General features: G+C 41.0%; 1 protein-coding gene across 1 annotated transcript; it reads left to right on the top strand.

Moving 5' to 3' along the window:
* The first annotated feature begins 3927 nt into the window (after positions 1–3927).
* On the top strand, positions 3928–54705 carry SLC9A6 (solute carrier family 9 member A6). The gene is given in 19 exon segments (XM_052662926.1): positions 3928–3944; positions 4079–4303; positions 12576–12775; positions 14370–14447; positions 14722–14798; positions 15102–15214; positions 17473–17578; positions 23931–24072; positions 25934–26039; positions 26336–26424; positions 28754–28867; positions 31309–31420; positions 32634–32787; positions 37632–37707; positions 37709–37722; positions 38882–38912; positions 41129–41208; positions 46766–46871; positions 52079–54705. Coding segments are annotated over 18 exon segments (2040 nt in total). The 5' UTR covers positions 3928–3944; positions 4079–4134; the 3' UTR covers positions 52352–54705.
* Positions 54706–72089: the final 17384 nt, after the last annotated feature.

The following is a 72089-nucleotide window of genomic DNA, read 5'->3' on the forward strand; positions in this document are numbered from 1 at the left end:
TCCCAAAGAGTGGACATGACTGAAACAACACAGCATGCAGACACATGGTATACATAATCAGACTTGTGCTTCAGAAAGATCCCTCTGATAAAAGTATAATGATTGGCAGTGGCCAAGGCAAAAGTCAGCAAAATTTCCTGTAAAGGACCAAGTGGTAAATACTGGAGGCTTTGCAGACTATATATCGTCTGTTTTTCAACCACCCAATTCTGTCTTGTAGTCCCAAAGCTGTCACAGACAGGGGCTTCCCAGGTGGCTCTAGGGGTAAAGAACCCACCTGCCAATGCAGGAGACTTAAAAGACACCAGTTCAATCCCTGGGTCGGGAAGATCCCCTGGAGGAGGCCATAGCAGCCCACTCCAGTATATCTGCCTGGAGAATCCCATGAACAGAAGAGCCTGGTGGGCTACTGTCCATAGAGTCACAAAGAGCCAGACATGACTGAAGCGACTTAGCACACACCCACAATGGCACCTGGCCCCTAGAATAGAAATAATACCAAAGCTGATATTATGTCTGCAAAGCTGCTGCAGACAATCAGTAGACTAATGTGTTTGGCCGTGTCCAATAAACTTTTACTGGTGGACACTGAAGTATGAATTGCACTGGATTTCACATGTCAGAAAACAGTCTTCTTTTGATTTTTTTCAGCCACTAAAAAAATGTTAAAAGCATGCTTCACAGCAGGTCATAGCAAAACAGGGGCAGGCCAGTTTGGCTGGCTGACTAGTGGATGGGAGTGTAGAGGACTCCTGAGAAACTCGGTCTGAATGGGAGGAGAGAAATGTGCTAGTAGTAGAGGTGGGTGTGGATGGGGGGTGGGGGAAGCTGTTTCCTAGAAGAGAAACCTGAAAGTGTGTGTGTGTGTGTGTTTAATTTTTGGCTGCATCCCTTGGCATGTGGGACCTTAGTTCCCCACCAGGGATTGAACCCTGCACCCCCTGCATTGGAAGGCAGAGTCTTAACCACTGGACTGCTGGGAAAGTCCCTGAACGTGGTTTTGGAAAACAGAAAGGGTGGTGAAGAAGGAGCCGCTGAATATGGTGGAGGAAGATGATTCTTGGAGTAGTAGACCCTGAAAGAGGCAGGAAGTGTGTGGTGGAATGCTGGGTGTAGACTGAGGCGTGCTTCATAAGGGAGGAGGGAATACCACTTGCACTGGGGCTGAAGAGGAGGAGGAAGGCATGGGCACTGATGGCATACTGAAAGAGACTGACTTCAGGGTGAGGACAGTGAAGACTGTATTTTTGAGGATCTTCATTCTCCTAGTAAAAATGGAGGCAGGGCTCAAATTCCAGGTGACTTACCTGTTTGAGCTTCGAAGGCGGGGCTAAGGGAGTGTAGGTTTGGAGGTGGAGAGGGGAGGGAGGGGAGGGGAAGTTGTGAACCAGATACCCAAGTCCTTGCTGAATGTGTGAGAGTGATCAGGAAATCATTCGAGGACTAAGGAAGGAGAGGGTGTTAGTGTTCAGGGCAGGGTGGGGCAGTTAGGAGCTTGGAATGCAATCAATGGGTAGCAGTGGAGTGCCAGCTCCTCCTTCAGGCAACCTGATACAGGGCGTGAGGTGTGTGTGTGTGTAGGACTGTGGAGTGGTGAGGGGTGTGTGTGTGTGTGTGTGTGTGTGTGTGTGTGTGTGTAGGACTGTGGAGTGGTGAGGAAATAAGCAGCCTCCACTTGAAACAGCTGCAGAGCATGTGATGTGCTAGGCAAGATTCAGGGACTGGGGAAAGGGGGAGATGTAGCCGGCATCATGCAGCAACTGAGAGCGTTGGGTACTTTGTTCCTAATGGAGGGCATTCCAGAAGGCACAGGACAAGAACTGGCAGGGGGAGCAGCAGTGAGAGGAAAAATGGAGGGCAAGAGTCACACCAGGTAGTGTTGAGTTGGAAGAGAAGTATACTCTGAGGGGAGCCAAGGGCTCCCCTGCTAGGAGGTGGCCTGCCTGACAGAGTTATTGCCCTCTCAACACTCCTTCTGGAACCCTGCTATAAAGACGTTGCTAGGGAGGGGGTAGGGGAAGACACTAAGTTGCTGGGGCCATGTAATCAGAGGTAGAGTCTGGAGCTTGGAGAATTCTGCTGATTGTAGTCAAGCGAGCAGTCTGTGACTTTTTTTTTCCCTTAAGTTCCAAACACTAGGAGAATAAAAAATGGTTTCGTACTGGGGCAAAAAGAGCCTTGGATTGGGTGGTTAGGCCTGAAGAAGTTGGGCTGCTCATTTGCTAGGTCTCCTGGGGTGACAGAGATAGGTCTGGGGAGAGAGGCAGTGGAGACACTGGGAATGATTCTCACTTGGGTTTTTTGTTTCTACACAGCGCAGCCTTGTGTGTACAGGGCAGTGTGCTTAGGCCGGAGGTAGGGTATAGGGACAAGCAGCCATGAAATTGGGAAGACAGGGGCAGACCCAGGTACTAAGAGGAGAAAATGGGTTCACAGTCACTGGCACAGATTCTGACCCAACGGGGCCAGAACTCCAAGATAAGCACCATTCCAGAACTTTCTTATTTTTAAGCTTACCATCTTAACTGGTTAATGGGAGTGAATCCACATCGGGACAGCTGGGAGTTGCCTGGATGTTGTTTGTGTTAGCAAAGAGGTTATATGGCCATGGGATGAAAACGTTTGAGAGTCATGACTTCTAGGCAGTATGATAGGAATTGGATGGATAGCTAGTATCATCAACAGTATGAAAAAAATGACAAAGAACATGTGTTGGTAGGGGTGAAATGAGCTCATTCAAAAACATTTCTAGGGGATTTCCCTGGTGATCCAGTGGCTAAGACTCCACACTCCCAATGCAGGCGGCCTGGGTTCAATCCCTGGTCAGGGAACTAGATCCCACGTACCACAACTAAGACCCAGCACAGCTATATAATTTTAAAAAAGATCCTTAATTTTGGCAATTGGTAGTAGTCTCACCAGCATATGTTCACCATCCAACAGGTAGAGGCCTGAGGGAGAGTAGCAGGTCAGGTCTTGGAACTGGAGTTCATTCCTGCAGAAGTAGAAATGAAACATCTAGAGAAAGTCTAGAGAGAACAAAAAGCCCACAAAGACTAATGAGTGATCTGAGAGGAAGGGAGAAAATAGAAATCCACTGTTCTCAGAGTGGTGAGAACTGTGAAAATTCTGGGTGCAAGGTTGAGAGGCTGAGAACAGGGAAAATACTCTTTGAAGAAGAGAGATGAGATACCGTGTTAAAGGTGGCTTCTGAGCTGGGGAAATCTCCTTTAAGATGGCAGAGGAAAGGAGCAAGAGGAAAAGGAGAAACAAATCACATCACAAAAGATTTCTTCTTGGGGAGGGAGGAGACTAGAGCAAAGGGAAATTTGAGCACAAACCGACTGAATCTTTGCGAGATTGAGGAGTTTATCTTTAAGAGATGACTTAGATCGGGTGTTTACGTGTAAAGAAAACCGAGCATAAAGACACACGCAGAATCCTTGCCTTTGAGTCAATTATTTATGAACTATTACAGTGCTATTTTTCCCCCCTTTGAGGACACAACAAGGAAAATCCAATTTAAATTAAAGATGGAGATTTAGGACCTTCCCAAGAGGACAACTTCTTATCCTGTTAAGGGACACTGGGCGACAATGTTTAGATGGTTTATGAAAGATCCATTCCTCTGAGACCTTTAAGAATAGGATCAAACTAGACTGAGCGCAATCTGCCACTGCTTTGATTACTCTGAACCCAGGTTTCTTTTCCAGAAGGCGGTGGACTAGATTCGACGGCCTTTCATTCCCTGGCAGCGGAGCCTGGGGGTAAACTGATGTGGCGGGGGACAGAAGGCCAAAGTCATAGGGCCCAGCGAGCTGGGAGTGGCGCGTCCGCTTTAAGAGCGGCGGCGGCGGCGGCGGCGCGCGCTCCGACGGCTTCCCTGGGGCCCCGCCCCTTTCCCGTGAGCCCTCGGGGAGTGGTCCGACCGCGGGCGGCTGCGGGTGAGGAGCGGGGCGGGCGGTGGGGGGAGTCATGGCTCGACGCGGCTGGCTGCGGGCGCCCCTCCGCCGCGGCGTCGACGGCGGCGGCCCCCGGGCCCGCTGGCTCACGCGGCCGCTCTGGTTACTTCTCGCAGTGGGAGTCTTTGGCTGGGCCGGGGCTTCGGACGGCGCTGGCGGAGAAGCGAGAGCCATGGACGAGGAAATCGTGTCAGAGAAGCAAGCTGAGGAGAGCCACCGGCAGGACAGCGCCAACCTGCTCATCTTCATCCTGCTGCTCACGCTTACCATTCTCACGATCTGGCTCTTCAAGCACCGCCGGGCCCGCTTCCTGCACGAAACCGGCCTGGCTATGATTTATGGCAAGTGTCTCAACCCCGTGTCTGCCCCGGGCGCTCCCCCTTTCTCTGTCCGCCGGCTGCCTCACCTCTCCTGGCTCTGCTCGGCCTACGTACGGCTCCCCTTCCCATTGCTTCCATTTTCTGTCTCGCCTTTCTCCCGGATCTCCGTTTCTCTCCGTCGCCCCCTTTTTTTCTTGCTTCACTCCTCGTTTCTCTGCCTCACCCCATTTTCTCCTAAGCCTCGTCCCCCGTTTTCTCGGCCTCGCGCCCCCCTTTCCTCTGCCAGTCCACACATTTTCCCTCCGACCCCACCTCCTTTTTCTTCCGCACCCCTCATCTCCGCCTCTGCCTACCGAGCTCGGGACCCAGGACTGAGGATGAAAAGGGAGTGGGTGCGGTGTCTCGGATTGGATTGAGGACTGGGGGAGGGGAAGCCAGCCCAGCTATCCATTTCTCTGGGATGTCAGTTCGTTTAAGGTCCATTGAAGCTGCAGCAGTATCTCTGCTGCTCAGCATCTGGCGTTCCCTTGGAGCCAGAGTCCACCTTTCCCCATCACCCAGCTCTTGCTATGCCCTGTCTTTTGGAGGTTGAGAATGAAAAGCTGACTCCTGTGTAGCCCGAGTAAAAACCTGAACAAGAAAGAAGCCAAAGGCGGCTTAGGGCAATTTTGATGACATCTTGATGTATTGTACTAGGCTTGTGATATCTGATATGAATACATATGGTTGACCCTTCTAATTCAGGCCGTGCCGAGGTAAGGACAAGAGATAAAGATCTTCCAGCAGCGTGTTGTACTATAGGATGGTCAGAACAGTTCCGCCAAACAGTAATTAGGAGCACCACGCATATGCAGTGCGATGGGTGACTTGCTGATGGCATAAGGTTATTGACAGATTGTTGAGTAAATGGCTTCAGTTCTTGTGTCTTAGTGTGCTTTCTTTTTGAGATTTCTTATTTATCTTTATTTTTTGATCCTAAGGGGAGAAGGGCAAATCAAACCACAGACTCAGAGGCATTTTGGCCTCTGCTTGGGGACTCATGAGAGGAAAAGATGCATATTGCTGTCTTAATCTAGGATGACCAGGAGGGCATATATGGCTGGAGAGATGAGGGCAGATAAACAGTCCTCTCTGTGCAGTTCGTGAGTGAAGATTATCTTCATTTGAAACAGGCTTAAACTGATGAGCTTGTTGAGCTTTGTGTCTCAGACTTGCAGATGGGTGGGAGAAGCCTTGGCATAAAAAGACATTTCTCCACACACCCCCCCCACCCCCATCCCTTTCCAGTAAATACAGACTTCTGGAATGTGCAGCTCAAGGGTGGCATAGCAAGAAAAGGTAGCTGTGTGTATCAGGAAAATGGAGGAACTCGGACTTATTTTTCATTTGTAAGGTAATAAAATTCTAAGCCTGTGTGCAGAATATCTCTGCTTCCTAAGATTCTTAGATTTTAGACATATTGGGTGGTGGTTTTCATTTTTCATGTTTTTGTATTCTATTTGCAGCACTCTTTAAGCTGAGTTAGTCAGATAAACTGTATATCTGTTTAATTTCTCTTTATAACTGTGTGATTTATTTACTATCCTCAACAATCATTTGCTACTCAGCTTACTACGTTATGCACAGAAAATACAAAGAAATATATGATCCCTACCTTAAAAGAACTTACCCTTCTTGGGTAGACAAGTCATATAAAGAAAATAAAGGATCTTAAATTCCATTAAATGCCAAATGAGTATTATGGTGTTAAAATAAGGAACTGATCACTGTAACCTCTTTCCTATAGAGAGAGTATGATAAAGTGGTTCAAGATGGTTAGATCACAGGTCTGCAAATTGTTTCTGTAAGGGGTTTCTGACAGAGTAAATATTGTCAGCTTTGTGGATCACATTAATTACTGTGTTGTGAAAATGTTTGTTTTGTTTTCTTTTCTTTTTGTAAACCTTTCAAAATTTAAAAGCCATTCTTAGCTCTTGTACCATACAAAACAAACCATCACCGTGATTTCCAGCCCATGCCTTAGAGTCAGACCTGGGTTCCTATCTCACTGTGCCAATAGCTCTGTGATCTTGGGCAAGTTCACCTTCTTACACTGTCATCTATAAATTAGGAACAATGATAGTAGCATTATTGTGAGGAAGAAATGTTTTTAGCTGTGTCTGACCCCTAAGTAAATGCTCATTAAATGAGAGTTTCAATTGCGTTATTATTGCTGTTATAACTGCATTTTCTCAGGTTAAGCTCAGAATGATTCTTTTAATTGACTCAGTCTTGTAAGTTAAGAGGCAGACATAGTATTTTTTACAAAAGTCAAATAGGGACTTAGAATTGCCCTGACAATATTTGTTCTTTGGTAGTTGATATCATTAACCTCCTCTAATTCTTGGGCTAAAGGAGAAAAGTGGGATTACTGATTTCCTTCCCTGATGTTTCTAAGTTAATAAAAAGTGATGGAGTACCTTAGTATTGGTGTTTTGTGAAGAAGAAACAAGGGTGTCTCCTGTGGAATATAAAGCAAAAGAGATCTACCTGGGTGTCAAATCAGGTTGATTTGCCATGACTTGGCATTCTTTAGCCTGTCCCATTTTCTCAATATGGGTGATCGGGGGCTGTGGATGAATAGCCTCCTGACCAACTCCCAAATCCAGTTTGAGAATAGGTGAGGCTCAAAGTACTTCCAGTGCCATGAAAATTAGGACATTTTCTAGTCATAATTACCATCTGCCTTTTCTTACAACTTGTACCATTATAGCTATTATGTTAATATAGTACTTTCTTTTATTTTTTAGCTTTACTTCCAGATGAAAAGACTTCTTACTCTGGGAATGTCCAGATCGCCTAGATTCAGTCCACTGATGATTTAGCTACCTAAATCCTGGAAAAATGCTACTTAAAATAAGCCTCTCCTTTACCTTTTTGAGAAGCAAGGGTAAAAAAAAGAAAGCGAGATTAAATTGCCAACGTGGTCACTTTCTAGATTGTAATAGAGCCTAGTTACAAACACAGTGTTGAAGTACCCAAGTGTTCTGTTCATTGGGCTAGTTTGCTTAAGAAGCTTCAAAGTGAGTCACCGTTACTAAGTCTGAAAACTGCAGTGTGCTTTTAGATGGTATAAAAAGCAAAAAGCAAGGAAGCAGTACTTATTATGCCTGAAACTACAGCATCCAGAGTCCCAAGTTTAACTAATGTGATTCATCAATAAATATTTATTGTCTTTGATGTATGAGACATGATGGGAAATACAGATGAGTCATCATCCCTGCCCACAAAGCACTTACAATCTAGTGACTAAATAGGAAGTGTTTACTGAGCATTATAATGTTAGACACTGCTAGATGGTCATAATGACATCATAATGACCCTGTAAGATGGGTACTATTATCTTTCCCATTTTACAGATGAGGAAATTGGGGCACAGGGAGGTTCAGTGACCTGCCTGAAGTCACATAATTTGTAAGTATTAAGTTCAGTCAGTCAGCCTCAGAGTCCCATTCTCTTAGCCCCTTAAACCATATTACCTCATGTTGAAGAGAGAAAGCTTATTTATGAAAATGAACTATGTTAGTAGTATCATCACTACGTATGAGGAAACTGAGGTTCAATGAGAGATGATCTACGCTAGAATCACAGACTAGAACTTGATGGAGCCAGAATTGATACTTCTGTCTGCCCTCCAAACTTGTGCTTTTTCTCCTTCACTATGTTAAATTAAATTTCATAAGATCAGATATGAAGGGAGTTAACACTTAAAGTTACAGGGGTTTTAAAGTGAGTTGTGAGGGAAACCATGAGAGAATGGAGACATAACCACCAGAGAACAAGTTAGTGACATGAGAGCCAGGAGGTGATAAGAAAATTATAGAGACTTTGGAAATAGAAAATGCCGATTTTAAATTCTGGTTTGGTCAATGCCAAATAATGTTGGGAAAGTCATTTATCCCCATTTTATAGATGAGAAAATAATGACTGAGATTCATAATAGTTGGCTTAGCTTTTAAGACAGAATCTAACAGCATTCTTCAAGAAGCAGATAAATGTTATATACGTATACACACACATATACAAATATGCGTATACTTTTAATCTGTAGAAATCTTTATCAATTTTGGCCATACTTAATACCCCAGTGATGTTTCTTCCATATTTTTGACTATCAGAGGCTTCTGGTATGATAAGCTGGAAGGATGTGCTGAAATCCATTAAAAAAACCAGTTTCCACTATGGGACTCATACAGTGGTTGGGCCTTGGGTCCAGAGGGCCTGAGTCCTCAGTCCTTGGGAGGGTCTCCAGCACAAGAGGGTCAGAAATGTGTAGGAGGGGAGGGGCTTGTCTCTTGTGAAAGATACCTCTTTGTGGTTGTACACTTTGTTGCCTGATGGTGATAATTTTAAATTTCATGATATCAATATTTTTTGTGCCTCTGTGTAGGAAGCGAGAATTTTCTGCCTTATCCCCTTAACAAAGCACTCCTTTTGTGTACTTCCTCTTTACTGAGAATTGCCTTAACTCCATGATTAGGATTTGACCTTTCACAGAGCCCAAGTTAACTTGATCTGTTAACTTTATTCAAAGAAATTCTAATTTTTTCAGCTGTCTGATGCTGTAATAAGAAGATCTGATTTTTTTGCAACCTAAGTAATTATTCTCCTTGCTGGTTTTTAACTGCCAGGGTATAAGATTTGTCTGAGTGCTGAGCCCTCCTCAGGACACACAGTGACATTTCAGCATTGGGTTGGGGTGCAGTAGAACCTGTGGGTACTCTTCCTTACACAGTTAGGCTTGGGGATAAGGGAAGAATTTATGCTGATATTATTGCTGGTTGTAATAGCTTAACTGTGATTTTTATGCATCAATGTAAGGGGACAACTTAGTACTACTGAGCCTCTTAATTAGGAGGTCTTGTGAGATAGTAGAAAAAAGAGCTATTTCTATATCATATAGACAGAATGACTGTGGAGTGTTTATCAAACACAGTTGATATCCAGCCATCACTTTTTAATTTTGTTTTTTGGAGGTGAGATATTTTCAAAGTGTATCTTTTCCTGGTAGCTTAGTGGTAAAGAATCTGCCTTCCAGTGCAGGAAACCTGGGTTCGATCCCTGGGTTGGAAGATCCCCTGGAGAAGGAAATGGCAACCCACTCCAGTATTCTTGCCTGGGAAATCCCATGGACAGAGGAGCCTGGTGGGCTACAGTCTATGGGATCAGTTGGACACAACTTAGTGACTAAACAGCAAGATCAAATCTTTCATTTATTATTCATTAAATTTTAAATAAATTTATGCCCTTTTACCCATTTCTCCCATCCTTTTCCACCTGCCTCTGGCAACCACCAGAGCTTGTATCTATTGAGCTTGTTTTTTGTTTTATTCTTTTTAAGATTCCACATAAAAGAGAATACAGTATTTGTCTTTCTCTGTCCAACTTATTTCACCTAGTATAATGCCCTCAATGTCCATCATGTTGTTTCAAATATCTGAATCTTTGTTAAAATGTTTTTTAGAGTCGATGTTATTGTACTGGTTACCAGTTACTCATTGCTGCTCGTTTAAAAAAAAAATTACATGTGACTATAAGTTGACGAGAAGGATCCTTCATCTCTGCTGCTTCCTCCTCCATTCCCAGCCAACTACTGCTCCGGCACTCCCCATTTCTGCTTTATCACTTCCCACTCTGGCCTAGCTTCTGCCTCCACTACTTCACTGAAATTGCTCTTACCAAGGTCACCTGTGACCTCCTTGTTGCCAAACCCAGTCGACACTTCTTAATGCTTGTCTTCCTTGACTTTGCTGCAGCATTTACTAGTTTTCATCATTTCCTCCTCAGTTCTTCCTATGCCTGTGGCTTTTCTTTCTTAGACTCCTTCATCATCTTCTCTTCCTCTGCTGCTGCTGCTGCTAAGTTGCTTCAGTCATATCCGACTCTGTGCGACCCCATAGATGGCAGCCCAACAGGCTCCCCCATCCCTGGGATTCTCCAGGCAAGAACACTGGAGTGGGTTGCCATTTCCTTCTCCAATTCAGGAAAGTGAAAAGTGAAAGTGAAGTCGCTCAGTCGTGTCCGACTCTTCGCGACCCCATGGACTGCAGCCGACCAGGCTCCTCCGTCCATGGGATTTTCTAGGCAAGAGTACTGGAGTGGGGTGCTGCCATCGCCTTCTCCTCTCCTCCTCCTCTACCAGCCCCTTAATTTTGGCATAAAACTCTGGGCATATATCCATAGTCCTCTTCTCACTTTGTTTGCTCCCTAGGTAATCCCTTCTGCACTTGACTTCAACCATCTTATGACTGCCAAGTATATATCGCCAGCCCAGACCCTCCCCCTTCCTTGAGGTCCAGATCCCACATACTCAACTGTGCATGTATCACAGGTACATCAAACTCAACATGTCCAAAATGAAGCTGCGCATTTCCCCTAGAAATCTGTCCCCTGCCTCACTCACTGGCCCAGCTTATCCACCTAGTTGCCAAGTCACGTTAGGTTTTTCTTAGTTTTTCATCTCCCTTGCTCCCAGTCTTCTCAGTCACCAAATTCTTTTACAAGATAATACTTTCTAAAAAATCTCCCTCTCTCCCTATCTTTGCTGTCTTAGATTAGGCCCTGCATTCTTAGTGCCTGAATAACCTCAGTGGCCTTCTTATCTGACCTTCCCAGACCTCTGTCGTCTAGACCAGTCATGCTAAAATAGAAATCTGATGTCAAGCCCCTGCTTATAGGCTTTCTATGGCTTCATTTGCTTTCAGGAAAAAGTCTAAACTCCCTTCCCCAACATGCAAGGTCTTTCATGATTCAGCTCCTGCCAGTCTTTCACACCTCAACTCTTGACACTTGATATCCCAGCCATCCTGAACTATTTATGAATCCCTGAATGGGCTATGTTTTCTCACTCTTCCTTGACTGGATATGTTCTGCTAGTCCTCATACCTGGGAAACCATTTTCTCATACTTTGTTACTTGCTTAGATGACACCTCTGGAAAGACTTTCCTAATGTCCCACTCCCTTTGCCAAGTGGACTGAGAGCTACTTGAAGGAGGGTCCTTGTTTTCATTTGTGAACCCTGTGGGCCTACTTAGCATAATAGTCCATTCACATATATTAAAAGAAAGACTGACCAGTTAGAGTGGAAGGAGACAGGAACGTAAAATGCCATTAAAGCAGAGTTAAGGAAAAGTTCCGGATGTTTGAGTTCAATTTGCAGTTGAGGTATATCTATACACTGAAGCATTATTTGACCATAAAAACAAATGAAGCACTGATACATGCTACAACATGGATAAACCCTGAAAACATGCTAAGGAAAAGAAGCCAGACATAAAAGGTCACATATTGTAGGATTCCATTTATATGAAATATCCAGAATAGGCAGATTTATCTAGAGAAAAAGTAGATTAGTGGCTGTCAGGGGATGGCAGTTGGGGTGGGGGAAATGGGGAGTGACTGCTAATAGGTCTAGGGTTTCTTTTTGGAGCAATGAAAATGTTTTGGAATTGGAAAGTAGTGATCAGTATACAACTTTGTGAATATACTAGAAGCCACTGAATTGTACAGTTTAAAAGGATAAACTTTGTGGTACTTGAGTTATATCACAATAAAGTCATTTTTAAACATTTTTGATCAATCTAGGTTTATAGTACCTAGAACATTGTGCATAACTGAATATCAATATGATGATCCAGGTAAAATTCTAATAATACATTGATATCATAGTGTCAAAGTCAGTTCTTCTGTCCATGTTTTCACTTTGAAACATATTTTAAAATTAAAATCTGAACCTTTAGTATTAGAAGAACTCAATCTACAAACATGAACTTTCCAGTTTGTAAAAATTGTATTTGGCCGGCCATGTGCTTTAGGAATAACTTAAGAAAATAGCAAGAAGTTAGGACTTGTGAATTGGTATTAATAGATGGAGGTGGTAAACACATTTCTAACAAGATTACACTGTCAGGTTGGGACGCCTTGGAGCATGTACTGTGTACAGATGATCTGAAGGTATTTCCTCATTTTGTTACTTTCGTAATCACTTATTTATATCTTGATCTAGGAATGCAATATGCATTGTTACCCCTGGGGATATTTCCCCCTCCTGTCACTGGAGTTATATTGGGCACATAGACTTGTGAATTTAGTAGCACTTTAAAATGTAACTGCATTTGGTCTAAGAATGAATTTTGAACTATGGGAAACTATCATAAGAGATTTTCTGTTACTAATCCAGAGGTATGTGTGGGGTACACAAGAAGTAGTTTCTGTATGAAAGAAGAGCTTATATTATTCTTTTATTATTTCCAGGTCTTTTGGTGGGCCTTGTGCTTCGATATGGCATTCATGTTCCAAGTGATGTGAATAACGTGACCCTGAGCTGTGAAGTGCAGTCAAGCCCAACTACCTTATTAGTAAATGTTAGTGGAAAATTTTATGAGTATACGCTGAAAGGAGAGATTAGTTCACATGAACTCAATAACGTTCAAGATAATGAAATGCTTAGAAAGGTAAGTTCTTCATTAAAGAGAGCCTTTGGATTTTTTAAAAAGTATATAATAGCAGCAAAGTGATTCAGGAGAAAAATAATGAATTTTTAATGATATTTAGAATAATCGGTATTTTCAAATGCAGTAAAACCTCAATTAATGAATGTAATGCAGTGCTAAGGAAATTGTCATGTCTACAGTTTGATTTTCTGATTGAAACTAAGTACTGTAACTGTTTTTGTTTCACTCTGTAATGTTTACAGTTGTAATAAGTAGTAATTGGCATTGAGTTAAGCAGAATTTATAAATGTTTCTTTCAATTTGCTTATGGCCCTTGGAGTTTTATAGTACTTTAGCACATAGCATTTATATGATAATACCTAAAAATATTCCATGAATATGTTTTTGAATTCTTTCTTGCCTTGATTGTGTTGTAGAGTGCTAAGTCACTCAGTCCCATCTGACTCTTTGCAACTAGTAGGACTGTAACCTGCCAGGCTCCTCTGTCCATGGGATTTTTCAGGCAAGAATACTGGAGTGGGTTGCCATTTCCTGCTCCAGGGATCTTCCCAACTCAGGGATTGAACCTGCATCTCCTGTGTCTCCTGCGTTGCAGGCGGATTCTTTACCCACTGAGCCATGAGGGATGCCCTTGTGTTGTATACTAAGCACAATTTAATCTTTCTTTGATTCATAAGGGCCTCAACCTGAGTATCAGATACTGTACCATGGTGTGCATGAAACTTGATGTAGGTTGGGTTTCAGTCTTACTGGCTCCCAGACATTCCTGGAGCTGCTTTCTCCTGACCCATTCATAGTTCCCATCCTGACATGTCTCAGGGCCTCATGTCTCTGTTTTCATCCACCCTTGACCATTTGCCTCCATGTCTGCTTTCTACATTGGTGGGACTTGGCTTTTACAGCTACTTGGTTGTGTTTTTGACCATCTTTAATGCTTTTCAAAATTTCACACAAACTTAAATTTTACTTTGCAGCTAGAGTTTTTTCCTACCTGTGGAAAATTCTAGTTCCTTAAAAGCTCTAGGAAATGAACTTTTAGCATGGCTATGCGTGTAGCTGCTCTGTGTTCATGTCAAACCCTACTGCAGCCTTATGAACAGAAGGGGACATCTGTATTATTATAGGGACTATTCCCTATAAAAAGGAATGGGCTGTCAGGACTTGAAATCTGATTTGTACAGAAACTTTTTATATTATGTTATATACCTTTAGAGATGTTACCTATGCAAGAAGTCTGTTTCCTCTTGCCAACAATAATTCTGTACTCCCAAATTTTATGTTACCAGTTTGGGGCCTCTTTTATTTAAAGCAAAGACATGTTCATACTTTCTCTTATGTTGAAGATTTTTACTATCATTTTAACCTACTTTGCATAGATAGGATGTAACTGATTGTCCCAATGCTATCTCCTTGTCATTTGGTTGAGAAGTGGAACACCAGCTATCCTGTATGAAATATTTTTCAGTTACCACAATGGTACTGTTCTTGCCTTTCACCAGTTTAACATTTAATCTTTTTTTCTTTTTGCCCATTTCATAATGTAATAAGAAATCTTCTGAGGGAATTCATCTAAAAGAGCTCTTTATTTTAACAGGTTACTTTTGATCCAGAAGTATTTTTCAACATATTACTTCCTCCTATCATATTTTATGCGGGATATAGCCTGAAAAGAGTAAGTGCTTTTGTATTTCATATGCTTTGAACACCCTTACACTCCATGGGCTTTACCATCGCTGCTGCTCAGAAATGGGCAGCTCACCCCTCACTTCTCCCTCTCCTGATCCTTTTGAGATGCTGAATTTAATGCCTGTACAAAAAGCCTCTCTTAGTTATTTCTTTTAATGGATAATGCATTTAATATTAGCATAGTACACTAGATTAGAAAACCTTTTCTTTTAAAAATAATTCGTGAATATTCTAACACAGTAAAACTTTTTTCCTATCAGAGACATTTCTTTCGAAACCTTGGGTCAATCCTAGCATACGCTTTTCTTGGAACTGCAATTTCTTGTTTTGTAATTGGGTGAGTACTTGAAGCTTAAAACACTTTTAGCCTTCAAATTATAATTTTAAAATAATGCATATTTGACTTCTGCAGTATTGTATTCTTGAATGTGTCTAAGGACTTTTGCAGTAAAATGTATTCATATAGGTAATAAGTTCTTTGAATTTTCCTTAAGGCTAAGGCATTACGATATTTAAATGACATGCAGTAAATTTGGGATTAATCACAAAGTACTAATAGTAGACCTGTCTTATTTTATTGTATTCTAACATCTTTTGCAGTTGATGTTTTTTCTAAAGTAGACATATGTTTATTGAACAGATCAATAATGTATGGCTGTGTTACACTGATGAAAGTAACTGGACAACTTGCCGGAGATTTCTACTTTACAGATTGCCTGCTGTTTGGTGCCATCGTATCGGCAACTGATCCAGGTATGTTTTACATGAATGTGGAGCTTGAGTACTTAAGGTGTACAGTGTTTTTCCAACAACACACATGCATGTATTTCTTGCTTTGAGGTGTAGAATTCAGGATTAGGTATTCCCCATCTTGCTATACTTTCCAATTGTGGAAGGAAAAAACAAAATTCATGGATCCTTTTGGCTTAAGCACACAATTTTTTTCCTCTTTATTATATGTCCTAATACTGGTCCACAATTTGATGCTTTTTAGACGAGGACCATAAAACATTTCCTTCAAGAATTTTAGGTTGGTCTCTATCCCAGGTGACAGGGTATAGAAGACAAACTGTATTAGTTAAGAATGGGCAATGATGATACATTTCCTTTCAAGCTTCTAGAAAACAGATCCCTAAAAATCTGTTGACATTTAGCTAATCTGCATTTAAGAGTAAGAAAAATTGTTCTAAAATGACGGTTAGAAGGCCATTATACTAGAACAAGTGTGATTTGGGGCCATTGGTGAGTTGTAATATATATTAAAGAGCTATTTTTATAAAATTGGCTTTCTGATTATGGAGTAGTTTTGATATTATCATGACTTGACAGTGAATTTTGTTGTATTGAGTTAGATGAGTTAGACTGTAGTTTTCCTGATATAACATTGGTGATCTTCACAGCTACATTCAAATTAGGAATTTAGAGCATGTTTAGGCTGAAGATGTAGGGATAAGAGTTGAGATTGCATTTTTTGAACTAAGGATGCAAGTTTTCTTTTACTAAATTTGTTTTCTTGGTAGAGGTTTGTTTCGTTTTGCCCTTTGACCTTGTAAGTTAATAATCTTCTTTAATTATCATCCAGCATAATCAAAGTTTATCTCTGAATTCCTTTGTTAACTCTGATAACACAGGGCATTATAGAAAGTAGGAAAATATGCTCTATACTCTGTAAGAAATGATTTTAAAAGCTCAGAGGACATTTTAGAGGGGCATTTTTATAGTCTGGCATTTTTAAAACTGAGAAGCAAATCACCTCCTTAAAGACAGTCAAGACTGCCCCCTTATTGTTTGTAGCTATTCCCATTATCAGTATGAAGATGGGATGGTTTTTGCAGGAAGCTAGTGGTCTCTATTCTCCATATTCTCTTACTGGAAGCAAAGTCCTCAACTTTTCAAAGTCGAGGAGATATCTCAGTCAGTTGGACTGGCTACATTACTTAAAACTTCTGGTTTTATTTTAGTGGGAGTATTGCCTGGATGGCTCAAGCAGAACTGTTTTGCTTATATAAAGCTGAATGGTTATATTTCTTCTGAGTTATGTAGGTATTTACCTCTATAATAATTCTATTATTTTGCAGTTGTTCACTTAATAGAAGGGGGAGCCATAGGTTCTTTTTAAAAATTTTACAGCATTGTTCCAGCCCTCCTTTTTGCCTTCTCTTGGTTAGCTTTGATATCAGGATGTTCCAGATGAAATGCTTTGCAGTGGACACTTTATCTTTTAAAGTACAAGCTTCCTGTTATTTGGTTGGCATTTGAAGAGGTTCTCCCAACTCTGGTTGTAATAATCTTTCATGTCTGCTTGAGTTTATTTAGCAAGTGAGCTGTACGTGACTCAGCAATTAAAGTTACAATGCAACTTCAGTCTCCTCTGATTTTCTAAGAATTCTCATGTAATGGTTTTCTAAGAGAAGAGTTTTTTTTTTTCCTCTCTAGCTTAAATAGCCTGATAGTTGTCTTCTTATAAAGTTAAATGTAGCAGCTGTAATTCTGGTCATAAATTTTATGCCAACCAGAAACCAAACTCGTGTTTTCATTTCCCACTGTCTCTGCTAAGCTGGTATGCTTGAAATTTGCAAGTCAAATAGAAGTGAGTTATAAGGCTCCAAGGATAAAATGAAGTTTGCAGCAGGAAGTGCTTTTTGTAATAGTCTTCGTTATCAAAGATTAATGATCACCTGGTCTGTAAGAAATTCTGAATGTATTTTTTATGGGAAAGAAATGTACAAGGCAAGATTATTAGCATTTGCATAAAGAATGTAGGCCAACTCAGTCCTCCAAGGTTATTTTCGACTGTTAGAGAAAGGAAAGAGATATTACAGGTACACAGTTAGGGAAAAGAAAAATATTGACATAAAATTACTGAATCTTTAATATGGTACGAATGTTTGTTAGGATTGAATTCTGAGATGAAGAAGGGAATTTCTAAGTAACTAGTATGATCATCTATGGAGGGAAATATGTTATATTTGTAATGTTTTAATATTCCTGTGACTCTTTCTACTTGCTAGTGACTGTTCTTGCCATATTCCATGAGCTTCAAGTTGATGTTGAACTCTATGCACTTCTTTTTGGTGAAAGTGTCCTCAATGATGCTGTTGCCATAGTGCTATCTTCGTAAGTGTTTTTTTCTTCTTATTTTATTCTGTATGTTGAACATTAGGATTCTAAGAACCAGAAGTCACTTTTTTTTTTTCACTGTTTACCAGTGTTTTAATGTTCTATTTTTCGATCCACAAAGTCCACTTTCTAAGAATTTACCCCACACATATATTCAGACTTGTGATCAAACATACAAGTACAAGAATAATTTTGTAATTGTACTTGTCTAGTAACCCAAAGATATCAAAAAATACAAAACAAACTAAAGTTCCCAATAGTAAACATACAGTTACTAAGCAATTCTATGCTGGGCAGAAGTCACTTATTGAGTAGAGTACATTATGAATAGAAACATTTGAAAAACTGAAGCATTTTTCCCCCGTGAATAAATATGTACTTATAGATAACATGGAAAATTCATAGAAACCAAAAAAAGAGGGGAATATATGTATATGCATGGCTGATTCAGTTTGCTGTACAGCAGAAAATAAGACAACATTGTGAAGCAGCTATACTCCAATAATTTTTTTTTTTAAATGCACAGAAGAAAAGGAAGGAAAAGTGACATGTATCCCTGACACCTAAAGACAATTACTGTAAGCATTCTAGGACATTTTAAAAATGTCTTTTCTTCTATGTGTAATATTTTTACATAGTTGTGATTGTAGTGTATGTATAATTTTGCATTCTGTTTTAACATGGACATTTTTTCTTCAAATTGAATTTTTTGGCATAGCTATATATTCACATGGTTCAAAAATCAAAACTATGTAGAAAGGGATACATTAAAAAGTCACATTCTCACTCCTGTCCTCATCCACCTATCCCCCCAGTCCCTTATAGGTAACCATTTTTATTAGTTTCTTGTGTATCCTAGTGTTTCTTCAAATGCAAGCACGTATATGAATAAATATTCTTAATTTGCCTCATTTCATATTTTAAAAGTAGCATGCTGTATATGTTCTATACCTGACTTCCTCTCACATAACTACATTCTGGAGATCTTTCTGTATCAAAGCAAGGAGTTTCTCATTCTTCATTTACAGGCACATAGTATTCTGTGTACAGTACTATGAACTGTACTATAGTTTACTTAATCAGTCTTCTATTGCTGGAAACATAAAGGGTTTACAATTCTTTGCTATCTCAAATAATGTTGCTGTGATTAACTTTGAACTTGCCTGTTTTTTATGTACATTAGTATATTGGTTATTGGTAGGATAAATTCTCAGAAGTGAGATTAGTGGGTTAAAGGGTAAATACATTTGTAATTTTGTTAAATTGCTAAATTGCCTGTCAATTAGCTGTTTTGCATTTTAGCCACCAAATTATGAGAGTGCCTGTTTCCTCATAACTTCACCAATAGAGTATTTGGCAGACTTTGCTATTTTTGCCAATTTGATGATTAAGAAATACTTCATACTTTAATTCATATTTCTCTTATTTACAATAATCATTTCAGAAACTTAATTTTTAGAAGTGCTAAGTAGTATGCTTTTTAAATTTATTTTTTAATTGAAGGATAATTGTTTTATAGAATTTTGGTAAAGAATCTGCCTGCAATGTGGGAGAGCTGGGTTCGATCCATGGGTTGGGAAGATTTCCTGGAGAAGGGAATGGCTACTCACTCCAGTATTTTGGCCTGGAGAATCCCCATGGACTCCATGGGGTCACAAAGAGTCGGACACTTTTTGAAAACAATGAAAATGAGCAGTATTTTAATCTAAGTGTAGAAATCACGATATATGCTGCTAGAAGATATTTGCAGGTGAAAGAGTGGATGTGAACCTCTGAGGAGCTGTGGCCTGCCAACTCACTCCTACTAAGCAAATATCTAGCCCTATAGACAACTGCCTTTACTCTACACCAGAACTTTCTACAAGAGAGAAGTAAAATCCCTCACCTTTCCTCCTTACTTTTATTTCTCTCCTTAATTTCCACTTCATTAACCATAAAAGAGCAGTCAGTCGCTGACTCTGGTTTACACAATTTGATTTCCCCCATTGTCTAACTGCAAAGTGGAAAATTATCCTTTCTGAGATGTAACGCTAATTCCTTAAATGTTGTGCATGAAGATGTGCAAAAGATCAGATCTTCTTTTGTGAATGTAGTGCATATAAATTCTACCCCCTCTACCATATTTATTGCCAGAATTTTTTGTGACTGTGGTGGCTCAGATGGTAAAGCATCTGCCTGCAGTGCAGGAGACCTAGGTTTGATCCTTGGGTAGGGAAGATCCCCTGGAGAAGGAAATGGCAAACCATTCTAGTATCCTTGCCTGTAAAATCCCATGGACAGAGGAGCCTGGTGGGCTGCAGTCCATGGGGTCTCAAAGAGTTGAGCATAAGTGAGTGACTAACACTTTCACTTTCGTAAGAGGTTACTAACTGAAGTGCTTGGCATTCCGTTTTTCATCATCTTTCGTTTGTCTTTAAAAGTAGGTTAGATAGCTCAGCTGGTAAAGAATCTGCCTGCAATGCAGGAGACCCTGGTTTGATTCCTGGGTCGGGAAAATCCCCTGGAGAAGGGAACGGCTACCCACTCGAGTATTCTGGCCTGGAGAATTTCATGGATTGTATAGTCCATGGGGTCTCAAAGAGTCGGACGTGACTGAGTGACTTTCACTAGATGTAATAGTCTACTTTGTGTTGACTTCTGTTTGGTGATTTTCTAACGTGTATATTCTGTAGAAACAGCCTTGTGGAAAGAGGGGGACCCCTTCCTGAAGGACTTCTCTTTGGCAGTTAGCAGGTTAAGATATCCATTCTTGAAATTTATGTTGGAAGTTGTTTTTATTTGTTTTTTGACCTGTTAGATTGACAGTAACTTTTTTTTTGTTGTTAATGTCAATACTTTAATCTGGTGAGGGTGGAGTGAAACTGATTCCCTCATTGCTATATGAGGTAGAGCTGTATGTACTGATATAGTGTTGTGTATACCTAGAGATGGTCTACTTTGAATAGTAGTCCTATGAATGGGTATACCATCATAACCCTAGAGACTAATTTAAAATATGTTTTGGGGGTCATTTACATTTTATAAAATGTAAGTATGAGTAAACAAACATGACAGACAAACTGTTTAACTTTACTAGTTACCAGAGATACACATGTTAAATTAGTGGCCATTTTTACTTATTCAGTTACCAAGAACAAAATTGTTAATGAAAAATAGTTACTGCTGGTAATGGTCTACTATAGTCATTCTTAACTGGGGACAGTTTTGCACCATTACCACCCCCCAACCAGGGGATATTTGGCAACGTCTAGGGACATTTTGATTATCAAGAACAGGAGGACGTTGCTGTTGGCATCTAGTGAGTAGAAGCCAAGAGTACTGTTAAAAAATCGTTCAATACACAGGACAGCACCCACTACCCAACAAATAATTACCTGGCCCTGAATGTCAGTAATGCCAGGATTGAGAAACCCTGATGTCGTTTTAAAACTATATCACTTGTACGTTGTTGTTGACGTTGAAATTGGTATTACTTGCTCTTTTGTATTTTATCTTTTGTCATTTATGATAATAAATTAATGTATGTTTTTAACAAAAATTTAAAGTATTTGACTTAGTAGAAAATTCCTGAAATTTCAATTCTCAGAAATAACCACTTATTAATGTTTTCATCCAGATTTTTTCCATTAGGATATTAGCATACATATAAATAATATTAATTTTTAAACAAAAAGGCATAGCACTATACATACTTTCCTGTAACTTTGCTTCTTTCACTTGGACATTGTACTACATTAATACCTCCTTTATCCCATTGTATGGATACACTACCAATGTACCTCTGCAGTTCCCCTGTTGATTAATATTTAGTGTTTTCTAATATTGTATTATCGTGAATAGCACTGCAGTGAATATATTTATATATAAATCTTTGTGAATCCTTGAGAGTATTTCTGTAGGATATTTTTTGAAAGTAGAATTTCTAGGCCATTGGATATCATTACTAAAGAATTGAGAGATATAGTCATATTTCCCTCTTAAAATATAATACAGATTTTGTTGTAAGCTATTGCTCAACATGTAAAAGCAGCTATAGGTTTAGTTAATACCTTGTTTCTAAGAATGTAAAATGGGAAAACAGTCCAAAATTTGTAAAAAGCACAAATATGTTCTTTCACACTGTTATTTATAGTGGCAAAAATATTAGAAGCAACTTTAAAATGTCCAATAGTGAGGAAATGGTTAAATAAATTATGTTATATCCATTTGGACCATTTTGATGTCTTAAAAAAACACGACTAGAGAGACTGTAGTCATTCTTATGTCATTGTCAGTTGATGAAGCAGAATTCAGAACTGTATGTTCATTATAACTACAACTAAACATGAACGAGTATGCATGTAACAGAAAGATTGAGGACATAACGAGAAGGAGGTGACAGGATTATTAGATGGTTCGATGGCATCATTGACTCAATGGACATGAGTTTGAGCAAACTCTGGGAGATAGTGAAGGACAGGAAAGCCTGGTGTGCTACAGTCCATGGGGTTGCAAAGAGTTCAACACAACTGAGTGACTGAACAAAAACAAAAGGAGGGGGAAGAAATACAGAAGGGAAATAAGAGCTCTGTCAGGGTAGTGGGATGGCGGGGTGATTTTCCCCCCTAAATTGTACATTGTATTACTCTCAAGATTTTTTTTAAGTGTTCAAAAAAATGCTGCTGCCTCAAGTTAAAATGTTGACTGATGTAGAAAAGATGAGTTAAGATTTCACTCCAGAGGCCAGCATTTGAACAGGAAGAAGACAAACCTCTCATCTGTTCTCAGCCCACCATGCTTTTCCTGTACATTTTAGAGATTAAAGAATAAAATAATGATTAATGTGAATCTTGAATTTCCATGAACTACTCTAGGGAAAGTGATCTCAGAAGGCATTGCATTGATACTTTGTTCCTGTCAGCATTTTGAAAACTATGGCCAGAGAGAAAGAATGTTGTTGTAGTGGTATTTCCTTTCTCCAGCCAGCTGCTATATTTTCATGCTATAATATAGTCAACTCTCATTTACAGTGGTAGGGTCCTTTATGTGTAGGTAAGATAGTATGACATGAAAAGCCATTTCATATTCACTAAAACAGTAGCAGATCTACCATTCACAAAATGATCTGGTCATTTTGAAGATTTAAATGCAGATTTTAAAGTTTTCAATTCAGATTGAGTCTCAGAAATTTCTATATGCCATTACCAGAAATTCATATTGAAGTTATACTTCAATAAGATAGGTAAAATTAGGAAATGTTAGCTTGGTCTTAGATTTTGTTTTGTTTTTTAACTTAACTAGGGAGGTGTGAAGAGAACTTAGTGTACATGGTATAGCAATGTCATTTTTTAGCCTCGAATCAGAAAAAACATTGCAATAACCACAGGGAGAATTCATTATATTCTTAGGGATGTGTTTTTTCTGCTTCTTTTCTTTGACATGACTTGTGTGATGTCTTTGAGTCTGGATTTATTATACAAACACTGGTACTCAATTAACTGTGATGAAAACTGACTTAGTAATGGTAGGTGCTTTTGCCAGAGACCCACTAGCAAGAGTGATTTTCTCAGCTGTGTTTAGTTCCTGGGGCGACTGTTTCAAAAGAAGTATTTCTAGACCAGGTTTGGACTATGAATTCAAGATGGAGAGTGTCCCTTCTAATTACCTGTCTTGGTCTCTTACAGAGTGACTTTCTTTCAGAAGTTTAGGTGAAGGATTCAGCTGGGTATGCTAAAAGTACTGTTGAGTGGACTCTTAACTCCTTGGAAGGCCTTTCAAGCCCTTCTATCTATAAAAGTCCATTTCAGTGAGTGAATAGATAGGAGGTTCTGGGCCATCTGGTATTCTAAAAGTTGAAAGGGTTCTTTAGTCATCCTTTTTATTTTTCCCATAGGAAAAACAAAATGTGACTGGATTGAGTATTGAACCGTGTTCTTTATATTTTTATGCATACTCCGTTGGAAATGTGGGGGATTTTTCATTAGTTTGTTCACATTATTAGTACGTTAGGGCTTTCAGGCACTCAGTACCAGTAAGTAAACAGTCACAAAAGAATAGTGCTGCCTGGTATCTTGAGACTGGAGGAAAAGGCTTGGTTTGACCTTCATGAAGAGGATCTTACTGAATAAAATGTTCTACCTTCTGAAATTGTCACTTAACAAAAGCTGTTTTCTTGTTAGCTGATCCACTTCAGCGTGTTTTGGTAACCTTTGGTCCTTATTTTGGCAATTCAAATCCAAAGTTTTGGGTTTTCACCCCCTCTTATTTCATCATCAAGTTTGACACTAGGTAATTTTTAAAATTTTTTAGATAATGTTTTAAAAGTAAAAGTTGCTTCTCAAAGAAAGAGCCATTTGTTTCTCTTTCATAGCTCAATTGTAGCATACCAGCCAGCTGGAGACAACAGCCACACCTTTGATGTCACAGCCATGTTCAAGTCTATTGGGATTTTCCTTGGAATCTTCAGTGGCTCTTTCGCAATGGGTGCTGCTACTGGAGTGGTGACAGCTTTAATATCCTTTTATTATATTTATCTTTTCTTGTTAACTTTACAGAGTAATGTAATAATGTGTTCCATGGTCTCCCCTACTTTTGCAATTGACATCATGTTATAATTATTAACCTTATAACCAAGTTCTTGGTTTGAATTAGGCAATCATCTTTACCAGTAAATAAATAAAAGAATTTCATTGCTTTGTGTAGGGCTTCATGCCCTTAAACACTCACTACGGAATTCTATTCAGACATAGTGACCCTTTGGGGGTGAATTTTAAGGTTGTAGACTGAATTGATATAAAGGTAGATATTTTCCAAAGAGCCTCTTGGGTGTTCTGTGTGGCTGGCTGTTCAGCCTGGCATCCTTTTGCTCTTCATTTAATAGGACGAGTAGGAATGTATGATCTTGATACCAGTTGAATAAAATACAGTTCCCGGGTTAGGATAGATGGGAGTTCATCTTCGCTCTCGCCAATTTTAACCTTATACTCTCAAGTCCTACACATTACCACTAGTTTGCTTTTAGAAACATTGAGCCAGTCATTCTTGCATTCATTCAAAAAATTTTCTTTTTTTCTTAGTCGTTGCAGTTTCACATTTATAAGTTAAAATATAATAGAAAATGACAGTTTAATAAATGAATCTAAATTTTCTGTTATTGGATTCTTTAAGTGCAAGTATACCTAAACTTCTGGAACTTCAATTTTCTGTTTTATATCAAGCTTTTCATTCTTCAAAAAAATTTCTTGATTACTTGTTATATACCACATGCTATGCCCTGTGTATCACAGATAAACAAGATCTCTTGTGGCCTCTGCCTTTTGGAACTCCTAATATAGAAGAATTGCTAGTACTGCACTTCATGGGACCTCAGTGTAGGAAGGTGGCGGGTGAGGAGAGCGGGAAAGATGAGTAGGATTTGATCTCTAAAGAGCTTCCAGCTCCAGAACTTTCAAGGTACTTTCATAGAAAACAAATACTTTTCCAAGAATATATTCATTTTCTGTACTTCAGTTTTTGTTCTGGAAGAAGCTTGTCTTAGGGCTTTTTCTCAGGCATACTGAGCCCTAAAGGGACAGTGAAAGCAGTTCTGAAGAAGGACCAGGCCAGCTAGTATCTCTTTCCTAGCCTAAGTTCCTTGAAGAACTTTATCATTGTGTTGTAGTACACATTTGTTGAAGGAAATATAGACTCCAGGCTGAGATTTGCCACAGCTTGATACAGGCCCTTCCACTGGCAACTATCAAATACTTGTTAGACTAGTATGAGTGAGTGACATGCCTCAGTTTCCTCATGGGATACTCTACATCACAGAGAGGATTAAACATCAAATCTCATGAAAATGACATTTTTACTAGGTATAAATTGCTGTTATTATGGAAGCTGTCTTGCTTTGGGTCTCAAATGAGTAGAGTTGGCATGGTGTGTATCTGATCTGTCACTCCTGTCCTTTCCTGTCGTGTCTGTTCTTTACTTGGATTATGAAGGCAACCCACTCCAGTATTCTTGCCTGGAAAATTCCATTGACAGAGGAGCCTGGTGGGCTATAGTCCATGGGTCTCAGAAGAGTCAGACACGACTGAGTTACTGAGCACGCACACACACTGTTCCTTACTGCATGGTTTCTAACAAAGCATGTGATACCCATAAAATAACTGGATGGACTAAGCTGTAGAGCTTCCTCATGGAAGGGAGGACTGCTCACTCCTTAGTACAATGCTTGTGTTCACAATTTCTTCACTTAGTGCCTCCTTATTCTGTGACTTTTGTGTTAGAGACTGGAGAATCCTGCTTTCAGGCTTGCCTTGCTTCAACTATTATTTTTTCTAGTAACACTTCTATATTATGAGATCGTGTTATCAACCTTGACAGTCTTACGTGACTAAGTTCACCAAATTACGAGAGTTCCAGCTGTTGGAGACAGGCCTGTTCTTCTTGATGTCCTGGAGTACCTTCCTCTTAGCTGAAGCATGGGGTTTCACAGGTAGGTTACTTTCTCCTTTTAATTGTAAACCCTTATAGGGAGTGACTTAGCCAGTGATTTTTTTCTCTATGTGTGGACCGACTCCTCTAGTGTTTGAGCACTCTTGTTAGGGTTGGCATTTATGCTATCATTTTAGAATGTAAAAGATTTTCAGTGGAAGCGGTTCCTCTCAACAAAGTAAGTCACAACTGAAAAATTTAACACTAAACATCTAATTTACTTCTATGAATAAGATCCTTGGTATAAAAGTTGGGAACATGCCTTTGATGTGAACTTGGAACTCATTGTCTTTATAGGTGTGGTTGCAGTGTTGTTTTGTGGCATCACACAGGCCCATTATACGTACAATAACTTGTCCACAGAGTCTCAGCATAGAACTAAACAGGTAAGAGAAACTTTATAGTTTGTCAATAAACTTTTTTTTGCAGCAAAACAATTTTTTTTACTGAAAAATAATCTTTGTTCTGTTCAAAGTGATGTCTGCTCATTTCAGTTCCTCTTCTGTTGGCTCCAGAAATAGATGAGACTGGCAGATTGAAGGGTGACAGCTTTTAGGGTAGAGATAGATCAGCAGAGTAGCCAGGGGCTGTTACTACTGTGATTCCAGTGGTCGGTTAGCTTGTTTTCCTCTAATAGCTTTTTTCCTTCTAGTTTTATTGAGTTATGATTGGCATACAGCACTGTCTTAAGTTTAAAGTGTACAGAGTAATGGTTTGATCTATATACCTCATGAAATAGTGACCACATCATGTCGTATAGATACAAAATTAAAGAAATAGGAAAAATTTTTTCTTGTGATGAGAACTCTTAGGATTTACTCTTAACAACTTTCATATATAACATATCACAGTGTTAATTATATTTATCATATTATGCATTACATCCCTAGTACTTGTTTATCTCATAACTGAAAGTTTGTACCTTTTTACTTCCTCTATCCAATTCCCCTCTCCCTACAACTTGTGTTTGGTAACCACACATCTGATGTCTTTTTTCTATGAGTTAGTTTATTTTTGAAGTATAATTGACCTGTGACACTGTGTTGTATGTGTATGCTGAGTCACTTCAATCATGTCTGACTCTTTCTGACCCTGTAGACTGTAACCCATCAGGCTCCTTTGTCCATGGGATTCTCTAGGCAAGAATACTGGAGTGTATTGCCGTGCCCTCCTCTAGGGGATCTTCTTAACCCACAGATTGAACCCACATCTCCTGTGGCTCCTGCATTGCTGGTGATTCTTTACTGCTGAGCCACTGGGGAGGCCTGTAACACTATGTTAGTTCCTGTTATACAGCATAGCAATTTGGTTTTTATATACATTTCAAAATAATCACCATGATGAAAGATAATACCTTACTATTGACTATATTCCCCAAACTGTGGACTATATTCCCCTTTCATCCCATGACTCATTTATTTGGCAGCTTAAAATTTGTACCTCTTAATCTCTATCACCTATTTCTTTCCTTCCCCCAACTCTATCCCCTCTGGCCACCATCTGTTCTCTGTATCTATAACTCTGTTTCTGTTTTTTTTTCTTTGTTTTTAGAATTCACATATAAGTGAGGTCACATAGTATTTGTCTTTCTCTGACTTATTTCACTTAGCATAGTACCCACTAGGTCCATCCATATTGCTGCAAATGGCAAATTTTAATTCCTTTTCATGGTTGAGTAATATTTCAGTGTGTGTGTGTGTGTGTGTGTGTGTGTTTGTGTGTGTATACACCACATCTTATCCATTCATTTATTAATAGGCAGTCAGGTTGCTTCTATATTTTGATTATTGTTAATAATGCTGCTGTGAACATTGGGGTGCATATATTTGCTGATCTCTTAAGTTCAAATGCATTTCCCCTCCACTTGCCATGTTTACTGTTTTTGACATCATATTTTACATCATTTTGTTTTGTTTATCTCTTATTGCAGATATAGATTATTTTACTACCTTTGTCTTTTAACCTTCCTACTAGCTTTATATATGGTTGATTTATTACCTTTACTGTTTGTTTGCCTTTACAAATGAGATTTTTCCTTTTATAATTTTCATGCTTCTAGTTGTGGCCTTTTCATCACAGTGATGTAAACAGGTGGAGGTGGGCAGGTAGCAGGGCAGGGAACAGAGCAGGACTATAACGTGTAAGCCCTCACTCTCTTAGTGAGGGCTGAGACCCATGTAAAAAGGGAAATCACATGGCAAGCTGGTGTGAGAGTTGTCATGAAGCACTCTGTGCCAGGATAAAATGATTTGAACTGGGTCTTACAGCCTGTAAAAAGGGAAGCGTCTGGGACCTGCCATATTTAGAGATTAATTGAGTGGGGGTGTAGAAGATGAGGGTGGCAGGGATACCACTTAGGGTCCTCCCCCAGCATTATGGATGGGAAGTGATGAAAGTTAGACTAACACAGTGGCCGAGACAGCCAAGAACATTCCAGAAGAAAAATTGGCAGGATTTGGAGGATGAGGGTGAGAATGACTGAATATGGGAATTGAAGAAGGGAAGTTGATTGGGCAAGTGAAGGGGAAACATTTATGGCTTTTTCTGTGGGACCAGAAATGTCATCTCTACATTTGCTTCCCTCTGAATCACATGTTTTGGAGGATATACATGAACATTACCTATTTGAAGTATCTGTTTCAATATCTTAGTAATACTCATGTTTTTAAATTATGTAGATTTTTACTGGACTAACCTTTTGAAATTTTGTTTCAGTTGTTTGAGCTTCTCAATTTCTTGGCAGAGAATTTCATCTTCTCCTACATGGGATTGACACTGTTCACCTTCCAGAACCATGTCTTTAACCCAACATTTGTAGTAGGAGCATTTGTATCCTTTATTTTGTATTCTGTTTGGGAAACTTCTTTTTAAATTGAGATTTGCACGTGTTTTCTTGGGGGTGGGATGATTGATAAGATTGATAAGAATTGATAAGGATACATATATTTTTAATGTAAATAATATGTATAATAATATATATAATATTTTCCTCTGAGTAAAGTAAATAAGAATTTCAACTCTTTTATCTAGTCTATTCTATTTACGTTTTTGTTTATTGCACAAATAATACTGACAGATTGAAATGACAAGAAAAAGTCTACTGTTCTGCCAACTCCAAAAGATAAAACTGTTTGTCCTCTGTTACTGAAGGGAAGAAAGAAAGATTGGATGATGGAGAGCAGTTTGCAGTCTGTGCCACAGGGCAGTAGTTGAAAGATGATGAAAGATGGAAGGAGGCTTGCCCACTCTTTCCCTCTCCGCCACCCTTTTCTTTCTGTCTCTCATTGAGTTTTTAAAACCGAGTTGAAAAGGAGACGCTGATTACATGAAAAAGAGCAAGCAATAGTGCCAACTTCACAAGAAGGCAGGAAGAGATGGAATCCAAAGCACATGGGGGGATGGGCCTCCAGAGGGAGGAAACACAGTTCCGCCATTGTTCCAGGAGAGGGTAGAGTATGCAGAGATGAAAGTATGTACATTTGCGAGGTGGCATTTCTCTGATTACTTCTATTTTTATCTGTAAAGTAGGGGGTGAGATCATCTGCTCAAAGTGAGATAGGAGCAGGTGGCCTATCAGTTATCTATTATGTAACAAATTACCCTAAAATTTAGCAACTTAAAACAACAAACCTGTTATTTTGCACAGTTTCTGAGTCTGGAATCCAGAAGCAACTTAACTGGTAGGTTAAGTTGGCAGGCTCCAGTATCCCTCATGAGGTTATAATCATGCTCTGGGCTGGGACTGTACTCTCTCAAGACTTGACTGGGGATGGAGGAGCCACCCCAAGCTCACTGACATGGCTATTAGTTGGAGGCTTCAGTTCTTCTCCACTTGGACCTCTCCATGGGGCAACTCACAACATAGCTTCCCCAGGGGGACAGAGTGAGATGAGAGAGCACCAAGATGGAGTGCAAAGGGCCTTTTATGACCTAATCTTGGAGACAGTGTACCATCTCCCTTCTGCTGTTTTCTATTGATCACACATAAACCCTGGTAAAGTGTGAGCTGAGACTACACAAGGGTATGAATACTAGGGAACCCTCTAGGAGGCTGGCTCCCATCGATGATAGGAGTTTTGCTGAAATAGTTGTTGCAGAGAGTGGAAAAGTGCATTTAGCAAAGAAATGCAGTAGAATCACTGAGCAGTGTTAGGGACCCATTTGAGTTTGAGGAATATATCTTAACAGCAGAGTCAGTCTGCCCTGTTGTATGACTTTATCCGGGACTATTTAGCTATAAGCATGGAGAAAACAGATAGCTGAGTCCATCTGAGTTTGGAGTTTTGTCAAGTTGGTGCAGTGAAAACAGAGGGGAAAGGGATTGCTGAGTACTGGAAAGAGTTTTATTAAGATGTGGCTAGAAAAGGAAATGAAGAGGGGAGAGAACTGACTGATGGAAAAGCAGAGGGGTCTTTGGACTGGAGGTCCCAGTGAGATGGAAGAATTATCTGCAATGGATGGATGTAAAACATGGAAAGAGAAATTGTGGTCAGAGAGTGGGATGTTAGAATTAGTGATTTTCAAAAGTAGTAGTATTTTAAGAAACCACCTCAGAATGAAGATTCTATCAAACGAGATTGTCAGAAATATTTTCTTAGTTAAAACTCTAAGTAGGATCTGTGTTAGAAACTGAAGTATTACTGAAATACCATTCTACTGAGTCTTAGTCTTCTGAGAATGAACTTCAGGCAGAAAAAGATAAAGCCGTATTCATAAGAGAAGAACCTTAACTGGAAGACTCCCATGAGTTCAGTAACTTCATATCCTGCTAGTCTTTAAGAAATTTTTAAGCAGTCAAGTGGCTTGAATCCACAGTACTTACCCAGAACCAAGGCTAAATATTTTCTGTAGGTTTTCGAGTCTGTTAGGAGTTGAAATTCCTCAAAACAGAATCCTACCATGGAAATTGACTCTTACCAGGAGATACTTGTTCTCTTTCTGGCTGTATTTGTTAGGATATAGGTTTGGTTTCATGTGGCAATTACCAAAGTTAACCGAGGTTTAAAAAGATAGAAATGTATTTCTCTCTCATGTAAAAGTCTGGACTGGTGTAGTAGGCTCTGCTCCACAAAATCACCAGGGACCCACACAGCCTTGTAACCATCCTTAGGGAGTTGTCCTTATTCTTAGGGACCCAGGTGGCTCCCCCCTCAATCATTAGCCATAACAGCAAAATCCTAGAAACAGTACAAAAGTCCAGTGATAGGAATGCATGGTCTAAATAATGTTAACGATAAAAAGAATTATCCTTAACCTATTAATAATTTTAGATTGCTATTTTCTTGGGAAGAGCTGCCAATATTTACCCCTTGTCCCTCTTACTTAATTTGGGTAGAAGAAGTAAGATTGGATCAAATTTTCAACACATGATGATGTTTGCTGGTAAGTTTTAACTCTCTATTTCTTGCCTCCTCTAGGAAACAACTTACAGTGCATATACCAGTCTGATTTTAGATGGAAATAATATGCGGGTAATATATTCAGTTCAGTTCAGTCACTCAGTCGTGTCCGACTCTTTGCGACCCCGTGAATTGCAGCACGCCAGGCCTCCCTGACAATCACTAACTCCCGGAGTTAACCCAAACTCATGTCCATCGAGTTGGTGATGCCATCCAGCCATCTCATCCTCTGTCATCCCCTTCTCTTCCTGCCCCCAATCCCTCCCAGCATCAGAGTCTTTTCCAGTGAGTCAACTCTTCGCATGAGGTGGCCAAAGTATTGGAGTTTCAGCTTTAGCATCAGCCCTTCCAAAGATAATATATTAGACTCCCTTAAACATTGAAATCACAGCCTCCAAAAAAACATCCTTTTTAAAAGTGTCCCATTCCTTTCTATGGGAGTTTTCTCATGTTCTGGTTCCAAATTCCCAGTTCAGAGCTATGTTAAGCATAGTAGAGAAGGTAAAGATGAACCCATTTTCACACAAAAATCTGTATGTGCATGTTTATGGCAGCTCTCTTCATAATTGCCAAAACCTGGAAACAGCCCAATTGTCTGTCTTCCAGTGAGTGAGGGAGTATGCAAAATACTGGTACCTCCATGCCATGGAATATTCCTCAGTGCTAAAAAGAACAAACCAGTGATACATAGAACATATATGGACCTCAGAGGCATTGTGCTGAGTGAAAGAAGCCAGGCTCAAATGGTTTCATTCTGTATGTTCCATTTACACGACATCCTCAAAAAGACAAAAACCCAGCAATGCAGAGAAAATCAGTAGTTACCAAGAGTTTGGTAGGATTATGAGAGGTTAGACCAAAAGGAAGGTAGCACAAAGGAATTTGGGAGAGGGGTGATGAAACCACTGTGTCTCGTTTGTGGTAGTGGTTACACACCTCTATACATTTGTCAAAACTTATGGAACTGTACACCTGAAAGAGTGAACTTTAGTGTAAGTACATTTTAAAATAGAGTTTAAAAAATTATTAAATGACCAATGCTTGTGAGTATCATCTACTCATTCTTTTTGTATTTGGTTGTATATACCTATGTATGTTGAAATATGTATTTGTTCATGCTATTCTAAGGTCTCAGAATGTACCTTATGTCTTTGAATTTATGAAGTTCATGTTGTCCTCCTCCTATTCCCTTGCAGGCCTTCGTGGTGCGATGGCGTTTGCCTTGGCCATTCGAGATACGGCCACTTATGCCCGGCAGATGATGTTCAGCACCACACTTCTGATTGTGTTTTTTACTGTGTGGGTGTTTGGTGGTGGCACCACTGCCATGCTGTCATGTTTGCATATAAGGTATGTATTTGATTGGGGACCTCATTTTAGTATTAAAATGTAATTTGGGTTATTTTTCTTTTAACCATGAGAGAATTTTAAGCTTAGATAAGTCCCTAATATTTCATTTATTCATTATAATAAGTATATAACATGTAGCACAGAAAAAATGGAAAATATGCAAAGGAAAGATAAAAACTATCATTAACACTTGGAGGGATGTCTTTCCAGACCTCTTACTCTACTCTATGTATTTTTTTAACAAAAAGAGGCAACACTCTAGGTACTCTTATAAACTGATTATTAAATATAATATAGCATAGATATTTATGTTAGTAAATATCATTATATTAATGGCTGCTTATATTGTAATTTATTAACCAAATCTCTACCATTGGACTTCTGTGTTGTTTTTAGGTTTTTGTTATTATGGGTAACTGAGAATTTTGCTCTTACTATTATGAATAACAGTGTGAATGTTTGGAAATGCATATACCATTGTGCACTTGGCTATTTCCTTAGGATGTATTCCTAGAGGTCGAATTGCTTGGTCAATGGATATGCATATATTTAAGGCTTATTATTCATATCTCCAAACTGGATCAAAAATTTTCTTGTATCTGCAGCATATGAGACAGTCTGATTTATCCCAGCCCAAATCAACAACTAGATATTATCATTCTTTCTTATCTTCATGATCAGCACTGTTTCTGACCTGACAGTCAAGGCCAAGGTTGTAAGATCTTATTCTTGAATGCACACTACTGTATTCGATTGGAAAAAGCTCCCTTGTATCTCAGGATTTCTTCATTTGTTTCCATGGGTACAGCAGTCTATAGTTAAAGCTGTTGTAGGTTTTACTTCTGTGTTTGCTGTAACTTCATAGATCTTGAGAGCTACTGAGCTTCCAGAATGTTTTAAGGTTCATTAGAGAAAACAGTATTTCTTTCACATCTTATAGAGTCCATTTTCCATTTTACGTCTTTCTTTTAATACTCTAAATAGCAACCAGCCCTAAATCAGACTTTGACTGTTGTTATGATTGTGTTTCTTTCTCCTTACTGTTCAAATCCTTTTATTTTACAGTTCCTGTGCTGTTATTGTGGATAATTGAAAATACATCAAAATAATATTCTTGTAACCCCGATTATTAGGGAGGACCTGGCATTTGTTGAACACCTTCTATGTGCTGGGCATTGTGCTAAGTGCATTTTATATATTTATCTAATCACAATCACTCCTTTTTACATGTGGGAAAATAGAGGCTTTAAAAGTTTCTAGTTGTTCAAGCTCATAAATACCATTAATGGTGGACAGAGGAGCCTCCAGTCTCACTTGATTTGTCCTAGACGTCTGCATCAAAAAATGAAGATGGACCATTTTGGAAGGATTAAGCTCCTTTTTTTTTTTTCATCAAGAGTTTTAAAATGAAGGTTCTTCCTTATTCTACTAAGGAAAACAAAGCCAAAGCTAAATGTAAGATAATTTAGGAAAAATAACACTCTTAAGTGGAGTCTCAGTGTTTAAGTAGAATCAGTTCTCTTCCCTAACTGCCTTTCACACGTACTAAACCAAATACCCTTGTTTACCCCACCCCCCCAGAAAAAACTCCCCAAAAACCTACCTACTCACATAAAGCTGAATCCACCTCACCAGCTTTGCAAGCTCTTTGGCCCCATCTTGCCTGTCCTGTTTGACATTCAGTTGTATACATTATCTTACAGTCTTAGGTTAACTATTATTAATGTTGTTTGGGGGTTTTTTGGCCTCTTTGCAGAGACTGGAATTTAAATTTGTTTTACCTCCCACCAAATTTGTTGAGTATAATTGTGAGAATACTAAAAAGTCCTTCAGTTTTAACATATATGCAGGATTAGGCTTGACTTTGAGTTCTTGCCCCTTTGTTTAGTAATTCTGTGATCTTGAGCAAGTTCTTTAACCTTCCTAAGCCTCAGCTTCTCTGTCGGTAACATGTGTGATAGTACTTTCCTCCAGGGTTGTTGTAAGGATTCCTGAGCTCATGTCTGTAAAGCTCTTAGTACAATACTTCAAATGTGCATTTTATTCATTTATTCAATGAATACTAATTTAGCACCAACCATGTTCCCATTGCTGTTTTAAGGTAAAATTTAGTGGCTGTCAACTGGCGGCAATTCCACACAAGGGCATTTGGCAATGCCTGGAGACATTTCTGATTGTCACAATCAAAGAGAGGGGGCTGCTACTGGCATCTTGTTGGTAGAATCCAAGGATACTGCTGAACATCCCACAAGTACACAGAGTAGCCCCCACACCAAAGAATAATCTGAGCCAAAATGTTGGTACTGCAAAGGTTAAGAGACCCTGATCTGGAGAGGTACAGTGGTAGTAACAAGATAGAAAAGGTCTTTGGTCTCATAAAGTCTGTACTGCAGTGGGAGAAGACAGATAGTAAACTAGCAAGTAAGTAAATGAAGATGACTATTTTAGATGATGTTAAATGCTCTGATGGCAAACAAGGTGCTATGATAGTAGGTGGGCATAGAGTGTATTTTATAGATGGAGCTCAAGAAAGGTGTCTCTGAGGTTACATTTGAGCTTAGGATACCTGAATGAAAAGATAATGCCAGTTAAGCAGTGAGCAGAAAGAATAGTGGTCCAGGCAGAGGGGAGAGCAAGTACAAAGGTCCTGAGGCAGGAACAAACAGCCTGTTAAATGAAAAGGAAAAAAGCCGACCTAGCTGGAATATAGTAACCAAAAGGGAGGTAGGAAACAAGGTGGGCAAGATCCTTCAGGGGCAGGTCTTGACAAATGTGTCCTGTCAGGGGCCAGGGAATAATATTTTAGGCTTTGAAGGCCATATGGTCTCTGTCTCAACTACTCAACTCCAGCATGAAAGCCCCATAGACAATACATGAATCAGTCGCCATGGCCATGCTCCCACAAGACTTTATTCACAAAAGCAGGAGGTGCAGCAACTTGGCTTGGTCGGTGAAGCCCTGCTATTGGTTCTGCTGCTGCTGCTGCTGCTGCTGCTGCTGCTGCTGCTGCTAAGTCACTTCAGTCGTGTACGACTCTGTACGACCCCATAGACGGCAGCCAACCAGGCTCCCCTGTCCCTGGGATTCTCCAGGCAAGAACACTGGAGTGGGTTGCCGTTTCCTTCTCCAGTGCGTGAAAGTGAAAAGTGAAAGTGAAGTCGCTCAGTCGTGTCCGACCCTCAGCGACCCCATGGACTGCAGCCTTCCAGGCTTCTCCGTCCGTGGGATTTTCCAGGCAGGAGTACTGGAGTGGGGTGCTATTGCCTTCTCTGGCTATTGATTCTAGTAGGACACAGTAAGGAGTCTGGATTTTAAAATCCACTTGGAACTTCCCTGGTGGTCCAGTGGTAAAGAATTCGCCTGCCAGTGCAGGAGACAGGGGTTCGATCCCTGGTCCAACAAGATTCCACATGCGTTGGAGCAGCTAAGCCTGTGCACCACAACTACTAAGCTTGGGTGCCCTAGAGCCTGTGCTCCGCAACAAGAAAAACCACTGCATGAGGAGCCCATATACCACAACTTGAGAGTAGCCCCCACTCGCCACAACTAGAGAAAACCCTCACGCAGCAACGAAGACCCAGTGTAGCCATTAAAAAGAAAATGTAGTATAAATAAAATAAGAATATCTTAAAAATAAACTTTTCTGTTTGAAAATAAATAAAATCCAGTTGGCGGTCTTGTAGGATTTCAAAGCAAGAACGGGATGTCATCTGTCCTGTTGTGTGGACAGTGGCTCCTCAGGGAGTGAGAGCCAGCCAGCTCTTCCTCTGTCCTTTTGCATAGTTTGTGACAGTCACCTTTGGCTCCTTGTTGTGTACCACACATAGTTTGCACTTCTCCATCTCTGAGCCTTTGCTCACACTGTTGGCTCTGCCTGGAATGCTCTTCCACTCCCAGGAAACGACATAGCTCAAACACCGCCTCCTTTCACCCTCTTCTTTTCTCTCAGAACCACTCTTCCGTCTGCTTACTGTAGAGTACCTCTATTATAGCACTGTTTTCAGTCAGCCTTGTAATGATGATGTTATTATAAGAGCTACCATTTAGCAAGTGTTAATGATGAAGGACAGGGAAGTCTGGCGTGCTGCAGTCCACAGGGTCAGAAAGAGTTGGACACAACTGAGTGACTGAACAACAACAATGATGTATCACTGTTTTAAAATCTTTAGACACATTTTCTTGTTTAATCCTTGCAGCAACTCTGCATGGGGGCCAGTACCCCCATTTCTCAGTTGATAGAACTGTGGTTCATAGGGTTGCATGACTTGACTAAGTTCAAACAGCTAGAAAGGAGCTGAGGTCGGATTGGAACCCAGCTCTCCTGGACTGCAGAGCCCTTGGGGATTGCGCTCTAGTTATGTCTGTCTTTCCCACCAGTCTGTGAACTCCTGGAGGGCAGGGCTGTGTGTAAATCATGTCTATGCCCTATGCTTAGCACAGTGCCTGGCAGGTAGTAACTGCTCTGATAAATGTTTATTATGTTAACTTGGCCTCCAACACTCTTCCATCTGAGAATTAAACTTGTGTTGTCAAGACCACTAGATGTCACTTGAGATACACAGATGTGGTTAGAGTTTAATATGGCGAAGGAGGTATTAAATAGCTTCTGGCCGTCTTAACAAAGAAGAAATGAGCATTTCTTGGAATTCAGAATCTGGTTATGACCATCTGTTTTTCAAGTATTTGGCCCTGATTCTCTTGCCTTCCAGATAAGGTCGTGCATCATTTTCCTCCCTTTGGTGTTACTAGGCTGCTCCTGCTGCAGCTTCTCACACTGCTATTTTTCCTGTGTTCTGTAGTAGTGGCCTTAATTGATAAACATTTGAGCACCTATTGTGTGTCAGGTACTGTGCTAGACTCTGGGGATACAGAGATGAATTGGGACATGACCTTTACCCTCAAGGAGCTCACAGTCTTGTCTGGGGAGACTGACAGGTAAATAACTATACTCTACTGTACTAAGTATTATAATAAAAGAATTAGAAAGTACTGTAAAAGCCCAGAGGAAAAATGATCCTGACTGAAGGGGTCATAGAATGGTTCCTTTGGAACTCAAAAAAGGAGAACAAAATAAGGGACAGTACAGCTCAAATAGAGGGAGCAGCCCAAGCAGAGACATGGAAGCTCAGGAGAAGACAGGGTCTGGGGCAAGGAGCAGTCGGGTCACTACCAGCAGGTGTTTGGGCGAGGGTGAGGGGAAAACTGGGCCAGAGCAGCAGGGGTGGCTAATTTGAAGAGTCTTGAATGCCACACAAAGGACTTTAGACCTGACCCTCTGAGTTACAAGCTGCTCTCAGAGACTTTTGTAAAGGTAGTAAGCCAGTGAGCTCTCTGCTTGAGATAGCTAACTCTCAGGGAGAGCCTGGCAGTGGGGGACCCTTACACCCAATTGCCCCAGATGATGTGAGTCTGAATGAGGTCCCAGCTTGAGCAGTTGAAATGGAAAGGAGAGAGGATCTGAGAGACAGTTTAGAGGGAGAATGAACAGAGGTGGTAAATGCTCAGATTGAGGATATAGAGGAGTCAAAGAGAGCTTCTCATAATGAAGCTGTTCCCTGAGATATGGAAAGCAGATAAAAAAGAATCATGAAGAACCAAGGCTAATGGCTATACATTCGCCTATGGAAAAACACCCTGGAATTGGACCTTCTCTTCAGTAATCATAACAGAATGTGGCCAGGAGAGCTGAGAGGTCTGAAAACATGCAGCTTCCTCCCGGAACTGCAATGGGCCAGCCTTGTTTGTGGAACTGCCCTAGAGTTCTTATTCAGCCACTGGGGCAGCACTGCTTGCCCTGACTCCTGCTTATTGTGGACTTGGTTACCAAAGAAAAAGTTATTTTTTCTGAAACTGGTAAGTGGGATTGGCTTGCAGGAAGAGAAGGTTAGTAGACCCTGCTTGCCCTAGGAGCTGTTGCTAAGGAAAGTGGCAGGAGCCAAAAGTCTACAGCAGCAGCCATTGAGAAGCACAAAAATATTAGTCATTTCATAGCTTCTGTGTTGAGAAAAGTAGTTGCCTAAGAGTGCTCATATGTGAATAGGCATTTTTTTTTTTTGGCTTCAAGATCTCATTTGCCTTTTGTGTTTTCTTTTAGGGTTGGTGTTGATTCAGACCAAGAACACTTGGTAAATATGCATTTGTGTTGTCCTGGCATTTCTGTCGATTGTGTGGTTGCTTGGAAAGAAAACAAATCTACTGTAGACTTCATGCCACTGTTATTTAGATCCTGTCCTATTTGCATCAGCTTTTAACTGACATCATGTCATTCCTGGCTTTTCTCACTGCTCGATAGAGACAAAACTGAATTTTAGGCCGCATGTGGTTATCAAGGGTGACAGCTCCACTATCTGTGGGCAAGGCTGGGCTTTGGCCACAGACAAGAGCAGTCCCTTAAGCACTCGTGGGTTTTCAAGTGACTGTTCTGGCACGGGGAGCCTTTTTCCATTTTGGTTTGCGCATGAAGTTTTGTCTCTGATGTAAGCCCCACTCCAGCTGCTTTTCCTGTGCAACTTTCAAATTGGACGACCAGCAGCTGCCCTTGAGAACTGCCTGGAAGCCTTGGGCTCTTCAGCCAGGCTTCCCTGTCTGTTCAGGAGAATGTGCTTTCCTACCCTCTGCCTCAGCCCTGCCCGTGTTTCCTTGCTTACACTCATGTGTCGCTTTCTCTATTGTTTCCTTGAACCAGAACTTCGTAGACTAGTGCATTGTAACTCAGTGCTTTCTCTAGACTGACCACCTTTTTCTGGTATTTTCCTTCCACCTTTTAATGCTTTCTGAGCACAGCTGAATAGGTGCCTCTGCCCTAGACATGAGATGGGAAATCACAGAAATGAGGTTTTTGAAAATGGAAAGCATCTCTTTTAAAACAACAGTTCTCTTTCTTGTCTGAAACAGGCCCTGGTCTACTTGTCTTCAGAGTGTAATTTAAAAAAAAAAATTTTGTCAGATTCATTTCCTGAATGCTAATTTTGCTAGCTATCGAGTGATGAGTTTGTATGTGACCTAGGATGCCCCTGCCTCTTTTGTGGTCAGAACCTTAAAGTATAATTTCATGGGCTTGAAATAATTGTACAAACCAGGCTGGGTGAGTTCCCATGATGCTGAGTTCCTGGGGTCGTTTCCAAAGGGTAATAGCCCCTCAGTGCCTCTACCCCTATGTCGAAACAAGAGTAGTGATCAGACAGCTCCCCAGACCAATGCTTGATCACCATCTGTGTATGCCTCTACCTGTTATGTCCCCTCTGTCACCACAGAGGACAAATGGAGTGACAGGGAAAGAGCCAGGTAGGTGAGTACCAACTGTGACATCCAGAAAAAAATGTCATTTTTACTTTGCCCTCAAAACTGTGGATACCTTGGCTCAGTATATTGTTTACTCAATATTTCAAGTGTCCACTGGGAAGCACAGAGGAAGATTTTAGTAACTATGGAACATGTAGGGGTTAGGTTTACAGGTGTTCATGTGGTGAGGGGATCGTGAGGTTTGTAGATTTGTTGCTCTTCAGAAAGTGGAGCTATACAAACTAATGCCTCCTGATGTGAAAGGAAACACTGTAAGCCTGTGCATTGTTCTCAGACTTTTTGTATTGTGTGTTTTGATTCCTACTGAGAGGAAGATTCACTTATTTTGAGGATCAGGAAAAACAGGAACCAAACCCAGAATCTAAACTGTACTCTTCGAAAATCTTGGAAACAGAACATTCATGCTGGAAAGAGCCTTTGAGTAAGGTTCACATTGTATTCATGAAAAAACTCAGGCTGGGAGGGGAAGGGACTTGCCCAACTAGTTCACATCAGAGCCGAGATGAACCAGATGGCTTTACAGCGCCACTGCTAACTTCTCCGTGTTATACATGAGGATGCAGTTTATGTTTTGGGGGGAGCTGTTTTTGAAGAGATCTTCTGGCTGTGTTAGTTTTCCCTCCTACCCAGCCTGGCTTACCATGGAATTTCCCTACTTAAATTTTGCTAGTGTTCTAACAACATAGTAGCATCTTTGAAAATGCCAGTTAGTTTTGGGACCCATGACAACTCCCAAAGATCAGAATGTTGATGGGATGTTTTCCACTTAAGGTGCAGTTCACATTGTGGGTGTAAAGCTTTCAGATTTAGGGGGTGGATTATCCCACATTAATTTTTCTAAATGCCAGTCAACTCATAAATCAGGAAGCAGCCTGAGTAATAGAAGTGTTCAGAAAAACACTTCAGTTTCTTATTCCTAAGCTGCAATATACAAGCTCTTAAATTAGGCTATATTTGTAATTCTACAAAGCAATGACTCTTAAATGAATGTGTTTTTTGTCTTTATGTATATATTGACTTATTTATTGTCTGTTTGCAGGGTATTCCTGAAAGTGAAAGAAGAACTACCAAAGCAGAGAGCGCGTGGCTCTTCCGGATGTGGTATAACTTTGATCACAAGTATCCTTAATTTAGAAAAAAACAGTATGAATATGAATGATTACAATTTAATGGAACAACTGTTTTGACTACTCTCTTCCTGAACTGAAATATAAAACATACCTTTGGTCTTCCTTTTCCCCTTCAGTGTAGTGGAGAAGGTTACCCACACACACGGATGAATTCCTCTGAAACCCATGAAGCCAGTAGGGACTGATTATTGCAAAAGCTGGCTATGTGCAGGGACTCAAGAGCCTTTATGATAGACTTGCTTTGCTATATAGGTTTATTTATGGAGTAAACTTTAATATTTATTGTCTTTTAGCTAATTGAGTGAATGCCGCAAGAGGAATTTGTTGGTGTTTGTTAGTGTGTTTGCTAGGGTAAAAGAGGAAAGGCAGGCTTAGGAAGAAACATGGGAATGAGAAACTCAGCGATGCTGGATACTGCAGTAGTCACTGATGTCTTTTCTCTGACCTTTCCAAAGACTGGAAGATTCTCCTCTCCATTCAGAATGCCAGTGCTTCATTATTTACCAGATTTCTTTCTTGTCCTATTGTAACAGTCTTCTTCATAGCTATACTTTAAGTCAGGTTATATATAATAACCTGTTTAAATCATGCTTTTTAAAAAAATTTTTTAAAGATACTTTTTATGTGAACTATTTTTGAAGTCTTTATTAAATTTATTACAGTACTGCTTCTGCTTCTGGTTTTTTGGCCAAGAGGCATGTGGGATCTTAGCTCCTGGACCAGAGCAAACCCAACCCCCTTGCATTGGAAGGTGAAGTCTTAATCACTGGCCCACCAGGGAAGTCCCTAAATCATGCCTTTTAAAAAATTGTATCACTCACTATTTATTAAAATTAATTTCTTATTTGAAAATTGAACTAGATAAAGGGACTATGGAGTTCTTTCTGGCTGAGACTTGAAGTGAATCAAAACCTAGTTTATGTTCTGTTGAAGTGAATTTGGGACAACTATGTAAAATCCTTTTTCCTTGCTTTTGACTTTCTGATCAAAACCTTCTATGTTTAAGAAAAATGCACTTGACACTTATCATTAGAAGCTGCTACTTACTATATTCTGTTTGCTAGATTTTTATATTCAATTTCTGGAAAGACTCTAATATATGGAAACACGAATGAATGCATATCTATGGTATTGTTTTTCAGTTGCTAACTTGTGTTCAACTCTTTGCTACCCCATGGACTACAGAACGCCAGGCTTCCCTGTCCTTCACCATCTCCTGGAGTTTACTCAAACTCATGTCCATTGAGTCAGTGTTGCTATCTAACCATCTCATCCACTGCTGCCCCCTTCTCCTTTTGCCTTCAACTTTTCCTAGCATCAGGGTGTTTTCCAGTGAGTCAGTACTTCGCATCAGGTGGCCAAAGTATTGGAGCTTCAGCTTCAGCATCAGTCCTTCCAATGAATATTTAGGACTAATTTCCTTTAGGATTGACTGGTTTGATTTCCTTGCTATCCAAGGGACTCTCAAGATTCTTCTCCAGCACCACAATTTGAAAGCATCAGTTCTTTGGTGCTCAGCCTTCTTTATGATCCAACTCTTACATCTGTACATGACTACTGGAAAAACAATAGCTTTGACTATTTGGACCATTGTCAACAGACTGATGTCTTTGCTTTTTTATTATGCTATCTAGGTTTGTCATAGATTTTCTTCCAAGGAGCAAGCATCTTTTAATTTAATGGGTGCAGTCACCATCCACAGTGGTTTTGGATCCTCCAAAAAAAATCTGTCACTACTTCTACTTTTTCCCCTCTATTTGCCATGAAGTGATGGGACTAGAGTTCAGATCATGAACTCCTTATTGCAAAATTCACACTTAAATTGAAGAAAGTAAGGAAAAGCACTAGACCATTCAGGTATGACTTAAATCAAATCTCTTATGATTATATAGTGGAAATGACAAATAGATTCAAGGGCTTAGATCTGATAGACAGAGTACCTGGAACTATGGATGGAGGTTCGTGACTTTGTACTGGAGGCAGTGATCAAGACCATCCCCAAGAAAAAGAAATGCAAAAAGGCAAAAGGGTTGTCTGAGGAGGCCTTACAAATAGCTGAGAAAAGAATAGAAGCTAAAGGCAAAGGAGAAAAGGAAAGATATACCCATCTGAATGCAGAGTTCCAAAGAATAGCAAGGATATATAAGAAAACCTTCCTCAGCGATCAATGCAAAGAAATAGAGGAAAACAATAAAAATAGGAAAGACTAGAGATCTCTTCAAGAAAATTAGAGATACCAAGGGAACATTTCATGCAAAGATGGACACAGTAAAGGACAGAAATGGTATGGGCCTAACAGGAACAGAAGTGATTAAGAAGAGGTGGCCAGAATACACAGGAGAGCTGCACAAAAAAGAGCTTCACGACCCAGATAATCTCGATGGTGTGATCACTCACCTAGAGCCAGACATCCTGGAATGTGAAGTCAAGTGGGCCTTAGAAAGCATCACTGTGAACAAAGCTAGTGGAGGTGATGGAATTCCAGTTGAGCTCTTTCAAATCCTGAAAGATGATGCTGTGAAAGTGCTGCACTCAATAAGCCAGCACATTTGGAAAACTCAGCAGTGGCCACAGGACTAGAAAAGGTCAGTTTTCATTCCAATCCCAAAGAAAGGCAATGCCAAAGAATGCTCAAACTACCACACAATTGCACTCATCTCACATGCTAGGAAAGAAATGCTCAAAATTCTTCAAGCCAGACTTCAGCAGTACATGAACTGTGAAATCCCTGATGTTCAAGCTGGTTTTAGAAAAGGCAGAGGAACCAGAGATCAAATTGCCAGCATCTGCTGGATCATGGAAAAAGCAGGAGAGTTTCAGAAAAATATCTATTTCTCCTTTATTGACTATGCCAAAGCCTTTGACTATGTGGATCACAATAAACTGTGGAAAATTCTGAAAGAGATGGGAATACCAGACTACCTTACCTGCCTCCTGAGAAATCTGTTTGTAGGTCAAGAAGCAACAGTTAAAACTGGACATGGAACAACAGACTGGTTCCCAGTTGGGAAAGGAGTATGTCAAGGCTGTTTTATTTAACTTCTATGCAGAGTACATCATGCAAAATGCCAGACTTGATGAAGCACAAGCTGGGATCAAGATTGCCAGGAGAAATATTAATAACTTCAGATACATAGATGACACCACTCTTATGGCAGAATTAAAGAGTCTCTTGATGAAAGTGAAAGGAAAGAGGAGGGTGAAAAAGCTGGCTAAAAACCTAACATTCCGAAAGCAAAGATCATGACATCTGGTCCCATCGGTTCATAGCAAATAGATTGGGAAACAGTGGAAACAGTGACAGATTTTATTTTCTTGAGCTCCAAAATCACTGCAGATGGTGACTGCAGCCATGAAATTAAAAGACGCTTGCTCCTTGGAAGAAAAGCAATGACCAACCTAGACAGCATATTAAAAAGCAGCAACATTACTTTGCTGACAAAGGTCCATCTAGTCAAAGCTATGGTTTTTCCAGTAGTCATGTATGGATGTGAGAGATGGACCATAAAGAAAGCTGAGTGCCGAAGAATTGATGCTTTTGAATTGTGATATTGGAGAAGATTCTTGAGAGTCCCTTGGGCTGCAAGGAAATCAAACTAGTCAATGGTAAAGGGAATTAGTCCTGAATATTCACTGGAAGGACTGATGTTGAAGCTGAAGCTCCAATACTTTTACCACCTGATGTGAAATACTGACTCATTGGAATAGACCCTGATGCTAGGAAAGATTGAAGGCAGAAGAAGGGGGTGACAGGGGAAGAGATGGTTGGATGGCATCTCCAACTCGATGGACATGAGTTTGAGCAAGCTCTGGGAGTTGGTGATGCACAAGAAAGCCTGGAATGCTGCAGTCCTTGGGGTCGCAAAGAGTTCGACCCAACTGAGTGAGTGAACTGAACTGATAGTGGCTGGACCCTCCCAATACAATGGTAAATATAAGCGATGATAGTGGGCATTCTTGTCTTATTCCTGACCTCAAGGGATATTTTTCAATATTTCACCGTTAAGTATGATATTAGCTGTAAGTTTTTGAGATATCTTTGATCAATTTAAGAAAATTCCCTTTTTTTCTAGTTTGCTGAGAGTTCTTATCATAAATAGGTATTGAATATTATCAGACCCTTTTCCTGCATCAATTGAAATGATCACGTGTTTATTTTTTTCTCCTTTAGTGTTTTATCTTGCTGATTTTCATTCATTGTTTGAATGTTAAGCCAACCTTAGATTGGTGGAACAAATCCCATTTGATCATGATATGTTATTCATTGTGTGACACTGGATTTAGTTGCTAATATTTTGTGTCTATTTTCATGAGTATTGGCTTGTGATTTTTTTTCTTGTAATATCCTTATCAAGTTTCTATAATAAGACTGTGCTAATTTTATAAAACAAGTAGGGAAGAATTTTTCTCTTTTTCTGTTTTGTGGAGGACGTTATGTAAGCTTGGTGTTGTTTCTTAAGTACCAGGAAGATTTTAACCAGTGAAGCTTTCTGGGCCTGGAGCTTTTTGTATGAGCAATGTTTTAGTTTGTTTAATGGATACTGGAGCATTCAGATTTTTTGGTCAATATTTGATAAGTTTTAGTTTTTAGGGAATTTGTTCTTGTAGAGTTAAACAACAAGACTTATTAGCCTCAGTACTAAGTACCCTGTTAAGTACCACTGAACTAAGATCTTGATGCAGTAGTACAATTCATCATTCGAGATTTTCAGTGATTTTTGTGTGGCAAGATGTTTTATGAACTGTATAAGTGTGTTTATACAAAATACTTTAATCTTAGAGTGTATGGGAATTTATGTAAATTTCTTCATTTTTAATTGAGAACAAACTTAGGTTGTAATTTTAGAAAGTAGGGAATATGTATATGTGTCTTTCTCCCTTTCTCTGCTTTTTCTTGTGATTCTCTCTTTTTTCCTTTCAAGTATCAAATATATTATTGCATCTGTTTTTATTTTTATTTTTGGAGAATAGATGAATGCTAAAATGGGAGTCTGTGACAGAGGAACTCATGATGCATAATTTTTAAAAATGTTTTTAGAATTGCATTTCCTTTCATACTGAAGTTTCAACTCATTGAAGAGGCCAGCTGAATCCATAGTAAATAATGAAAACCATTTTTATTACTATATTCTACTACTGAAATGTTTAATCGCTTTTCAGGCTCTTTAGTATTCTTTCTTCTGTATCTCCTTTGGTGCTAAATCGAGTGTGATTTTGGCTTTAGTAAAATCACAAAGGCAATATGATGTAGTGGTCAAAAGGTCATAGGATCTGGAATCAGACTGATCTGGGTTTGAGTATTGGTCCTCCATTTACTTGTGTGACTTTAGGCAGATCATTGACTTCTGTGAGCCTGAGTTTCCATATTTGTAAAACAGAGATAATATTACAAAATTTTAAAATGTTGCTATCTCACTGACATAGCAGGGTCATGAAGTGGGACATTTGCTATCTGAAGTGGTGGGTACACTGTGACAGTGATTGTAATCAAGCAGGGTGTTCTTTTTAAATTGATAAAGAACACAGCTCTTCCTTAACCAGCACAGCTATCTGAAGCCTCTGTTGACGCACAGCGGGCCTCCTCTTACCACCACCCTGCCTGCCTGCTGCGGCCCCATTGCAAGATGCCTGACCAGTCCCCAGGCCTATGAGGTAAGTTGGTTTCATCTAGAACCTCAGTTCTTCATTAAGTTAAATTTAAATGTATCTGCTCTGTGGATGGGTGACTGCTTTTTTTGTTTTGTTTTGTTTTGCTTTGCTTGCTTTTATGATATAAAATCCACAAGCAGGAATATAAACATATGTTGCTCAGCTAGAAACTGCACTGAAATCTCTAAATTTATTATATATAATAATTTATGTATAAATTATTTATGGAATAGATATAATTTATCTCTAAATTTATTATAATTCACAGTGTTTGAAACATCATTTGAAAACAGATATGGAATAGCATCTTGCTATCAGTAATTTTAGTAAAAAGAAAAATTCTATTTCTGTGCTGGTTTTCAGTTATTTCGGAGAAGGCAATGGCAACCCACTCCAGTACTCTTGCCTGGAAAGTCCCATGGGCGGAGGAGCCTGGTGGGCTGCAGTCCATGGGGTCGCTAAGAGTTGGACACAACTGAGTGACTTCACTTTCACTTTTCACTTTCCTGCATTGGAGGAGGAAATGGCAACCCACTCCAGTGTTCTTGCCTGGAGAATCAATTATTTGCAGCATGTGATCTGAGCTCAATAATAACTTTATATATTTTAATCTATAAATTTGGATCATCACAGTCATGTTGAGAGGATTACTAAAACATTTTTTGATGCTCCTAAAGTGCAACGGATAGTCTTTTATTTCATATATAAGGGCAAGTTTATCTACCTGTATTCTATATCTCATGGGAGGCATGAACATACCTAGATATAATCTAGATTCCATATTTTTTCCTTAACTGCCAATGTAAGATTGGTGATTTAGCAACAAAGAAAGAAATGACAAATGCTAAGCAGTTTTTATTTCAAAATATGAGCATTTAGTTTTTCAAGTTTTTTGTTAAAAACTTTACTTCTAACCCAATCCTTCAAAAATAATCTGTGACATCAAATAAAGTCCCCATGTTAACAAAACCCATCAGTTTTGACTATTCTGATGTAACACCTTGAGAGGCAAGGGTGTGGTAAAACAGTGTAGATGTGTGTCGCATGCACACCCACACACACACATACACATTCCTTATGACCTCCTCTGTGGTGTTTTAGAGTAGATCTCATGGAGAATGGACAGGGAAGGGGAGACTTAGCTGGGGTGGCACCTGGGTCAGGGAGGAGTGCCCTGCAGCACTATGTTATGTTGAATCTATACACTGACTGCTGGTCGGGTGGGGGGAACACCCCATGTTGTCTTGTCCTTCCCTCCCACTTTACCCAGCTTCCCGTAGCAAGCACAGTGCCCATTCCCTCTTTACCCTGTTAGCCCACATGGCTGTCTGCTGAGGGGTCAGCCAGCTTTGTCAGCTAAGTCAGTGAAGCCTGGCTCTTGGATTCCAGAGACCCACTCACCATCATGAAAAGCCAGAAGAGTTCCACAGTGCCTGTGTGTTCTGTGGAATATAGCTGAATACAACATTGTTCTATTTGCTTCCTTGGGCTGTCATAACAGAGTACCCCAAACTTAACAGCAGAAATTTACTGTCTCACAGTCTGGAGGCTGGAAGTCTGAGGTCCAGGTGCCAGCAGGGTTGGGTCCTAAGGGCTCTGAGAGAGAGTCTATTCCAGACCTCTCTCTAGCTTCTAGTGGTTTGCAGGCCATCTTTGGCATTCCTTGGCTTGAAGATGCGTCACCATGATCTCTGTCTTCATCTTTACCTGGCATTTTCTGTGTGTGTGTGTGTGTGTGTGTGCATGTGTGCAGGTCTGTGTCTCCAAATTTCCCCTTTTTATAAGGACACCTTCCAGCCATACTTGATCAGGGCCCACACTAAAGACCTCATCTTAACATGATCCCTTGCAAAGTCTGTACTTCCATATAAGGTCACATTCACAGATACTAGGAGTTAGGATTTCATATTTCTAGGGGATGAAGGAGATGCAGTGTAACCCAGAACAACTATAAAACTTCATTTTTAATTTAATTTTTTGTTATGCTGACTCCTTATTAAATTGCAAAAGTAGCATACTTACAGCCAGATATTCAAACAGTATAGAATGTACAAAGTGAAAAATGAAAGTCACTCTCTTTCTCCCACCACATCCCCTAGAGACAGTCTTTTTAAGAGTTTATTGTGGATAGTCCCAGATGTATTTTATCTATACAAACTTCTATGTGTGTATATAACTGTCTGTGATTGTTTTTTACAATGGGATTGTTGCAGGGAGGCGGACCCCTTCCAGGGCCCAAAACTGGGCTCTTGTGTAACACTCGGAAATGAATTGTCCAAGGAGACACATGTGCTGACAAAGCAAGAGATTTTATTGGGAAAGGGCACCTGGGTGGAGAGCAGTAGGGTAAAGGAACCCAGGAGAACTGCTTTGCCGTGTGGCTCGCAGTCTCAGGTTTTATGGTGATGGGATTAGTTTCTGGGTGGTCTTTGGCCAGTCATTCTAATTCAGAGTCTTTCCTGGTGGTGCACACATCGCTCAGCCAAGATGGATGCTAGCGAGAGAGATTCTGGGAAGTGGATGGACACGTGGTGTCTCCTTTTGACTTTTCCCGAACTCTTCCTGTTGGTGGTGGCTTATTAGTTCCGTGTTCCTTATCAGGATCTACTGTCATAAAACAACTCATGCAAATGGTTACTATGGTGCCTGACCAGGGTGGGCAGTTTCAATCGGTGTGCTTCCCCTAAGAGGACCATAATAGTATTGTCCTGCTACTTGCTTTTTTTTCACCTAATGATCCACAGCATGGATACCTTTGCAAGAGTCCACGAGAACCTTCTCTCTATTGGTGGCTGCGTAGTGTAGCTTTACTAAGGTTGATCTAGTCAGTCTCATTCCTTTTGTGTTTTTGTTATTACAAACAATGTTTACAGTGAATAGTAAAGTAAAGTAAATGTCGCTCAGTCATGTCCTACTCTTTGTGACCCCATGGACTGTAGCCTACCAGGTTCTTCTGTCCATGGGATTTTCCAGGCAAGAATACTGGAGTGGGTTGCCATTTCCTTCTCCAGGAGATCTTCCCAACCCAGGGATTGAACCCAAGTCTCCCACGTTGTAGGCAGACGCTTTACCATCTGAGCCACCGGGTAAATCTCAGTGAATATCCTTGTATATGTTTACCCAATAATATAAAGTTATAAAGAATAGATTTTAAAGGTTAAATCGCTGGGTCAAAAGGCATATGCATTTTAAAATTTGGTAGCTATTGCCCCAAACTTCAAACTTAATAAAGGCAGTCGAAGGTGCTGAAGAGCCCCTGGTGATGTGTGAAGGCCCCGCAGAGCCTTGTTGTGGGCATTGCTGAATTAAGTGATAGACAGGCTCCTTAGACTTACAGCTTTGATTTACAGCTGGATTGGCTTGGAAGGGATTATGGCTGGTTGGTAGAGCAGGTTTCTTTGGTTTTTAATTTACAGGTCTTTGTCTTTGAGTGTTGAGGCAAATCTCTAGCAACAACAAAGAATTTAAAATTTTCCAGCAACAGCAAATGTGAAATTTTAGTCTAATAGTGTCCTCAGTCTATTTGACTGTCTTAGACAAACTTAACATTTTTAACTGCACAGGATAGAGTTGGGTGTAGGAGGTGTCTATCTACTTCCCTCAAGGAGTATTAGTCACAGACTTTTTTTGCTGTATCAACATGAGTATTTACAGTGATTCTTACTCTACATTTAAATAAAATGACTTTCTGATTTTTAAAAGTAATAAGTACTCATTATAATAAAATTTCAGATAATACAGAAACATAAAGAAAACAATAAAAACCATTAGCAATCCTATCATGTAGAGCTCGCTATCATCATTTTGTTGAATACCCTTCTAGACTTTTCTATTGTTGACTGAAAAAATAGTCACAACCTAAAAGTTGGAATTTTGGGGACTTCAAGTCTGGGAGGCAGCATCTCAAGTAACCCTGAGAAAACTGCTCCCTGGAGGTGGGAGTGGGGAGAGAGGGGTGCATTGGAGCTCAGGCGTAGGGTGGGTGGAACCAGGTTATATAGAAATTTTGCAACAAAGAGTGGGAAGTCTGAATGTCAAAAGTTTTTGTAAATTAAGGAAAACCAGATATCCCAAGTGAAGGAATCTGGCACTTTTCTATGGTGGAAAGATGGCAGAGTCTGGGCTCACTGAAAGCATTCCTTTGATATGCACCTCAGCTGTGTGGGGCCAGTATTCTGTGTTTTCACACCCTGAGCTCTCTTGGGGCTCACTGTGGGCTGTGGCTGCAGTTTGATGGCTGCTGGATGGCAGGTATTCTTCCCTTTCTGAGTTTCCTCAGGCTCACCAGCTCACGTTGGAGGGCTGCAATTTCTTGCTGACTCTGACATCATTGTTTACTGATATGTGGTGGTGGTTTAGTTGCTCAGTTGTGTCTGACTCTTTGTGACCCTGTGGGCTGTAGCCCACCAGGCTCCTCTGTCCATGGGATTCTTCAGGAAACAATACTGGAGGGGGTTGCCATTTCCTTCTCCAGGGGAATCTTCCGGACCCTTTCTCACTATGCACATGTACATTTTTTAATTAACCAAAATGGCACTATATATCCTGGACACTTTTCCGTCTTCTGGAACTTTATGTAATTATATTCTTTTTGGCCCCCAAATTTCCATTAGAACAAAAGCTTTTTGAGCTGCTTGACAAGTATGTAGTGAGGGTAGTGAGGGTTCAATATTTCTAGGCATTGTTGACATGAAAGTGAGCACTTCATTTATTTAAACCTATTCAGCAATGAATTGCACTTACATTTAGTGAATACTTTCTGTGTGCCCCAAATTGTTAGGTGATTGAACTACAGCATACAAGGGATTTAGAGCCTAGTGGGGGGAGATGTGATGCAGACCCCTGCATGTGCAGCTATGAAAAGGGGTAAGTGCCACTGTAGGGAGAGGGCTAAGTGCAGGCTGCTAGGGAAGAACACAAGAGGGCACCTAAGCTAGCCTTGGATGATCAAAGAAGACTTCTGGGAGAAAGTGACTTTTAAGTGAAAACCTCAGTGATAAGTAGGAGTTAATTACCTGAAGGAGGGGAGAGGAGACAGGAGGTAAGAGAAAGCACTAGAGATTTTGGCAGTTGTCAAGCACTTTAGTCTGTAAGCACACAGTGGGGCGAGTGGGGTCAGAGAAAATACAGCATCCTTGAAAATTCAGCTATTGGAAATGTTTCTTTAATCTTTCATAATAATTCTCAAAACTTGTTTTATTTGCATTTAGAACCAGGAACAGTTGAAAGACGATGACTCCGATCTCATCCTCAATGATGGAGATATTAGTTTGACATATGGCGATTCTACTGTGAACACTGAGTCAGCATCATCCGGTGCCCCTAGGAGACTTATGGGAAACAGTTCTGAAGATGCCTTTGATCGGGAACTTGCCTTTGGGGACCATGAACTGGTCATTCGGGGAACACGCCTGGTTCTACCTATGGATGATTCTGAACCCCCCTTAAATTTGTTAGATAATACGAGACACGGTCCAGCCTAAGCTTACTAGTTACTCACTTAGTGATCTGTAAAATTTGCACATGTGATTGTGAAGAAATTCATACTACCTAAAAAGTCCCAGTGCATGTCTCTGAATGTTTAGGCTATATAAATGCTATTTATTTATATAGCATTGAAAGACTATAAATACCCTGTACAAGGCAGATTGTGAACAAATTCTTTTTACTTTTTATTGGCCACACTATGTAGACTGGATCTGTTTTAGAAAGTTAATTTCACAGTGATGTCTTGTGTTCTGTTAGCTTTATGTCTCAGTTCAGGTATACAAGGTGACAGATTTACTCTTTCTTATATTTACCTGCCACTTAACCAGAGTACCAAGTTCTTGTGATGTGAATTAATTTTGTCTTGTGGGAGGGGAGGGAGAAGAAGGAGGGAGCACTGTTTCTGGGGGAGCCCAGGCAGGATAAGTTCCTTTGTTGGAAAGTTGTGTTGATTGCTGCTGCCTTTGTCGTGACCTTTTTCTTTCCTTTTTGTCTGGTGGCCTGTTATGGTGCATGAGGCCAGTGGTTTCAGATCTTGCCCATTCAGGTTGGGGAGTGAAGTGCTGGGGCCCCTTTTGCCCTTTGCCGTGAAAAAATAAATTTTTGGCTCCAGTACACTGCAACTCAGAAAAGAAGGCTGCACATGACTTCCAAGACTTTGTTTCTATTTTCCAGACCAAGACCTTGGAAAGAGTTGCACCATCCAGCCCACTTAGCCAAAGTATAGTTGTATATAGTTCAGAACACTTGATTTCGATTTGGAGGGGCTGGGGTGGGCAGAGGCCAGGAGGAGTAAGGAGCGTAGTGGTTTCAGAGAACTCTCCCCCCAAATCTGTAAATACTCTGTACCAGATAAGTTTAAATGAGAAATTCAATTGCTGCTTACTTTTTGATTATGTACTTTATCTGTATAGCAAGCTTTGTGGTCAGAAGTTTTTATATCAATATAAATTGCTGCTCTTTAGCAGCCAAACAGGAGCAAAATGTAAAATTTTTGAATTTACTGTGTCTACTTGTCATTCGTTAGTTTGTAGTTGATGTTAATTTATGAATCCATGACCGTTCCACAGTACACCACAGCCAGTCATGAGAGAATACAGCGCTCCAAAGCTTGTGAGGACGGTTCTGCCTTTGTGTGTACCAGGTGTAGTTGTCTTCATGTTCATGTGACTTTTTAATATGAAATACTTAAGCTGCCCTGTTTGTTTTGTTTCTTACAGTTTTCAAGGAAGAGTGTATAACAATTGCCCATTTCATATTCAGAGTATGAAAGTGGATTTTATTTTGTAATGCTGCAAATACCTAACAGTGTATTGAATACTTAGCAGGGGGGATCCTTTCCAATGTTGATTCTGACCTGTCAAAAGTTTTGGAAGAAAAACAAACTTCTGTAGGTTTTTTCCCCCCCTCAGGTCTGAGTAGCATTGCCTTAAATCTTAACCAATTTGAAAACGGTTTTGTTTATGTGATGTTCAAATTGCCCAATGCAAAATATCTTTCCAAACAAAATATACTTATTTTCCCAAAGGTTTTCTTGCTGTGATGCAAACACTCCTTGAGGTTTTAAGGGAATTCTACTGTTGAACCCTTGAGTGGCAGCTCTAACTGTTGGCATAGCCATTTGTTATGTAGTGGTAGCGACTTTCCTGCTATGCAGGAACCTGTGAAGTGTGCATTTTCTATAATGTGTGCCTCTTCATGCAGTCAATAATTTCTTGTTAACATGTTTGAGGGGCTTTGAACTTCAGCGTCATTTACCCACAAAGTCATTCACGCTGTAAAAGGTTATACAAGAAATTCACAACTACCTTTTTTATCCTGTCAAGTTACTGAGCTCACTTTATGAAAATGACTGTAAATACTTAGCATGACAAATTCAGTAACTTGTCTGTTTCAGCATGCATAAGACTTTTTCTTAGGGAAACTGATAAAGCTTGAGTCAACTGAATCTGCCTTCGTACTTTATCAAAGGAGAACCAAGCCTGCTGTGCTTAAATCAGCATCTGGAAGATTCTCCTTTCCTCTAATCTATGTGTGCACCTCCAAGCAAAGAAGAAAAAAACAAACTCTGCTCATCCATCTGTTAGTTTAAGACATCTGAATGAACTTGGATGAGGTACAGTCAGAATTCTCATCATGCACAAGTAGAACTGTTCTCAGACTTGTTTTCCTGTTCTTTGCGGACCCTACACGTGTGAATGACTTGAACATTGTGTCTTTTCAAGTTATTTTTTAAGGTTCCTTGGCATTGTATCCTAGTTGTCCGTGTTTGGCAATGTGCTGTTGAAGTAATAGACTTTTAATCTTTATGTATTTTTTTTTTTGTTTTCCCTTGGAGGACTTGGACAGATGTTATAGTGGTTTCTTTTAGGAAAATCTGTCATTAAAAAAATTATAGCCTTGCAAATAACCATTCACGGTGTTTGAGTCACAGTTTATTCTAGTAAGAGGTAAAGAGTGCTGACTTCATTTATTTTTCTACCTATATACCTACTGGGAAAGGGGGGGAAGACTGATTTTTTTTTTTTTTAAAGCAGCAAACAGAAACCTAACAGAACATAACTTACGGGGTGGCAGATTTTTGGTGCTTATGTGTAAGGCTGGATGTGTTTGCTCACGGGCACAGTTGGACCATTGAAGAAATATGATTCAAAGCAGTTGAATTCTGTTATATTGATTTGTAGCCTGTTAGCTCAGTAATGGATAATGTCATGAACATGTTAACTTCCATTATGTGGGGAGAGTAAATTCTGTAGAAAGTTAGGTAAGGTAGTTCCAAGTTGGGTTGAGAGTACAATCACACAAATAGTCCTTTTCCAAGTTAAAGACAGGTCTTTCTTATTGTGTGTAAGAAGTTTTGTAGGTTGGGGTTTGCCGACAGTCGCTTCGCCTAGTCTGGTAATGGCACCAACCACACCATGATTGTCTTTTGGTGCCGCCCACTCCAGCTTCCTTGCTGATGGTCCTTGAGAGGCCCAGGTGGTGGCCTCCACAACACAGGCTTGTTTCTTGAACCAACTCATGTTTTCTAATTCACAAAGAAAACCTTCACATTAGGTTTGAGAAAGTATATTTGTTTACCTGACTCAATGCACAAGTGTTTGGAGATGAAAGTGTAGATGCCTTGACTTAATCAGAAAGCCCCTGTAGGAAGCACTTCACACAGATGACGCAGTGTTGATGCGTGAGGCTTGCAGTCAGCTGGGAATGGTAAAAGTAGTCGTTCAGTCACTAAGTAGTTTGCATTTTTTGGGCCCCCTTGCTGCTGCTGCTGCTGCTGCTGCTAAGTCACTTCAGTCGTGTCTGACTCTGTGCGACCCCAGAGACGGCAGCCCACCAGGCTCCCCTGTCCCTGGGATTCTCCAGGCAAGAACACTGGAGTGGGTTGCCATTTCCTTCTCCAATGCATGAAAGTGAAAAGTGAAAGCAAAGTCGCCCAGTCGTGTCTGACCCTCAGCGACCTCTTGGACTGCAGCCTACCAGGCTCCTCCATCCATGGGATTTTCCAGGAAGAGTACTGGAATGGGGTGCCATTGCCTTCTCCGTTGGGCCCCCTCAGGTCTAGGCAATGTATATGGGAGGTATTTTTTCATTTCCATTTTAACTTCATTTTCATAATGCCAGGAGGGTATATTCCATTACTCTCTTTTCACTGATGAGGGAACTTAGGTGGAGGGAAGTTGATACACTGCTAGTAAGTGACAGAGTCAGGACTCAAATCCAGTCTTGACTCCAAAGTCTAGATTTCTTCCCTGCTACTCTAGTAGCTCCAGTGCCAGGTGACAGGCTACTCCATCTTGAGTATTAGTAGAAGGATGATGAAGGGAATTACAGATGTCTGTCCTGCTGCCCACCCACCACTTGCTCGTCATCAGGCCAGGGTAAGGCATGAAGTCTCAGCTCTGTTCCTCCATTTGATGCACTGTTGGCTGCCAGGCACACGTTCCGCTGGTTGGGAAATTTCTTGAATTCTTAGTGAAGTGCCCTCTTGTATCTCCGAGTCCATGGACAAGGCAACGTGGCTAACATCATGCCTTCACAGTGTGCCTGCCAGTATTTTCACTAAGGAGCCCACCTTTGATGGCAGAGCATGAGGTCGTAAACAATGGCCATGAACCCACACAGAGTTTGGTATAACATTGATAGAAAAAGCCCAGGCTCTGGAGTTACACAGACCTGAGTTCAAATCCAGACTCTGCTGCTTGCTTATAGTGTAACATTGACCACTTACATGTTGCCAAGCTTTTGCAATTTCTTAGCTGTAAAGTTAATTCATTTAAGAAGTATTTGTGTATTTACTGTGCCCCACATGGTGGCTATAGCAGCGAACAACAATGGTCCCTGCCTTCATAGCAGGGGATGCCAGTGACCATCTCATGGTGTTGCTGGGAATCATTCAGGCAAGAAATACCAAGTGCCTTCTGGTAGGGGAATATGTACCTCAAATAGCAGACAACACCAAATACAATCAGCACAGGATGGAAAAGTACAGGAGACTCTAAGTGGGACTGTCATTTGGTCATGGGGGATAGGGAAGCTTTTCCTGATGATGAGATATTTAAGGTTAGACCACGGAGTAAGCAGAGGGTCAAGCAGATGACAAGGTGAGGATGAGAAATATTCCAGGCAAAGTGGATAGTGACAGCCTCTACCTGTAACTTTCACACAAATTCATTCAATCAAATAGATACTGAGTGAAACCATACCAGGTACTGTACTATCTACATATAGTGAGGAATAAAATAGATGCGGGCTACCCTCTTATACTCACACCTGAGTGTGCAAGACAGGAAGTACCCAGCACTCATAATGAGAAGCACCTTGAACCCAAACCTGTCCTTGCAACTTCCTCCCCTTCAGCCCTCTCCCACCACCCCTTTGAGGCAAGTCCATGGTCCTCTTCGGGGTCACAGCTTTCAGTTATTGGAAAAGAAAAACTGCTGTGTCTTCCCTGAGTCTTTCTGCCCCTAGACTGACAATCTCATTGCCTTCCTGTATTTTGGATGCTCACACTAGGAGTCCATTGTTCTAGACATATTTGTGGATTCACCTGAGACCGTGTTGGCTTTTTGTTTTAGTGGCATCGTCTCCCTCATCTTAAGTGTCACCAGAAAGTCTGAGCTGGCTTCCTGCCTTCATGGAACTTCCAGTTGGGGAAGGCCAACCATAAATAAGCAAATATACACATCAAGTAATTAGAGGTTGGGATAAATACCAAACAGGAATCAGGTGAGAGGGTACTGGGTGAGGAGGCAGGGGCTGGATGGCTGTGGGAGGGCTCGTCGAGGAGGCCTTGCTCAGGAGCTGATATTAAAACCAAGGCTTGAAGGAACTGGCCAGGCAGAGGACAGGGGAAGAGTAATGGGAAGTTCTGGTTTGGGGTAGATGCTCAACAAACGTTTGCTGAAAAGGAGCAAAACACCCTCATACCCTTTACTGAGTTGGGTTTGGGAGGCCAGCACAGTGGAGTGGGAGGACAGAATGGCCAGGTTTCAGCCCTGCCTGCCACTGGGCACACTGAGGAAGTTGCTTAAACCTCTCTGAGCCTGTTTCTTCCCTTATAAAATATGGCAGGTCATGGATCCAGTGAGCATTTATTGAGCTACTGTCATGTGCCAACACTGTGGTAGGTACTGAGTTATGATTCCAGGCCCAAGTAGCTGCCAGATCTGATTGGGGGATCAGATGAAGTGATGTACATGGAAACGTTTTGACCAGGATTCAGAAGGCTCTTGACACTGAGCTTGAGTATTCCGCCAGGTGTTGTGATGAGGTGCTACATGAATAAAATAGGGAAAACTCTGCAGGCCATGCTTCTACTGTGAGCGACTTTGCTTCAGAATTTCCAGTTCCGCAAGTTGGAGGTTTCCCAAGCGGTTGCCACGGTGAAGGCTGAACTCTGAGAACTGGCTTAGCTGGGGCTGTCATGGCTGGAGCCTGACTGCCGTGAGACCTGACGGTTTCTGAACGATTCTGTCTACTGAGTGAAAGAGCCCCTCTCCTTGAGCAGCACCATCCTGCCGTTGCAGCCCAGGAGCCCTGCCCCCGGTGTCCACTGCTGATGTCTGATGGTGTGAGTCCCACTCAAGAGACAGCTTAGCAGTGCAAGTTCTTTCTTTTTGTGGTGATGGAAAAACACTTTGAAAGCTCTGTGAGCTCTTCTTGGAAACAAGGTTTAATTTCTCCAGATTTGTTGGAACTGAAGTGGTTCGCTATGTGTTTAAATACTAATCCTACAAAAATTGCTTGACAAGTATTCAACTCTTGGTTGCTTGGGGAGTCACAAGGCTTTATTACATGATTTTTTTTCCTTCATTTGAATCTCCTATACAGCTGTGTTCCCATGTGCACTAGGCAAAAAACATGTGAGCTGCTTTTGCATCTGAAAAATCTGGAGGACTTCTGTCAGACAATGAAAGCTGCCTGTTTTTCCCATCTGAGAGCTTGTTTGGTGTGAGAAAGTGAGATAATGGTGATCAGACCCCCTGTCTGCACTACACAATTGTTTTTTTTAACACTTTCTTGAGACCAACAATCAGAGCTTCATTTTCTAATGGGAACCAAGAAGCTGATATTTAAACATTTGAGCCTACTAATATTTCACTTCCTAACTTCCCTCCAGGAGTTGGTGATGGACAGGGAGGCCTGGTGTGTTGCGATTCATGGGGTCGCAAAGAGTCGGACACGACTGAGCGACTGAACTGAATGAACTGAACTTCCCTGGAACCTGTAAGTAGTAACATGGCAAAGAGAATTACAGTTGTAGATGAAATTAAGATTGCTAATCAGCCAACCTGGAGATGGGGAGGTTATCCTGGATTGTCCAGTTGGGTCCAGTCCAATCCCATAGGCCCACAGAATTAGAGAACACTCCTGGCTGTGTTCAGAAAAACACATGTGACAACCAGAAGCAGGGGTAGACAGATGCTTCAGTGCTGATTTGAAAGAGAGAGGAAAGCAGTCTCTAAAAGTTGGAAAAGGGAAGGAAACAGTTTCCCCCAGATTTTCTGGAAGGAGGGCAGCCCCTCTGACACCTTGATTTTAGCCCCGTGAAACTGTCAGACTTCTGGCCTCCAGAACCATAAGGTGACAAGTGCAGGTTGTTTTAAGGCACTGTGTTTGTGGTGGGGCTTCCCAGGTGCCTCAGTAGTAAAGGGTACACCTGCCAATGCAGGAGACATAAGAGACACGGGTTTGATCCTTGGTTCAGGAAGATCCTCTGGAGGAGGGCGTGGCAACCCACTCCAGTATTCTTGCCTGGAGAATCTCATGGACAGAGGAACCTGGCAGACTATAGTCCATAGGATCGCAAAGAAGCAGACACGACTGAGAGACTAACACTTTCACTTCATGTTTGTGGTAATTTGTTATGGCAACAATAGGCAACTAACACATTGCCTCTGAGGGAGAGGGGGTTGTTTTTATTTAGTTTTGAATGCCTGCTCTGTGTCAGGCATTGTGCACAATGCTATGGGTATGGAACTGCACGAGATCTAGCGTCCACAGTCCAGTGGGGTAGACGAGCAGGTATACAGACAACATGGCACTGGGATGGAGGAATATCCAGATGATAAATGCCCAGCCCTGAGAGGGGTCAGGAGGCTGGGGAAGGAGGCCCTGCTGTTTCTGTGACTTTAGCCTATCTTTAACAAATGCTTCCACATTACTCACTGTTGTAAGGAATTTTCCTAAGCCACCATGCCCACACGCTGACCAGGGAGTGGCAGTGTGTGGAAGACATGACCATATTTGGGTTCTAGAAAGCTCGCTCTCATTGTGGCTGCAGTGGGAATGATGGATTATCTGGACAGAGCAAGAGTGGACACAGAGATGATGGCTTAGCCTAGTGAAAGAGGGCGTGGCCTAGACTGTACAAATGTCAAGGAGTGGAGAGGAGGGAACAAATGCAGGAGACATGCACAGGCGGTCCATAGACTCAACAGGACTTGGAGACTAAACGTGGTGATCGAGTTGAGGGTGGGGGGTGGTACAATTATTTCCAGTGATCTGGGTTAGGCAAGTAAGTGGGTGGAATGGTAGTACTATAATTTTATTTATTTTTAAAATTTCATTGGAATACAGTTGCTTTACGCTGCTGTGTCAGTTTCTACTGTACAGCAAAGTGAATCAGCTGTACATATACCTATATCCCCTCTTTTTTGGATTTCCTTCCCATTTAGGTCACCACAAAGCATTGAGTAGAGTTCCCTGTGCTAGACTGTAGGTTCTCATTAGCTTTCTATTTAATACACATTAGTGTGTATATGTCAATCCCAATCTCCCAGTTTATCCAACCTTGCCTTCTCTCTTTGGCATCTGTATGTTTATTCTCTACATCTGTGTCTCTATTTCTGCTTTGCAAATAAGTTCATCTATATCAAATACCTTTTACAACAAAGATGTTCAGAGATGTAGGCAGTAAAGATATGAATCCAATTTTGCCTCTGGAAGGTAAGAGAAGATGGAACCCAATCAGGAAAAGCAGAGTAAGAGAAAATAACTCAGGGCCCCAGATGAAAAAGCTAGGAGAGGATACAAGCTTGGAAAACACTAGGACTTGCAATCTATTCTCCCATTATGACCTAAGAACATCTGGAGCTTTCTGCTTGGGGTGGCATCTGGGGAAAATAATTGCTTTAACCAAAGTACAATAGATGGAGGAAAAAATAAATTATTTTCCCTTCTTACAAAATACAGAATACTTCCGAAGTTCTCAGGGAATGTTGGGTGGTGTTGTTAGGAAACTTTAAAAAGTGTGTCACTCTGGATTTCAGTGTATCCTCCACTGGTCTGGGCAGGAGATGAAAATATATGTTGCAGGTGCTCTAAAGTTCTTAGCATTTTCTGGGAGGGTCAAGGGCCAAGAAATGAATCCTGGATCTGGAAAGGAAGCCACTGCTAGTTGGCCGGACCCTTTCTGGTTCTGGGGAGGTTTATGTGCAAGCAAGGAGACGGCTTCACTTTGTGCTTCTCCCAAAGGCTGTTGCAAGAGTTCTCCAGTGAACCCAGTGGAGCATCCAAAAGCCCTCTGGTATGCTGTCCTCAAACACTGGTGTCGTTCATCAGTGCCGGGGCTGCAGTCTGTGTGGACATTTGAGCCAAACAGCCACTGTGGGACAGAGTGCATAAAAAATGCAGATATTCAAACTTTTTAAAGATTGATTTTTGCCTCAAGAGAAGGAAATCAGCAATTGACAGTAGAACTGACAAAAGAAAGCACAGAGGCCTATATTAAGATGAAGGAAACATCTGGTTTTTGTTTTCTTAACTTTTATTAATTCATCTGAGGTGTGACTCACAGCTCACCCAGCCAATGTTTCCAAAATGAAGTCTTTGTTGCCTCCAGAGTCGTTGGGAAAAGTCACTTCAGAACTACCTTGAAAGAAAGATGATCCACAGAGAGCTGTCATTAAAAAAAAAAAAAAAAAAGGTAATGTTGATCCTGTTAGGTATTTCCTGGAGTTGCTTCTGTGTTAACTCATGACTGCTTTCCTTCCTCAGTAGGATTTTATTCCCCCATCTAGAAACTGTAGGACTGATATGCTGATCTAAAACTGCGTATTAAACCTCATGAAGTATGCCCTTCAGCTATTGAGAACACTCAATTGACTCACCTGAGTCTTTCCCTGTAGAGAGTAGGGTTAGATGTACAGCCCCTAGGGACACTAGGAAGGTGAAAAGTCTCCTCTCCCTCTCCCCAAGGTTTTCTTCAGCCGACACTAATCCCAGCTCCAAAGGGAGACATCGATGAAAGAATAAGATTACTTGCTGGGGTGAGACCCTACCACCATCTGGGTTAGTGATTCTGTGTTCTCACCCATTTCTCTTGATGACTAACATTACATTTTCAAGACAGCTGGCCTCGAGTTACCATCCAGGACAAATCTGGCTGGTCTGGGTAATAATGCAGCCATCAACTTTGCTCTTATTACACTATACTCTATCCAGCTGAGCTCTACTCTTTTTGACCCATTGGTAGGGAAGGCAGTGTATTCGTGCTCAGTCGCTAGGTCATGTTTGACTCCTTGCAACCCCATGGACTGTAGCCTGCCAGGCTCCTCTGACCATGGGTTTTTCCAGGCAAGAATACTGGAGTGGGTTGCCATTTCCTCCTCCAGTGGATCTTCCTGACAGAGGAATTGAACCCTACATCTCCTGCTTCTCCTGCATTAGCAGGTGGATTCTTTACCACTGAGCCACCTGGGAAGCCTGGGGATGTCAGTAGGGGGATTCAAACCTCTACCATCCATAGGAGACGAATTACTTGATTCTACTAATTCATTCACTCATTCATCAAACTTTATCTGAGCACCTACCCAGGGTCCTGGGAATTCAGCAGTGAATATGGCACAGTTCCTGCTTTTAAGGAGCTCACAGTCTAGTGAAGGCAGACCTATCATAAGATGAAGTACTATTCTATTATTCCTGAGGAAGGTGGCATTGAATTGAGTCTTAAAGGATAAGTTAATTATATAAGCCTGAAGCACAAGAGAGAGATTTAGACTTTGGGAGTAGATTAGCTCACCAAGAGAAAGTATATAATAGAAAGAGTCCTAGACAAAAATACAAAACAACAACAAACAGACAAGCAAAACCAGTCATGTTTAAAGGGATTAGAGAGGCTAGTAGGAAAGAGTGATGTTGAAGATATCAAAGGAGAAAAAGACTTTTTCATTAGGAAGGGACCGCCAGCAACATCAGAATCGGTAAAGAGGTCAAAGTCATACAAAGATATAAGAGCATCCACTGGATCCAGGAATGTGGAAACCAATGGTAACACTAAGGGAATGGCAAAGTACATTTAGGGGAAACCTATTGAATGCTTGCATACTGGAGGTGAGGAAGGTTAGGGTATTAAGGATGACTGCCAGGTTTCTCTGGACTGAGTGACTGGTAGGTAGTAGCTCCATTCACCAGGATGAGGAACCCAAGAAAAGCATATGCTGGGGAGAGGGAAAGGGAAAAAGTTCAGGTTTGGACATACTGAGCATGATGTACCTATGTGATATCCAAGTGGAGACATCCAGTGGGCCAGCAACTTTATGGGTCTAGAGCTTGAATTTCCTAGTTTGTAAATAAAATGGACTAACAAGGTCATTTTTTTTTCTGTAGAGAAATCCATGCCATTTTTTCATCATGCCCTTAACCAGGATCCAGGTTTATTTGAACCAGGAACATCTGTACATACAGTTTCTGTACCAAGCATTTGAAGCCACTTCTAAGGAGAAACAGAAGAATTTACAGCTTCATAAAAAGTAACTAGAATAACTCTTCTCTCTGCATTGAGCCAGTTGCCCACCTGTCTTCCATAACATTTATTCTAAGGAGGCAACAAAAGAGTAGCTTTGAATCTATCTTGATTATAACAATATCTAATGTCAATATTTATGGACAATGATCTGATTTGATATTAAATAAAGGACAAAGGATAAATATTTAAATGATAATCTTGAGTTCTTGCCAGCTTCTGGCTCATGTAGTTCCCTACTCTAACATAGTCTTTATGTCATGTCCTGTGCAGTAAATTAAAACCCCAATCTTCTTAAAGAAAATGATGTCACTGGCTTGCCCTTTTCTCAATTCTCCATCAGATTGAATTTAGATATGATACTGACAAGAGCAATAGGATAAATGATCAATTTGTATGTGTCTGGTCCAAGGGCATTATTTTGAGTCTGTTCTAACCATAAAAGCAATGTTTCTAATAATAATAAAAAAGTTTTATTAGGTGTTCTCACAGGTGTAAATGTTTCATAAAGATATCATTCCAGTTGTAAATCATATACTTGAATTCATACTCAAGTCACCTCATTAAATACCAAGAAAAACTATATCTTTCATATATATCCTGGTCTCAAGTGACTTTAAAAAAGGAGCACAGAACAGAACACCAAACTCAAACCCCAGTCACTTAAGGCTGAATTTGAAGAGACTGACAGGAATATGAAACTTTTCTTTATCTCTTTCTTTAATCTTCCTTTTTGAGATCATATCCTCTAATTTTTCATTATCTTCTTAGGTCCATTTGATTCTTCAGAAATAATAGAAGCTGAGAAATGATCCAGACTCTAACCAAAAAGAAATCTCTGATTTACTGAGGAAATTTTTACTTACAATAAGATTTGTCCTAAGTGTTCAGTTCTGTGAGTTTTGAAAACCACACACAATCATGTTAACTATCACCACAATCAAGATACAGAACATCGTCGTCACTCCAAAAACCCCTGTGTCCATTTGTAGTTAATCCCTTCAGGCTCCCAGCAACCACAGACCTGTTTTCTGTCCCTATAGTTTTGCCTTTTCCAAAATGTCATATAAACAGAATCACATAGCAATGCAGCCTTTTGCAACTCTTTGTTTTTAAAATTAACAGTATTTTTCAGATAATAAAGATGAATACATGTTCATTGTGGGAAAATGAAAATATTTAACAGGAAGATATAAGAATACTTCCCAAAGAGAGCCACTTTTAATGTTTTGATGTGTTTCCTTCCAGTCTTTTTTCTGCATGTACGTTATGAACTCCCACATACAGAAACAGACAAGTACAAAATTGGAATCCTACTGTATACAGGATTTGGGATTTTTATGTTGGATTTTGTAACAATATTGTGAGCTGATTCAGCAGTGCCACTCCTGGGCACATACCCAGAAAAGATGAAAACTCTTAATTCAAAAAGATAAATGAAGGCTCTCATCAAAAAATCCACTAACAGCAAGTTCTAAAGAGGGTGTGAAGAAAAGGGAACCCTCTTGCACTGCTGGTAGGAATGTAAATTGATACAGCCACTATGAAACACAATATAGTGAAGTGAAAGTTGCTCAGTGGTGTCCAACTCTTTGGACAATTCTCCAGGCCACAGTACTGGAGTGGGTAGCCTTTCCCTTCTCCCGGGGATCTTCCCAACCCAGGGATTGAACCCAGGTCTCCCGCATTGCAGGCAGATTCTTTACCAGCTGAGCCACAAGGGAAATCTGTGTTATAATACAGTATGGAGATTCCTTAAAAAACTAGGAATAAAGCCACCATAGGACCCAGCAATGCCACTTCTAGGCATATGCCCTGAGGAAACCAAAACTGAAAAAGACACATGTACCCCAATGTTCTTTGCAGCACTGCTTACTAGAGCTAGGACATGGAAGCAACATACATACCCATTGACAGATGAATCGATAAAACTGTGGTGAAAGTGAAAGTCGTGTCCGACTCTTTATGACCCCATTGACTATACAGTCCATGGAATTTCCTAGGCCAGAATACTGGAGTGGTTTACCATGCCCTCCTCCAGGGGATCTTCCCAACCCAGAGGTCAAACCCAGGTCTCCCATATTGCAGGCAGATTCTTTACCAGCTGAGCCACAAGGGAAGCCTATGTTACATATATTCAATGGAATACTAATTAACCATTAAAAGGAACACATTCGAGTTAGTTCTAATGAGCTTGATGAACCTAGAGCCTATTATACAGAGTGAAGTAAGTCAGAAAGCAAATATCGTATATTAACACATATATATGAAATCTACAAAGATGTTACTGATGAACCTATTTTCAGGGCAGCAATGGAGATGCAGACAGAGAGAACAAACTTATGGATAAGGGTGGTGGAGAGGAAGGAAAGGATAAGATGAATGGAGAGAGTAGCATGGAAGCATATACATTACCATATGAAAAATAGATAGCCCATGGAAATTTGCTGTATGACTCAGGGAACTCAAACTGGGGTTCTGTAACAAACTAGAGGGGTAGGAAAGGGTGGGAGGTGGGAGGAAGTTTCAAGAGGGAGGGCATACATGTACACCTATGGTTAATTCATGTTGATATATGACAGAAATCAAACCAATATTATAAAGCAATCATCAATCAATTAAAATAAATATAATTTTAAAAGATACATGAAGTCCAATGTTCATAGCAGCACTATGAACCAAGAGATGGAAGCAACCTAAATGTCAATTGACAGATGAATGGATAAAAGAGATGTGGTACACACACACACACACACACACACACACACACACACAATGGAATACTACTAAGCCATAAAAGGATGAAATAATGCCACTTACAGCAATATGGATGGACTTAGAGATGATCATACTAAGTGAAGTAAGTCAGACGAAGACAAAGATATGTTATCACTTATATGTAGACTCTTAAAAAATTCATACAAATGAACTTTTTTACAAAACAGAAAGAGGCTCACAGACATAGAAAACAAACTTATGGTTACCAAAATGGAAAGGGGATGGGGATGGATAAATTAAGAGTTTGGGATTAACATATACACATCACTATTCATAAAACAGATAAACAGCAAGGTCCTACTGTATAGCACAGGGAGCTATATTAAATATTCTATGATCTTATAATGGAAAATAATCTGAAAACATACATATGTATATGTATAACGGAATCACTTTTCTGCACACCAGAAACATTGTAAATCAACTATACTTGAATTTAAAAAAATATATTGTGAGTATTCTCTTAAGGATTAACTCTTCCTTGAGGGTTGGAAGCAAGAGCCCAATCTGCAGGCTCAGGAACGGACAAGAAATAGCAGGAGAGTCACCATGACCCAGAGAAACAAGATCTAGAGCTGCCTTGGCAGGCCCTGGGTGCTTTGCATGTGGTTTCCTGGGCTGCTCAGTTCCATTTATTTTCATCAAAGCCCGTTTTCTGTTGTTGTCACAAACACACTCCCAGGATGAGTTCGGTGCCTGTTCCTCTGGGGCCCAGCAGCACCTCAGCCTCCTCTCCCGCAGGGAACTTTTCACACCACATCACAATAGCTTTTTACTGTGCCCATCTCCACCAGTGGAGAGTGCGCCCCTCAGCCTCAGGCACCCTTGTCTGACTCATTTCCCCCCAGGCCTGTGGTGTATTACTCAGCCAAGAGGAGCTACTTACTAAGAATGCCATGAATGAACAAGTGCACAAACCAAGACGAAACATTTTCTTCACAGGACTGGTTGCTGCCACTCACTTTTTTTTCTCTTCTGCTTTTTTGTTTTGTTTGGGGGTTTTTGTTGTTGTTTATTTTTTATTTTGTAATTGGAGTATAATTGCTTTACAATGTTGTGTTAGTTTCTACTGTACACTGAAGTGAATCAGCTATAGGGATGCATACATCCCCTCCTTCTCGAACCTCCCTCCCACCCTCACCCCCATCCCATCCCTCCTGGTCATCCCAGAGCACCAAGCTGAACTCCCTGTAGTACACAACAGCTTCCCACTAGCTGTCTGTTTTACACATGGTTTATATATGTCAAAGCTACTCTCCTCATTCATCCCACCCTCTCCTTCTCATCTGATTTACACTCAGAAGAACAAGGGGAAAAAATACCGTTGGGGGCATTATTTTTGGTGGCCATCACAGAAAGGGTGCTTTTGCTTTCAAATGCCTGAGTATTTCTGACTCACAGTTTGGTCACCTGGCAAGATAGCCAACGGACAACTTGGCTTGGTCCATGCCTTGTGCATTGCCCTGTGGAGCCAGGCCAAAGTGACACTGTCAAGGAGATGTAAACTGCAGAAAATGGACCTGGTAGGGAGGAAGAAAGAGGCAGTCTGCTCAGAGTTGCAGTTGATGAGCACACAGACCCCTGACGGATTAATTTATGCTTTTAGACAGCTAGGTCAGCCCTCATCGTGGCTGCCCCTCTGGGAATTGGGAGAAAATTGAATGAGTGTGTATTGAAGAGCCAGGGTAAGGTGAGCAGAGTGAGGGTGAGGAGATACACAAGGCAGAGTTCAGACTGTTCTTGTGTCCCCTTCTGATCTTAACCACTTGATACTTTTCAGTGGAATAGTAATAATAAGTTGCTGCTGACTGAGTACCTCAAAGGGGCCAGAGGTAGGGTTAAGCCCTTTACACTCATTGCTTTGTTGAATCATCACAAGCATCCTCTGAAGTAAGCACTATTATTGTGTTTCTTTTACAGAGAAGCAAGAAATTCAGGCTCAGAGAGGTTCAGTGAACGTCCAAGTTCACATAGCTGTTTAGCTTCAGTGCCTTGGTGACAGTGACCACTCTATCCGTTGTGGCTGTTACAGATATTATCACTAGTCTTTTAAAAAATGTTTAGTAATTTTTGGCTGTGTTGGGTCATAGTTGTGACACCACAAGCTTCTCTAGTTGTGGCATGGGGGGCTTAGTTGCTCTTTGGCATGTGGGATCTTAGTTCCCTGCCCAGGGATAGAACCTGCATTGGCAGGAGGATTTGTAACCACTGGACCACCAGGAAAGGCCCTGTTATCACTATTCTTAGTCAGAAGAGATGACTGATACCATAGACTCAAAGGCCCAAAGCAGGCCCTGAGATGCCGATTCCCATGAGCCTCACTGAGCTCAATGGGGTGGGTGCCCCGACTACCCTTTCTGTCTCTTCAAGACTCGAGACTCAGGAAGGTGGCTCCTTGGGTGGTGGGAAAAGTTATGCTGTGCTTGTGTTTGGCTCCTTCTTGGTTCCCACAAATGCCCTTCACATTTTCCATTTTCTGAGCGCTTTTGTGAAACAGCTATGATGTGGTTGACAGTATTTGTAGCCGGAGCCAAGTCAAGCCTTCCTCTGGAGGAAAGCTGGAATCCTTTAAGGGTCTTGTCAGCGCGCACGTAGCCCACAGGCCTCTGCTCAGTGGAGCCCGAGGCCAAGCACAGAGAGCTCATTGATGCCCACGCTGCTTCTCTGCCTGAGTGGTATCAGCCCGGCTGGGCGTCGCTGGGGCCTTCCTGCCTCCAGGGAGGCCTGCGCTGGAGCCTCGGATACGCCCGTGCTGCTCTGTGGTTTAGGGACTGCTGCGGATGGCTCAAGATCATTTCCCTTTCTGTCTTTTCAGCAGCTTCCCCCCTGCCACCCCCCCGCCGGGACCCAGGAGAGTCTTTGAAACAAAATCACCCTCGTGCCAGGAATCCCCACAGCCTCATTGGGAGGCATAGATGAGCACCATATGCTGTTTATAAAAAAATAAATGGCTTCCCCCCATGAAGCACATGGGCCTGAATCACTGGCTAACCCCTCTTTTACCTTAGCAGCTGGAGCAAGGGCCCTCTGGATGAGGATGTGGATATGGGGAGAAATTTGGCTTGAAAAAGCCCCCGTTTGTTTGTGTGGGAGCCACGTCTCCTAGTGAGGCAGGTGGTGGACAGACCAGTAGCCCCGGGTGGTGCCAAATGAGGGAGGCAAGAGAAGGGAACAGGACCTTCTGCCTCCTTTCACTTAGACTTTCAGAGGGGTCCCTCTTGCTCTCGTGACTCCTCCCAGCATCAGGAGCCCCAGGGATGGTCAGGGGAGGGGAGAAAAGAATCTCTTTTCTTGGACTTCCAACACCATAGTGCTTGGTTTAGGCAATACCTGTTCATTCATTCATGCATTCATTTGTCAAGTGATTATTGATCAGCTACCACAGATACATCGTGACACCACACAAAGTCCACTCCAACTCTTTATTCACAATGAGGACTCAACAAGGGCATTGGGCCAAAACTAAAAGTCTGGAAGTGAGACAGGCTGCAACCCGGCGGCCTGTGTGGCTAGTGAGCAGAGGCATCTGTTGCTAGATTTCAGTGGGGTTCCATTTATTCTTCCTTCCTTCCTTTCTTTCTGTCATTCATTTGGCAAACAATTCCTGAGCATCTACTGTGTGTCAGATACTGTGCGAGTCACTTGGGTTATCCGAAGGGAAGACCTGGCTCTCAGCAAAGGGCATTTCAGATAACAGTAGCTAATACTTATCACACGCTTACAATGTGTGCCAAGAACTATACTGAGTGCTTCCCATGACTTATCTCTTTGAAACCTCATTCTGGAGTTGACGGAGAAGTCTGCACAGATGGGGAAAACTGAGATTCAGACTCTACCAACTTGTTCCAGGTCACCTCGCCAGAAAGTAAGTTTGAAAAATCCAAGTGAGGTCAAACACCTAAGGCTGTACTCCTTATGGGTGGCTGCTTGCTGCTGGGGGAGGTCCGCTGCAGTCCACAGTCCAATTCAGACCCACCACCTGCCTGTTTTTATATTACCTGAGAACTAAGAGTGGCATTTACATTTTTAAATGGTTGGAAAAAATCAAAAGAAAACTACTTCATGACACGCAAAATTATATAAGATTCAAATTTCAGTTTTCATCTGTAAAGCTGAATTGAGACACAGCCACGCCAATTCTTTTACCTGTGGGCTAAGGCTTTTCCATTCCAATAGCACAGTTGAGGAGTGGTGATAGAGGCCTTACAGCCTACAAAGTTGAAAACGCTACCTAGCTCTTTACAAGAAGAGTTTTCCAATTCTCTGGCCTTATAGGTCACTGGCAGAAAAAGAAGCAGATCTCAGCCCTTGTTCCAGAACCCTGGCCTCCCATCCCACCCTCTTAGCAGATCAGGGAGATCTCCAGGAAGCATGTCCATGATGACCACCTTTGAGTTATTTTCTGCACTTCTTTCAAGGGTTTATGAAGCCTGAAATGTTTAGGGTGGTATTAGAGTTTTCCTCAAATGTTCAGATGAAAATGTAGCCAGCAGATCTAGGGTTATTGGTGAACAAAGCCCTGAGCACAGTCCTGCCGGTCTTTGCTGAGAGGTGCCAAATTATCTCGGTCTCCACTGGGAGCGGCCTGCAGGGCCTTATATGGGCATAATCTCCTAACCCGGGCTTGTCTTCCTCTGCAGTATGGTCAGATCCACTTTTAAGGTTATGTGCGAACATTTCTGGTTTTCCTGGTTGCTCAAGCTGTGGGGAATTTAACTTTTGCTTCCCTTGAAGGAAAGATGAATTTTGTCAACTTCTGCATACATCTTATTTGTCCATGAAAGATGACAACTGCCTTCTTTTGGCTTTCATCTCCCTTCTCATTTGTCTGTAGATGGGAGGAAGCATTTTTGCAAGCGTGGGAGCAGGGAAAATGTGGCTTCATTATCCTAGCTGCTTCCCGGGACTAGTGTGTTTGAAGAGATATCAATACAAAAACGTTTACAGCACACCCATAGGCAATGGTTACTGTGTGAGGCATTCCAGGTGTATTATGTTACTCAGACTTCATGGCGTTCATTCATTCAACAGATATTTATTAAATGCTAACTAAATGCCAAGTCCTGTTCTAAGCCAGGGCTACAACAGCAAATAAGCTAGTCCCTCGTGGAGCTAACCCTCTAGTGGGAGAGGCAGCCAATAAACAAGTAAAGAAATAGCACAGATCATTATAGACTGTGATGAATGACATAAAGCAAAATATTAGTGTGCCAAGATAGAGTAATGAGAAGACCTACCCGAGGACTGGGGTGCCATAGAAAGCCTCTCTGAAGAGAAGATATTTAAAAGAGACGTGAAGGATAAGAAGGAGCCATCTGGAAGACTATCATTAATTGGACTGGGAGGCTTGGTATATAAAAGTTGGACTAAAGTTCATGACAGAGTCATGCCAATGACCCATTTGACTGGAACCTCACACTGAGGAAGCCAGGGCTACAGATGGTTGTGGTCTAGAGATCTTAACATGGAGCCCTAACTTAGGCAAGCCCTGGAAAACATAGCTCTGGTTCAAAAGAAAACACCTGGCAATATGGTGCCCCCGCTATTGGACGTCCTAATTCTACAAATGCTTATGGAGTTCTTCCCATGAACCCAGCACTGTCTAGGCTCTGGAGATCCAAAGATGTATCAGACAGCAAGGAGTTCCTGGTCTGCTTGAAGAAATCAGTCATATAATCAAACAAATGACTCAACAGTATGGTAAATAC

This window comes from Budorcas taxicolor, chromosome X (genome assembly GCF_023091745.1).
Source record: "Budorcas taxicolor isolate Tak-1 chromosome X, Takin1.1, whole genome shotgun sequence".
In the NCBI taxonomy this organism is placed as follows: Eukaryota; Metazoa; Chordata; class Mammalia; order Artiodactyla; family Bovidae; genus Budorcas; species Budorcas taxicolor.